This window comes from Culex pipiens, chromosome 2, assembly GCF_016801865.2.
Source record: "Culex pipiens pallens isolate TS chromosome 2, TS_CPP_V2, whole genome shotgun sequence".
Taxonomy (NCBI): Eukaryota; Metazoa; Arthropoda; class Insecta; order Diptera; family Culicidae; genus Culex; species Culex pipiens.
Window position 1 is genome coordinate 23149692 of NC_068938.1, and position 60948 is coordinate 23210639.

Consider the following 60948-nt stretch of genomic DNA (forward strand, 5'->3'; position numbering starts at 1 on the left):
CAGCTGTAGCAAGAGGAAAGAAGTTGACAAAACTAAATAATCTGAAATTAGATACAATTACAAATTACAAACCCATCGATTAAAACAAAAACCATACCATAGTTGATCCATCTAAAAAATGTTGCCCTGTCAATATATTTTTTTTTGCATTTAGGCCGTTGCAAATATTGCAAATATTGAAAATAGAAGTCTAACCAACTGAAAACAATCTAAGATGCATTTTTTTGCATTGATAATCATATTAAGCATGTTTGGGCTTGTTTAAAAATGTTTTGCATTTTTATGGAATTCCAATGTAAAGCACTGCAAAAAAATTATTATTCTCAAAAAATGAAATTTTCATCAAGACTTAGATATTCTATATTTTTTTAATTTTTTTTTAAATTTTTGTCATTTTTGTAATTTTTGTTATTTTTGTAATTTTTGTCATTTTTGTCATTTTTGTCATTTTTGTCATTTTTGTCATTTTTGTCATTTTTGTAATTTTTGTCATTTTTGTCATTTTTGTCATTTTTGTAATTTTTGTAATTTTTGTAATTTTTGTCATTTTTGTCATTTTTGTCATTTTTGTCATTTTTGTAATTTTTGTAATTTTTGTAATTTTTGTAATTTTTGTCATTTTTGTCATTTTTGTCATTTTTGTCATTTTTGTCATTTTTGTCATTTTTGTCATTTTTGTCATTTTTGTCATTTTTGTCATTTTTGTCATTTTTGTCATTTTTGTCATTTTTGTCATTTTTGTCATTTTTGTCATTTTTGTCATTTTTGTCATTTTTGTCATTTTTGTCATTTTTGTCATTTTTGTCATTTTTGTCATTTTTGTCATTTTTGTCATTTTTGTCATTTTTGTCATTTTTGTCATTTTTGTCATTTTTGTCATTTTTGTCATTTTTGTCATTTTTGTCATTTTTGTCATTTTTGTCATTTTTGTCATTTTTGTCATTTTTGTCATTTTTGTCATTTTTGTCATTTTTGTCATTTTTGTCATTTTTGTCATTTTTGTCATTTTTGTCATTTTTGTCATTTTTGTCATTTTTGTCATTTTTGTCATTTTTGTCATTTTTGTCATTTTTGTCATTTTTGTCATTTTTGTCATTTTTGTCATTTTTGTCATTTTTGTCATTTTTGTCATTTTTGTCATTTTTGTCATTTTTGTCATTTTTGTCATTTTTGTCATTTTTGTCATTTTTGTCATTTTTGTCATTTTTGTCATTTTTGTCATTTTTGTAATTTTTGTAATTTTTGTCTTTTTTGTCATTTTTGTCATTTTTGTCATTTTTGTCATTTTTGTAATTTTTATCTTTTTGTCTTTTTTGTCATTTTTGTCATTTTTGTCATTTTTGTCATTTTTGTCATTTTTGTCATTTTTGTCATTTTTGTCATTTTTGTCATTTTTGTCATTTTTGTTATTTTTGGTTATTTTGTGTCATTTCGTGAATAATTCATTCGCATTTTTTCTCATGTTTTTAAAACTTTTTTCCAATAGTAAAAAAAAGTTATCAGAAATGGTGTATAATCGTGTTTTTTAGCGTTATACATATTTTTTTTTTAAATTGTCCAAATATTTTAGGAACCACTTCCACATCAATGTTTTCCTAAACGAAACAAACCCAACGTGACACAAGTGCCGCACGCATATTCTCATTGTTTGTCATCAAAAGAATAACATTCAATTCATCTCCCACCGATAAAGGAAGCATACGCTACCAGCCACTTGCGAGAGTGTCCATCAATTGAACGGCGCGTGTGCCGAATTGCCGACTGGCCCCTCCTGAGTTGGTTTATGGAAATTGTGCTGTTGCACCAGCCAGCAGCATCACCCATTACCGGAGCAGGAACCGGAAAGGAAAAAAGCTGCCGTGCGCACGGGAAAGCATCCTACACAGGCACTTCACCCTCATCGATGCGTTCGTTTTGGGGTGGTTTTGGACGGGCTGGGAATCCACGTGACCTGTTTGATTTATGGTGGTTTGCCTTGTTACAATCGAGTTGAGGGTGACTTGCACCCCGCACCAGGATAACATCTATTGGTACTTTTGCTTTGAATGAAAAGTATTTTTTTTTCTAAATTACTTTAAAATCCTCTACAAAAGAAGAGTCAAATTTCCAAGTCACTAGGTGAATTGCTCCCGCAGGATTTTCCACCACCAAGTGATAATGGATCTTTGGGTGCGGATTTCACTCGGCAAATGGCGGCGTGGTGTGTCGACGATTCTTTACGGTTAATTGATAATTCTGAGAGCCTTCCCAGGGAAAGGGAGTGGCTATAAGCTGATGTTTTTGCTGCTGGTGGTGGCAGCGTGAGAATCGTTGGCCGTTTCCGGAAATCAGCTGCAATTAAGTCTGCGTAGAATCGGGAAGTGGATTTCGGGCCGGATTACGGTGCGTTTTCCCACACAGACTGTACAGAGTTGTCGGGCTGGTCGTGGCCGGTGCTGCGGGCAGGTTTCGCAATTGATTTGGTGAAAACAGGGGGAGGGATTTTCCATGAGAAAGTGAAAAAAGAAACATGCGCCGCCGCAGCAATGCAGAACGTGGACCTGGGCAGCAGCATCATTAGCAGGGAAGCTGGTTTGAGGTTTTTATGCGAAATGCTGGGTTGGGTGTGAGGAAGAGTTGGCTGACATTGACGTGCATGTTTTTTTAAATTATATTTTCTTAAATTTAAATAATAAGGATTTATATCACTGCAGTTTATATTTTCAAAATGAACTCATATTTAATTTCCAGCTATTTAAAACCAATTTAAAAAATATCAGTAATGCTGCCAAATATTTCCATATTTTCATTTCAAAGCATACAGTCATCCCTCATATTCGGAACAGATTACAGATCGGCCAATGTTCAAATAATCATAGCAAATCGGTAATTGAACTTAATGATTCGCTTTTACCTTCATTTGAAAGCCTTTCATGTGATCTTTCGAATGCTGTATCGAACAACTGCGAAATTTAACTTTTATATCAAGTTTTTGAAGAAAAACTTTGACCCTTGAAATCCACAAATTCGGAACACTTTTTTCTTACGGATGTAAACAAACTTTGGATCTCTCCAGGAGTACATATTTGTAACAAAATAATGACTTCACACACTGAAACCAATGAAACTCATGCTTAGTGATGTTTTAACCATGGTCTGATAACTTTTTTTGTGAAAATATCAGTTAAATTCAGGTGTTCCACAATTGTGGGAGGCACAATAACATCCCACAATCATGGAACAGGCAATTTGGAGACAGTGTTTCGCCGCTCTGGACAAAATAGTCTTGAAATGAGGTTTTTTGTTCAAAAAGTACTACTTTTACTAGTGAAATAGTAAGAGAATGTCCAAATGAAGGTCCTAAAAATAGTAGGGTCGACAGAAAAGCTGCATTTGGCATGTTATTGACAAATTATCACAAAAGTGTTCCGAATTTGTGGGTGTTCCGAATATGTGGGATGACTGTACCTTTTTCAGAATAATTTTAACTTGTATGGTAATTATTTGTCGTTTTAAAGCTCAGTGTTCTAAAATGAGAAAAACTTTTTGAAAAATTTGTTGGAAAAAAATCTGATTGCTCTTAAATATGCTTTCAACAGAGTTTCAAACAATAAAACTCTACATTTCTCATCCATTTTTTCCTGGAAGCAATGAAAAAAAAATCTGAAATTTCCGATATTCTATGATATTCCATGTAGTGTTAAAAGATTTTGATCAGCCTGAAAATCATCACAACACACTGGATTGTTAATTTTTGTAATGAGCAAATTTGTTTAAAAAAATTTGAAATGATCAGTTGAAAATCAAGTCCTAATAGTGGAAAACTCGAAAAACCACTGAAATATAATTTTAAACTCAAACTGAACATGCATTACCGTGCTGATAGCAAAAGCAATAAAAATAAATGGCATCATAATATTCCTTACTGTACAAAAACAATTGTAAAAGAATTCGATCGGCTAAAACATGAAAAAATGAAAAATCTGCATAAATTTGATAACCGATATTCTGATCGTTTTGGTGTCTTCGCAAAGTTGTAGATATTGCTTAGAACGTAAAAAAATTGAATTCTTGTATTTGGACTTTCCACAGGAAAAGCGCAGCAGTTGAATTTTTGAAAATTCTCAGTTTTGGATATATTTAAGATAACAACAAATGCCATCATTTGAGCCATGGCTCATGCTGGTCAAAATTCATTTAGCAGTGTTGCCAATTTTTCGACAATATCATAAGTTTTCAAAAACATTGGAAAAGTCGAAATAAATTTTTTGACTAATTTTTTTGATAATAAATCAAATTTTCTATTGAAAAGTGTTTTAAATTTCGATCTTAAAATCGTGACTTATTTTTACCTTTAGGAACAACTCATTTCATTGTATTCTCAATTTCATTTATTAACATTGAAAATCGAAGGAAATTTGCTGAATCAGTAAGATTAAAAAAATCTAGACCCTTTTTTTTTGTATCCGGCTTACTCCGATGGACATTGACAAAAGGTGTGAAAGGGATACACTCATTGTTTACGTTTGTTTATTAGGGTGTTTCATCTAAAACCAAAAGTTCTCAGAATCAGGCAAACCGAGGCTCCTCTAGTAGAGGATACCCATAGGGACTCTCATGCCAAATATCAGCCCATTTGGTTGAGTATTGGCCTGTCCCCAGCGGTTTAAAGTTTACATGTAAATTACTATGGGATTTTTATGCTTTTCGTTCAATCGATCCTACAGGTCAGGGGACAACTTGGATTCACTCGGAATAAAGACAGGTGTGTAGGGGATGGTCCAATGAACAAATTCCAGAAGGAATTAGGGTTGTCCATTCTGTCCCCAAGGTGCGCATTGGATCGACGTCCGGTGTCTCCAGAATCAACGATTCACCCTTCAAATGTACGCATTGTCCTTAGTATGCTATGATGCTAGGTGAAAATTACGACGCCCCATGTCAGACGGTGAACACGTGGAGAGGCATCGATTGCATTATTATTACAAAAACATCATGTTACGTTATTTGGAATAGTTCAAATTATTACAGAAACATCAATAATTATTATTTTATTACTTTAAAGAATGTTTCTGAGCCAAAACTTGAGTGTATGCTCTACCACGTGTTCACCGTCTGACATGGGGCGTCGTAATTTTCACCACCCCTGACCTGTAGGATCGATTGAACGAAAAGCATAAAAATCCCATAGTAATTTACATGTAAACTTTAAACCGCTGGCCTGTCCCCTCAACCAAATGGGCTGATATTTGGCATGAGAGTCCCTATGGGTATCCTCTACTAGGGGAACCTCGGTTTGCCTGATTCTGAGAACTTTTGGTTTTGGATGAAACACACTATTGTTTATAGGACCTAATAAAAACAAAATCGAGAATTGATGCTTTATTAGTAATATAAAGAAACCCAAAAAAATGCTGTTTGCATTTCTTTCAGCAACCATTTGTCAAATCTTCAACACTTTGAAGCAAATTTAAAGAAAATTTTCATAACGTTTCAAAAGGGCCTAATATTGAAAGTTTGGCCCTTTTTGAAATGCTAGTCTTGATTTTTTTGAAAGTATTGTTTTCGAAAAAATCGGCATATTTCACGACTGTTTCATTTTTTTAAGTTGAAAATCGGATCAAAAGTTTCCGAAATATTGATGTTAAAAAATGAGGGGTTATTGGGTAACACTGAAAAATTTCATTTTCCTGTTTTTAAAACTTCGCATGGCAATATCTCAGCAATTAAGGGTCGAATCAACAAATTCAAAAAAGCAAAATATAGAGAATTTTCTCAGCTTTTCAAAAATATTTTTTTCAAAGTTGGCAAATATGGGCACTTATTTAAAAAAATATATAACTACGACTATTTTCAAAAAAAATACCTAAAAATGGCTATAACTTGAAAACAGTGCACTTTATCAAAATTTCACTAATTTACTTTTTGATTGCAAATTTAATTTTACATCAAAAAATTTTTGCGATCAATTTTTCGATTTAAAAAAAAAAAATCAGTATTGATTCCAAAATTTATAACTATGTCAAAGATTTGTTGCCCATTCTGGATTTTTTTTTAAAGGTTAAAAATAAAAATGAGGGTTTTTTCCAGTTTTAGTCACTAAAAGTGAAATTAAAGGTTACCAAATATTTTTTTTGCAATTCCGTCGTGAAACTACTTACTTTTCCTGTCATTCTTGTGCGACGAAATAGCCTACTTTTCTGTACAAAAAATAACAGAATCGAATAGCAACACTTTTCAAAATAAATGCTGAAAAGTTCTACTTTTCAGCACTGAAATGGGTGCTGAAAAGTTGAACTTTTCAGTACTTGTTTCGAAAAGTAACACTTTTCAACACTTTTTTGATTCAAACGATTTATTGAAAAAATACATGAAAATTTGACTTAAAATTTCACTCAATGGATGTTTCTCGGAATTGCAAAAAATGTTGTGTGGAACTCGTTGCAAAACTTGATTTTTTCAGCACTCGTCGTATTTATCCAACTCGGTGAACCTCGTTGGATAAATGTACGACTCGTGCTGAAAAAATCCTATTTTTGCAACTTGTTGCATAAACTACTATTTACCGTGTATTTTTATCTATACCTGTGTAGTTCTTTTCTATACCTACAACTTTGCCGAAGACACCAAATCGATCAAAAAATTCCTTCAAAAGATACAGATTTTTGAATTTTTATATATCATTTTTGTATGGACAGCTGCCAAATTTGTATGAAAAATTATATGGACAAACTAGTGATGCAAAATGTCTTTTTTGGGCATACTGAAGGCACCAAAATGTTTGAGCCGGATTAAAAAAATACAAAAATAATTGGATTACCGAAATCTCGGAGAATAATATTATTTGTTTAACGAAAAACGAATCTGAACTTCTGTCAAATGCAACAACAACTAAACATTTTTTTGTAAACTACCTCGAACTTAATTGAATTTATTTATTGTTCTCCTCCGCCGGGACCGTGGTGTAGGGGTAAGCGTGGTTGCCTCTCAACCAGTCGGCCTGGGTTTGATCCCAGAAGGTCCCGGTGGCAAATTTTGAGACGAGATTTGTCTGATCACGCCTTCCGTTGGACAGGGAAGTAAATGTTGACCCTGGCCTAACCAAGAGGTTAGGTCGTTAGCTCAATCCAGGTGTAGGAGTCGTCTCCCTGGGTCCTGTCTCTGTGGAGTCGCTGGTAGGCAGTTGGACTAACAATCCAAAGGTCGTCAGTTCGAATCCCGGGTGGATGGAAGCTTAGGTGTAAAAAGAGGTTTGCAATTGCCTCAACAATCAAGCCTTCGGACACCTAGTTTCGAGTAGGAATCTCGTAATCGAGAACGCCAAGGCAATGCTGTAGAGCAGAGCGAATAATTTGATTTGAATTTGATTTTATTGTTCTCCTATTTTTTTAAGGGTTAAGAATTTCACACACACACATCTTTTTCACATTTTTTATCATTAATTTGGAAGATACAGTTTGTATGAAAATTTGTTTATTATTTGATTATTTGATTATTATTTCTTCTTTAGTTTAAATTGTTTAAAATCATTTCAGTTTTCCTGTAATTTTAATATCCTATTTTTAAAGAACCACAAGCGTCAACAACAAATCCAAACCTCAAAGAACCGGCGCCAGTGGCATTCTGTTTCTTTTTTATGTTGCACTGCAGCCCACGAAACCCACGGCGGTGATTGACACTAATGTGAGTGCTTTAGTCCGAAGACTCAATTAATCATTCGATGAATTACGCGCTGCTGCCGCGACCGCCGCCGCCGCCGAACGTGTAATTTAAGCTCCGGCTCATAAAGAGTACAGTCCTGTTCGGGTTGGTTTGCATTCGCACTGTTTCGAAGAAGTGAGGGGAGGGGGTGGCCAGCATAAAACGCAGCTCCGGCCGCAGAACACACTTCCAGCTCAGGATCACTTTGGCAAACGTGACCAACGCAGAGACTAAGACGTGAAGCAACAACAACAACAAAAAAAGAATATGCTAAAAACTCTAACTAGACAGGTGATAAATTGGAGAAACATGCGAACCACAAACGCTCATTTATTTTACCTGCCGAAAGGGTGGGACCCGACAGGGGGGAGGTGGGGCAAAACCATGTAATGTGCGTTAAACATCAGGAAGAAAATCGGGGCGCTAGTCGTACAGCTTTAGCAATGTAGTGGCGAGCTAGTAGTCAGAAAAGGTGCGATTAATTTGCACCTTGTTGCGGTCTCGGGGTCTCACCAGACATTATGGGTCTTAATTTGACGGCGCAGGTGCAAGGTGGTAAGGGGGTTGGGTGGAGACGCAGTGAGGTGAGTCAGCTTAATTATGATCGTTGGTGGAGTAATTTGTGTGGTGTTGGTGACTTTTGCTTCAAATTTATAATTTTTAGGTATTCAAAAACTCTGAATAATTATAACTACTACTATCAGTACTTGTGATGAAATTGAGAAAAAGGCATGCCTCTTCCTTCTCCAACCAATAAACAATTTTTGGACATTTGAAATTATTATCTATTGCAAATTTCATTTCAAGTTTGTTGTCTTACGGCCAACTCCAACTCCAACTCCAACTCCAACTCCAACTCCAACTCCAACTCCAACTCCAACTCCAACTCCAACTCCAACTCCAACTCCAACTCCAACTCCAACTCCAACTCCAACTCCAACTCCAACTCCAACTCCAACTCCAACTCCAACTCCAACTCCAACTCCAACTCCTACTCCAACTCCAACTCCAACTCCAACTCCAACTCCAACTCCAACTCCAACTCCAACTCCAACTCCAACTCCAACTCCAACTCCAACTCCAACTCCAACTCCAACTCCAACTCCAACTCCAACTCCAACTCCAACTCCAACTCCAACTCCAACTCCAACTCCAACTCCAACTCCAACTCCAACTCCAACTCCTACTCCAACTCCAACTCCAACTCCTGACTCTGACTCTGACTCTGACTCTGACTCTGACTCTGACTCTGACTCTGACTCTTATATAATATATTTGTTCCATTTTCGCAAAATCGTCTCATATCATTCATAAAAAAATATATTTTAAACAAAAATAAAATTAAAATTAAAAAGGACTATACATCGGAAAAGGTGATTAAATTTTAAAATGTTTGATTTAAAAAAAAGTGTTTTTTTCATAGCTGATCGGCAAATTTGATGATAATAAGGTGACATTCTCATGTTCCTCAACTTGAATTTAGTATTAATTATTTGAAAACAATATTTTCATATTCAATTCGTAATTTAAACATGATTTAATGATATCTTTCTACAAGCAAAGCCTGGGTTATTTACGTTATGATAGATTTTCAATTGTTTTTTTTTTTATTTTTGGTCAAGCCGTTGTTTTTTTAAATATTTGTGTAATTAATCACATAAGCTTTGAATTGATGATTATTTTAATTCTAAAAAAAATGTGAAAATAAGTCAAAACGAGAGAAAGCGGTCGGTATTCAAGTTAATTTTCCTGCGAGATAACCGTGTATGTTTCCAAAAATACAAGATAAATTTAAGTTTATCTCGTTGCTCACCTTGTACGTTATCAATTTCCCGAAAACCAAAACCGTTACCATTCTTTCTCCGATATCCATGGCGATCATGTATTAATCATGTCCTACAAATGACCGCACATTAACCACGCTGAACCAGAGTTGTCCCTTTGCTGCGTGGCACCTGAATCGGGCCAATAAATTCCCGACCATGTGTCAGGGTGTCCCCGTTCTGTCACTTGTATGCGAGCGTATGTGTGTGTTTGTGTGTCTTTTACGGCTAATTTTAGCGCCACGACTTGACTTGAACCTGAATCGTGAAAGCAGAAGCACCCAGCCCTTGCTGCTCCCGGAATGCACTGGAATTGGATTCGATCGGGCACCAAATCGGGAGTAACAATTTGAAGTGCCACTTTGATGTAACTCGGTTTTTGGTTAGAACCAATCCAATCTACACCATTTCCAAACGTTACTCCCTGAGGTGACCAATGGTCCAAGATGCACTTTTCCGCGGGTGCGCACACGTTACGCCCGATGCTCGGTGAATTATGACCCAAAAGTGGTTCTTCCAGTTTCCAGCGACCGGTCAGTGGGCCCAGCCAGTGGTCAGTGTAGACGGCGATGGCCACCTGGAACGCTGGAAATGCCATTTCCCCGAGTGTGTGCGCGCGCCCTAGACGAACACAACCCCACAGCATCAGATATGGACCAGTAGAGGCTGCTCTCGCCGCGAAGAGAGTAGCATTGAAATAGAGTGCAATATAATTACGAACTGTCATTACAACTATTTATTGCGGTCGACATTGGTGGTGAGGTTGGGGTTGGGGGAGAGGAGGGGTTGTTGCCCCAAAGGATCTACACTAGTTGGATATATCTACTTTGTGTGTAACAAGTTGCTGTATCAACGATCGCGTTCCGGGTCATACGCGGATATTTATGGGATGATGTAACGGTTGCGTATTACAACCAATTCCAGAAGGGCGATTTGAATTATTGTCGTTCTAACCGGTAAAACTAGATGATTTATCGGGGTTTGTTCTAGAGGAAAACTAACGGTTTATGGAAGTTTCAAAAATAATTTACACATTTAAGAGCTCTGAAAATAGAAGAAAATAAATTGAAGTGTTTAAACATTTCAATTTAAAAAATCATTCAATCCTTCAGACATATTTTAATAAACAAAAAAATGAAATATTTAGGAATTGTAAATATCAAATCATTTATTGTCTTCAAAATGTTAGTTGCTTATTTTAGAAATCAAAAGCGAATGTCACATGAATTTATTCAATCAACAATCCAATTAAATCCAGCAAATTCATTTGTTGACTCTGTTGAGTAAATCTTTAGAATTTTGGCCATGCCATTTTGCAATTATTTTAGCAAGATTTTCATACAAAATGGACATGTAAATTCCGACATCAGGGATGACGTTAGGTCTGGGATGTGAGATTGGGCCATACAAATTTAAAAAATATCTTCAATTCACATTTATTGAGAATCAAGTTCGTTTCCAAGGATACTAGGTGACACCAGAAAAAAAGCAGCTTCTTAATTTTTGGTTAACATTTATTTTTTAAAGGGTTGAAATGGATGAAAATAAATATTTGTATGCATGTTTCTATTGTGAAATTGTCTCAGAAACACGATCTAAGGGGTCCCCCGAGCAAAAATTTACAATTGAAAATTTCACTAAATGTAAAAGTGTCTATTTTATGTGTTAAACTGCCTTACCCAAAGCGTTATCAGTCTCAGATAACAGTCCCAAAAGTCCCCTACAAGTTCCAGGTCAAATCGAGTTGATATCTGGATGGAACACTTTTTTATTTGAGTTTGAAAATTGTGCTATTTTTCACTAAAATGTCAATAACTCGCTTTAGATTTAAACAATTAAAATGCCCCCGCATTTTGTTGAATTTTTTAAGCCCTTTCAGATACATTTTGAATGTTGAAATTCAGTTAATGTTTGTCCAAGTTACAGCCTTTATAATATTTTTGACGTTTTTGAACCATAAAACTTTCGGTCTCGATTTGCTCCACTTCTCGTTGACCTAGAGTGCTCATATTTTGACCAGATGCTAGTTTTATATGTACAAATATCCTTAAAAATTTCAGGCAGATTGGTGAGGTCAAAACGACGTCCTATACAAAGGGGTATGGCCTGTTCGTGGACCCGCTCTTAACGTTTATATTTAATTGCAATTTGATGTAAATTTGCAACAAATTTTATAGAAAACATGATTTTACGTGTAATTCAACCGTTTACGTCGAATCTCAAGTTTTCATCAAATAAGTTTACATTTTTTTCTGTGTACCTTGAAGAGGGATTTTCTTATCGATTTGAATTCCAAAAATACGTATTTTGAATTTTTCGATTTACGAGTGGTGCAAAATTTTGCACTAAGATTATTTTTTTTAAATTGGTGATTTGAAAAATAAATTTAGGCCGCTGCAAATATTTTTCAAAGTTTATGTCACCCTCCCCTTCAAAATTGGTCCGAAAAATCAGGGGGCAAAAAATATGTTTTCAAAAAACTTCAAAATTTCCATGAAAGTAGAAGTCCAATCAACTGAAAACAACCTTAAATTTATTTTTCTCGTTTAAAAATGTTAATTGTTTTCATAAAATTCCAATGTACAGCACAGCAAAAAAAAAAAAAAATCTCAAAAAAAAAAATTTCTTCAATATTTATATATTTTGGAAACTAATGATTGCAAAACAACTGGACAGGTGTATGAAGCATTTTAAAACACTTTTATCAATAAAATGTTTTAACAATGGCTCGTTATTTATTCATTTTTACTTTATTTTTTTTGCCTCCCCCTCGACTTTGCTCAGAGTCGAGGGACATAAACTTCAAAAAATATTTGCAACGGCTCTATGTATATTCAAACAAAATTTCCAAAATAACTTTTAGATGCAAAATCGATTTTAGCTTCGAAATTTACTCTACAATTTTTATTTTTGATAAAGTGCACAATTTTCTTTCAGGTCTATTTATGAAAATAATTAGATGCCACTGAGAAAAAATATTTTTTAAGCTTAATTAAAGCTTTAAACCTTTAACGCCACATTTTGTTTGTTATTTTCGTGTTCAGGATTTCATTTTGAACAAATTTTGTTCTACGAAAAACTGTACTTCTCATGTTTTATGTTTTTTTGTTAATGAAGTTAATCCTAGACGAAAAATGACATTTCAATTACTTTGGCAAAGTCACATAAAACAAGTCAAACTTCCAAACGTTATTTTTTTAAATTTAAATTCTAAAAGTTATTCTTTCCAATGATTTTCGAAGATCAGAGATTGATTGAAAATGGGTTTCTGGCGATGCATCTCAACAACTGGCAGTCCGATCAGCAAAGCCAAAATAGGAAAATTGTAGAAAATTTCATATAAAAAACGCAAGTACTTGATTTTAATATTAATTTTAGAATAAAACGATTGTTTGGCTCGTTGCAAATTTACAAACTTAAATATTTTTTAGCTGGCTAAAGTCAATAAATATTCTAATTAAACAAATTATCAGAAGTGTTTGATGGATGAATTTACGTTCAAGTGAGATGATTTCCAAAAAGATATTATTTAGAAAAATTGAGGTTCAGCCATTTAAAATTCGAGAAAAATTCACACAAAATAGAAAAAAACTTGATTGCAGTTTGTCTGGTGTCAATCGAACGACATTTAATTTCCAAATCTGAAATAGGAAGTGATTAAAACTCTTTTAAAAAATTGAAAAAATGTTTTTGATTGAATGTTTTTTTTTATTAAAAAAAAAAATGTTACTAGTATGTCCGCAGTCAAGCTTCACGTAATTCTCTCGAAATTTGGACATTTTTTAAGTTCAACCAACAACATTTTGTGATTGACACTGGGTTTGGAAGGTGAGATTTGATCAAAGTTATTTTTTTTACAGATTTTGCAATTTCGCAGGTTGTGTAGGGGGGATCATAAAAAAAAAACTTTGCTGGAAAATCAACCTGGAAAAGTATACAGAAAAAACAATCATGGTAAAATTACATCTGGAAAGGGGTACATCTTTTCCTGAAAACGTGTAATTTTACCACTATGCTGGTGAATGTCGCATTTTCAGTCTTAATTGAGGTAAAATTACATCATAAAAGATAATATTAAACTTCCAAAATTACACCTTCCAAATTAACAAAAAAATTTGCTGTGTAACTAAATGTTTAAAAGCCTTCATTTTCAAAATTGTAGCATGTCATTACGATTCCCTCGCAGAAATAACAATTTTGGATGACTTGTTTTGGTCCTATCTATATATTTTAGGATGATTTTAGTTTCATTAGACCCAATGTAACCCCCTCTAAGAGAAGTAATTTTCTATTGGATTGGACCACACACACATAACGTCTGATTTTACTCTGGTCTTAGTTTGATAGAACTTTGATTGTTTGGTCAAACATTTAATTGATTAAAGCAATGCATTGACATGCCTCTTCCAACTAACAAATCAACGATTTGTTTTGCATGTAAATTTCCAAAACACAAATACAAATCTGTCATTAACACCTTGAGACAGAATACCTCCGCCAGCTCAAAGGCAACGCAAAAATTCTCTCACCTGACTCGCCCCTATAAATCAAGCCCTGCTCTAACAAGACACCTATTTGTGTCACTTTGCCATTTGAAGCTGTCCCATTTTGCCAAGGAGAGGGTCCTCCCCATCCCCCTCTCACTCGCCCCTCCAGTTGGAACGACTCACTTAGTTAGTGGTGCACCGGCAAACCTGCCGCTGCTAAAACACTTTTTAAAAGCTTCCCATGAAAGTGGCAGGCGGCTGCGCGGTCGAAATCGTGCCCCTGCATTGATTAATTACAAACGGTGTTTATTCCTCCCATTTTGCGATAAATTAAAACAAATAAAATGCACACCATATCTGGCTGAGCTTCAACTGCCACTATAAAACTTAGTGGGTCTACTAGCTTAAAGTGTGTGTCCCCCTCGAGAAATTCGTGCGGGAGAGGGCGTTGGCAACCCCCCTCCCCCCTCACCTCTCGTCATGCCTAGCATGTGTGTGATATGATGAATTTCCCTACCCCTCCCCCTGCCACTCCACTCGTTGATCGTCAGCACGTGGCGCACTCTCGCCTCGAAAGGGGGTCGTGATTTCAGGTGTTTTACCATAAATCGTTTAATTTAATCCGTTTTGCATCGAACGCCCCGGGAACGACGCGTTTGCCTCTCCTCTGGGGTCCTTTGGAATTGTCGACCGGCTACCACTTCGCGACAGGGATCAGGTTCTTTCTATGGCTCGCGGGGAATGACATACGTCCGGCACCACCACCACCACCCGGTGGATTGCGCATACCTTAGGGCTTTGCAGGGTGTCGAATGGAATGCAAATTGTTAGATATTTGGATTAAACCTGTAAAATGCCATGTTTACAAAATAGGAATAAAATGAAAGCTTCATTCCACATTATTGTTTTTCAACAAACAATCAAAACAGAAAACGCAAAAAAAGTGTTTCATTAAAATGGAAAAATTTTGATTCTTTAATTTTTGATATCGTTGATTGGGAAAAAAGATAAGAGCATTATTGCTCAATGTTTTATTAAATTAGATATATATATATTTTTTTATTGCGGTGTAACTGTTCTCTTGTTTTTAGCACTTTTTAATATGATAAATAAAGAAGTATGAGCCGAGATTCACAATTTCGATTAAATTTAACGTCATATCTTAGGCCGTTACAAATATTTTTAAAGTTTAAGAAGGAATTCATAGTTTCTTAAACAACGTTGATTTTTTAAAGTTGACTGTTGACAGTAGGGGGTCATTAGCAGTTTGATTTCTCTTAATTGAAAACAAAGAGTTTGATCATTTTGAATCAAAACATTTCGAGCATACTAATAGATTATGCTTTTCTTATATTTTAGTATACCGTCAGTGGGGTGACATTGTGTCTGGGGGGTGGGATTAGGCCAAAGTGATTTTTTATGGATTTTGCCATTTCTCAGGTTCTTCTCAATGAAACTAAATTCATTGACGGTTGTGTCTTAAGATGACTTCGCTGAAAAAATCTCGTGCCTAGAACAAATCCTTTTATTTTGGCAGCTGTCTAAAGTTTAACATTAGGATAGAGCAATTCTATGACACTTCGAGTATTTTTGTAGTTTTGATTTAGGTGAAATTCTGGTTGTACCTTTTCTATGAACAAAGAAGACATTTTGCATTATTCGGCCATCCATACAAGTTCCCTTGCAATTTTTGACAGCTGAGCAAATCTCTACGATTTTTGTATTTTTAATTTGGCTGAAAAATTTTTGGTGCCTTCGGTATGCCAAAATAAACAATTTTGCTTCATTAGTTCGTCCATATAATTTTCCATACAAATTTGACAGCTGTCCATACAAAAATGATGTATGAAAATTCAAAAATCTGTATCTTTTGATCGATTTGGTGTCTTCGGCAAAGTTGTAGGTGTGGATAAGGACTACACTGAAAAAAATGATACATTGGTGATTTTAAATAAAACTTATTGTCACTAAAACTTAATTTGCCAAAAAAAAAAACACTATTTTTATTTTTTTAATTTTTTTATATGTTTTAGGGGACATAAAATGCCAACTTTTCAGAAATTTCCAGGTTGTGCAAAAATCTTTAACCAAGTTATGAATTTTTGAATCAATACTGATTTTTTCAAAAAATCGAAATATTGGTCGCAAAAAAATTTCAACTTCATTTTTTGATGTAAAATCAAATTTGCAATCAAAAAGTTCTTCAGTGAAATTTTGATAAAGTGCACCGTTTTCAAGTTAAAGCCATTTTTAGGTATTTTTTTTTGAAAATAGTGCACATTTTTTTTAAATCAGTGCACATGTTTGGCCACTATTGAAACAAATATTTTTGAAAAGCTGAGAAAATTCTCTATATTTTGCTTTTTGAACTTTGTTGATACGACTCTGAGTTGCTGAGATATTGCCATGCAAAGGTTTAAAAACATGAAAATTTATGTTTTCCAAGTTTCACCCCAACAACCCACTATTTTCTAACGTCGATAGCTCAGCAATTAATGGTTCGATTTACAATGTTAAAATATGAATTATTCGTGAAATTTTCCGATCTTTTCGAAAAAAATATTTTCAAAAATTTAAAATCAAGACTAACATTTCAAAAGGGCGTAATATTGAATGTTTAACCATTTTGAAATGTTAGTCTTGATTTAAAATTTTTGAAAATATTGTTTTCGAAGAGATCGGAAAATTTCACGAATATTTCATATTTTAACATTGTAAATCGGACCATTAGTTGCTGAGATATCGACATTAGAAAATGGTGGGTTGTTTGGGTGAGACTTAGAAAACATCAATTTTCCTGTTTTTTAACCTTTGCATGGCAACATCTCAGCAACTAAGGGTCGTATCAACAAAGTTCAATAAGCAAAATATAGAGATTTTCCTCAGCCTTTCAAAAATATTTTTTTCAGAGGTGGGCAAACATGGGCACTAATTTTAAAAAATGAATAGCTGCGACTATTTTCAAAAAGTTAACTAAAAATGGCTATAACTTGAAAACGGTGCACTTTATCAAAAATTCACTGAAGTACTTTTTGTTTGAAAATTCGATTTTAAATCGAAAAATGAAGTTGAAAATTTATTGCGACTAATATTTCGATTAAAAAAAAAAACTGTATTGATTAAAAAAATCATAACTCGGTCAATGATTTTTTGCACAACCTGGAAATTTCTGAAAAGTTGGCATTTGATGTCCTCTAAAACATATCAAAAAATAAAAAAAATTAAAATAGTGTTTTTTTGCAAATCAAGTTTTAGTGACAAAAAGTGAAATTAAAAATCACCAAAATTTTTTTTACCATTTATTATTTTTTTTCAGTGTAGTCCATATCCATACCTAAAACTTCGCCCAAGACACCAAATCGATTGAAAAATTCCTTCAAAAGATACAGATTTTTGAATTTTCACATATTATTTTTGTATGGACAGCTGCCAAATTTGTATGGAAAATTATATGAACGAACTAATGATGCATAATGGCTTCTTTGGGCATACCGAAAACGCCAAAAAAGTTTCAGTCGGATTAAAAAATACAAAAAAAAAATCGAATGACCGAAATCTTACAGAATTGCGCCTAACTAATAATGCAAAATGTTTTCTGATAATATTAAAGAAACACACAAAATTTAATAAAATTAAACAAAAACAAAAGAAATCCAAGAAATTTCTCGTTTTTGGGAGCTCAATACTATAATTAGAGGGCATTAAAGCAATCATTTCAATTTTGGATTTTCTTGACACACCTTTCTTTCTTAGTAATGCATAAGAAAAATTAGAACCCTATCCTTAAAAAAACCCTGACACTTTTCATGTATATAAATACGCTGAAAAGTAAAATACTCAATCGAAAATATTGAAAACATTTGTTCCAACTATTCCGTTAGAGACTATACTTACTTTTCCTTTCAGTCTGAACGACGAAACGGCATTATTTTTATCGACACAAATAATAGTACTAAACAGTAATTTTTGCAATTCCGTCGTGAAACTACTTACTTTTCCTGTCATTCTTGAACGACGAAATAGCCTTCTTTTCTGTACCAAAAATAACAGAATCGAATAGCAACACATTTCAAAATAAATGCTGAAAAGTTCTACTTTTCAGCACTGAAATGGGTGCTGAAAAGTTGAACTTTTCAGCACTTGTTTCGAAAAGTAATACTTTTCAACATTATTTTGTTTTAAACGGTTATTTGATAAAATACATGAAAATTTGACTTATAATTCCACTCATAGGGTGTTTTTCGGAATTGCAAAAAATGTTGTATGGAACTCATAGCAAAAGTTGATCTTTTCAGCACTTTTCATATTTATACAACTCGGTGAACCTCGTTGGATAAATGTATGACTCGTGCTGAAAAAATCTTCTTTTTGCAACTTGTTGCATAAACTACTATTTCATCATCCATTTGAGTGCCGAAAATTCAAATTTTTTAGCACTTGCATTGATAAGTAAAAAAAAGAAACTGTTTAAGAGTTTGACATTTACCTTGACGGCAAATAATATCCAAGCGGACAAACCTTACACAGTATAAATACAATTCAAAGATTGTTTTCCGGAATTGTTACAAATAAGTTGTATTCAACTCGTTGCAAACCTAAATTTTTTCAGCAAACGTCGTATTCATCTAGCTTGGTAAACCTCGTTTGATAATTGAACGACTCGTGCTGAAAAAAAAAATCATTTTGCAAACTTGTCGCAAGAACTACAACTTTGCACGTATTTTAAGGTAGCTTAGTTTTTAATTGTTGCCTTTTTGTTTTGTGGTGATAAACCAAAATTTTGCTATTTTAAGTCGTTGAAAAATTAGAATCTTCTGAAAATATTGTTTGTGCCGACACCCTGACCACTCACCGCAGTACAATATTGGGGATAGATAAATTTCCATACATCACGCCAAGATCGGTTTCGCGGGCAGAGATTTATTATCGGGGCCCCGGTTTCATTAGACGATATTAATTATAGGCTTTTTCCTGGGGCCAGGCCCCTCCACCTCAGAGATAGAGAGAGGACAAGTGACACGCGCCCGTGAGGTATTGACGGCGGCGTCTACGGACCACAGACAACAGGATTAACGTAATTGATCTACGCGGTATTCCAGCTGGGCGAGCTTTCTTTTGAAGTTTCGTTTGAAGTGGCGACCCGGTAATGATCGTGAGCTTGCGGGGGGGAAATTTATTGATTACGGTGGGTTTTCCGAGGACATTGTGGCGTCAACTGGAATCTTGCGAAAACATTAGGTGTAGTTTTAAAAATAGATTCTTTTTTATCGCCATCACTTCCCATTCATTCGAGGTGAACATCCCAGAACTTCCCGGAGTATCTCCACACTTCACCAGAATCGGTAAACACCTCAAACAAACATCTCCCCACATTCTCCATCGGGCCGAAACAATCTCCACCAAAGTGCATTACCTTGTACCGATCTCACCTTTTAGAACCTTTTCCAGGAGTGGAACAAGCTGCTGCTGCTGTCGATGCGCCGTCGTCGTGCCAGCTTCTGGGAAGTGATGTCGAACAAGCCGATAACCTGGCGCCACCGTTCAATGTTCTCGCGCCGTTGGTGGGGGGTGACTTTGGACCAACATCTTTAACGTTTTCTCAAAACTCGGGTTGGCCCATTGTCACCCCACCTAACGGTACCACAGACATTAGTTGCAATATCGCGACTTGTTCGCGAGCTGGGATCTCACCGAACAACAGGTCGCTTTCTCATACGTAAGGTTGCAAAACGGTGGAATCTTCGTTCCGCTCCTAAGACACCGCGTGACAAATTAGTTTCACGAGATATCGATTAGGTTTGGCTGATGTTTTTGTTCTCCTCACTTCATGCTGCTCATTTCGATCGTGATTACAAGTTCACGATGCAAATCTTGCAGGGGAGAATTGGACCACGATGTTGCAATGGTAGACTTTGTTTGCGCTGGCAGAGGATTAAAGATGCATGCGAAAAAGACTAGGAAAGTGGAGCAACTGTTGCAGTACTTTGGAGGCTGTGAGAAGTTGATAGGGCATTATCGCTTGATTTATTTTATTTTTATTGATCAGAGAAAACAATTTCTCTTGAAAATTCGGCATTTTTGAAGTTGATGTCAGTAAACGCTTCAGTTTAGTCAAGGTATGATAGATGTGAGCTCCTTGAACATGCTCAAACCAACAATATTTAATTTCAGTGAATATTACTATTACGTCCTTTTGAAATGTTAATTGATTTGAAAATATTGTTTTCGAAAGATCGGAAAATTTAACGAATGTTTCATATTTTAACATTGAAAATCGGACCATTAGTTGCTGAGATATCGTCATTAGAAAATGGTGGGTTTGTTGTGTGGGACTTAGAATTAAACATAAATTTTTCTATATCAGCAACTAAAGGTCGTATCAATGAATCAATCAATCAATCAATGAATAGCTGCGACTATTATCAAAAAAGTTCTCTAAAAATGGCTATAACTAGAAATCGGTGCACTTTATCAAATTAAAAAAAAAAAAAAAAATCAAATCAAATTATTCGCTCTACAGCATTCCCTTGGCGTTCTCGATTACGAGATTCCTACTCGAAACTAAGTGTCCGAAGGCTGCAAACCTCTTTTTACACCTTAGCTTCCATCCACCCCGGGATTCGAACTGACGACCTTTGGATTATTAGTCCAACTGCCTACCAGCGACTCCACCGAGGCAGGACCCAGGGAGACGACTCCTACACCTGGAGTGAGCTAACGACCTAACCTTTTTAGGTTAGTCCGGGGCCAACATTTACTTCCCGTCCGACGGAAGGCGAGATCAGACAAATCTCGTCTCGAAAAATGCCACCGGGACCGTCTGGGATCGATCCCAGGCCGACTGGGTGAGAGGCAATCACGCTTACCCCTACACCACGGTCCCGGTATCAAATTTCACTTAAGTACTTTTTGATTGCAAATTTGATTTTTTATAAAAAAAATTAAGTTGAACATTTTTATTTTTATTTTTTGTAAAAAATAGTATTGATTCCAAAATTCATAACTCGGACAAAACTTTTTTTGCGCATTCTGGAAATTTTTGAGAAGTTGGAATTTAAAGTCCCCTAAAACATTAAAAAAAATAAAAATAGTGTTTTTTTTTGCAAATTAAGTTTTAGTGACAAAAAGTGAAATTTAAAATCAAAAAAAATGTTTTCACCGTGTATATATTTTTTTTCAGTGTAGTCCTTACCCATACCTACAACTTTTCCGAAGAGACTAAATCGATCAAAAATTCCTTCAAAAGATACAGACTTTTGAATTTTCATACATCATTTTTGTTTGGACAGCTGCCAAATTTGTATGGAAAATTATATGTACAAACTAATGATGCTGAATGGTTATTTTAGGCATAGCAAAGTCACCAAAAAAGTTTCAGCCGGAATAAAAAATACAAAAATTAAAATTAGAAAAATAAGACCGATTTCGTAGAGAATTGCTCATTGGTTCGCCCATTAAAAAATCCATACAATTTTGGCAGCTTTTCATACAAAAATTGTTCGTAAATTTTCGATAATTTGTAACTTTTCAAGGTTTTTTATTGATTTGGTGTCATCCGCACAGTTGTAGGTATTGATGAAGACAATAAAAAAATAGGCACAGGGATTTTTTTTTTAAATAAATTTTTGTTTCAATAATTTAATTTTCCAAGATCTGCATTTTTTTATTTTTTATTATATGTTTAAGGGGACAAAACCCTGCATCTTTTAAGCCATTCAGAAGTATGGACCATCATTTTGCCGACGAGTCATAATTTTTTTTAAATAGTGATTTTTTGTAAGAATTTGAAATCTTGTACTTAAAAATTTTTCACCTATTTTTTTTTGTAAAATCGAATTTGTAATCGAAATGTACTTCACATTTTTTTTTTTGATTAAGTGCACCGTTTTCAATATATAGCCATTCAAAGTTAAATGTTGTCCAAAAAAATCCTTTTTTTTATTTTTTTAAAATAGTTTCCAAATATTTTTTTGAAAAGTTCAGAAAAATTAGCTATAAAGAAAGCTTAAAGAAAAAGAAACAGGATTTATTTTTTATTTTTTTACGTTTCACCCTTTCAATCCTCCAATTTCTAATATCGATATCTCAGCAAATAGTAGTCCAATTTCCAATATTAAAAAATGAAACATATGTGAAATTTTCCAAACTCTTTGAAAAAAATATTTTCAAAAAACTTTTCGTAAAAATATATTTAGGAAAAGACAATAATGGACACTATTATGAAAAGTAAAAAAAAATGAATTTATCAGCAAAATTATACTTTGAATGGCCCTTTTTTGAAAACGGTGCACTTTATCAAAAAAATAGTACTTTTCGATTTCAAATTAGATTTTACAAAAAAAAATTGGTCGAAAAATTTTAAGTACAATATTTATTTTTTTAACAAAAACCACTATTTAAAAAAAATCATAACTCGTCGGCAAAATGTTGGTCCATACTTCTGAATGACTTAAAAGATGCGGGTTTTGTCCCCTAAAACATAAATAAAAAATACAAAAATAAAAAAATATGGATTCTGGAAAATTGATTTTTTGTGAAAAAAAGTTTAGGACATTGCAAATGTTATTCAAAGTTAAAACTTTTTTTCAGGGGGCAAACAAATTTTTTTTTCAGAAAACTTCATAATTCTAATGAAAATAGAAGCCATATCAACTGAAAACAATCTTAAACGATTTTTTCTGCATTGATAATCATATTTTGCATGATTGGGCTGGATTAAAAATATTTTGAATTTGTATGAAATTCCAACGTACAGCACCGCAAAAACTTGTTTTTTTGAACAAAAAAAAAAAAAAGTTGTTGTCAATACTTCGGTATTTTGGAAACTAATGATTGCAAAACATCTGGACAGGTGTATAATGCATTTTAAAACACTTTTTTCATTCAAATGTTAAAACCGTGGCTCGTAAATTCAATTTTTAATCTTTTTATTTTTTTGTCTACTTTGGTCAGAGTCGAGGGACATATTTTTTTCTGAATAGTCCTCAATCAATCAAAAAGTTCTTTGAAAAGTAACAGATTTTTGAATATTCACAAAGTTTGAGCTGAATAAAAAAAATATAAATAAAATCCATTTCCGGGTTTGCTGCAGAATTACTCAACTGTTGGTTTGTCGTTGAGTCAATAGGAGCTTATATTTTCTATAAATCGCAGGTTTCCCACAAGTCAGCTGACTGCTGTTCGTCCTAAGGAGTCTAAAAAAAGATTAATCTCGTGTGATGAAATGTTTTGAAGAAAACTGTCAATTTTAGGTCAGATTAGAAGTTTAGTTACTATTAAAAATGACTTCAAAAAAGAAAAGTTTAGCGTTTAGTGTTTATTTTCAACAATTATTTCATTTTTTTGACAGCTCTACTAAACTCTATTTCCCTCTTTCCAGCTCCATAGTTTGCACCCACTACTCACGAACTGATACCGATGCTGAAATGCAAACGATCCAGCAGCAGAGTAGCATCCTCACTTTTCCAGCATGTCTCACGTGTTTTTCTTTCCCAGCGAGGAAACTAACCCATTTCGTGAACAGCAAATTCGTTGGCAATAAATTTCCACCTGGGTCTAACAAACAAATGATCTTCGCCGAGATTTCCGTCCGATGGATGTCGAGTGCGAGGGGGGAGGGAGGGAAAACGAATTTCTCAATTAATTCCTACCAGATTCTACAACAAGCCGGCATGACTAAACCATTGACAGTCAGAGTACTTTTAGCTGCCAAGTGGTGGTCGTAGTGGTGGAAGAAGAAAAGAACTCTTGGTTGGACGGACACTCGGGACGACGTGTTACGAAATTGCTTAATTACCACAATTTTTCAACTTGTCCAACAAACGGTACGAGCTTGTCCCAGGCATCCCTCCCTGGCATCCTCTCGGGGTTGGCTGGATTGGACGGGGGCCAGCTGCTGGCCCTGAATCACGTGGGCACAGTGGGATTTGAGAGGGTGGAAATTTCCAAAATTATTTTGTTGTAATTTTTGAATAGGCTTTTTAAAAGTTTCAATTAAACATTTTTTTGAATATTTTGTCCCACAATTTCTCATTTTTCCCACAATGCCTCAAAGTTGCGGTCAACTGCTGGACCTGCCTCGGTAAAACTGTTGTTCAGCTAAATGTTCCAAATGAATCAGAACAAAAGGGCGGTCCAATTGAACACCACCAGCCCGAACCATGCCATCGGGGACAGTTTGCGTTAGAAAAACGAGGGGAGGTCAAAGGGCTCCCTCCCTACCCCACTCCCACTAGATCCTGGTCAGACCCCGAGAAAACACGGCATTTATTGACCGATTAAAGTTAATATAGATCTTACCGGGTCGATTGTAACTGTTGCTGCTGCTGCTTGTTCTCCGTCCGAGGACCGTACAGCTGAAATTGTAGAGTTCATTTCATTTCCCGCAACAAGTTTGTACTATTTGTTCTCCACGTCCAAGTCGTCCGCCGTCCCGAAGCTTAAGCTTTGCCGGAGAGGTAGCGCGGCGAAGAAATACAAATTGATTTAGCGATACCGTATTAGATATAAATTTGCGATTTTATCTAAACAAGTTTACAATTAGAAGCGATTACCAGCGAAGCCAGCGAGCTTTTTTCATCATTCTTTTCCCAGTTGGGCCCGCGGCGGCGGGTGCCCCTTTTGTGGTGGCGACGACGGTAGTTTCTTGCTCCAGATCCGCTTTCAATGAATAATAATTTAATCAACTAATCACTTGACTGCTTCCAGTTTGAAGCTCTTGAGAATGCCGACCATTGTCGGCGTCGATCGATGGAAGGTGATGTTGAGATCGGTGCAGTTGGCAAATCGAAGATGCTTTTGTTAGGGTAAAAAGTATTACTAAACATATTTTTTTTATGGCAGTTCCGCTCTGAACTTTTCATCGCTAGATTTAGAGCAATAAATTTGAAAAACGGTGTTCTAGTTGTTTTGTTCTGTTCCTGTTTCAGCCGATATCAATAAAAAAAATCAAAATATTATGCAAAAACTTTGGCTTAAACAGCAGTCTTATTCGAGAAAATTGTCCTGATTTTCCACAGATGCGTGTTTGATGAAAAGTATTTAAATATGATATTTAAATATTACCTTTTTAATTTGAAATCATGAATATACTTTATAATATTCAGTCTTTTCAAATATATGTAAAATTAAATAGAAAATATTTAAAGCACTAGGCATTTTGCGGATCTGTAAATTAAAATTTCAGCAATCCCAATTATACATATTTCAAAAAACTGGAACAATTTATGATGAAACTTGTTGTTGATAAATGCATCATATTTGGTTGAAATTGTAAAGATACGAAACAGTGTTCCCACGAGCTTAAGCCATCGGCTAGGCTAGGTTCATTTTTTTGGTTCAAGTTCACACCACACGTCGGCAAGCACCGTCGGCTCAAGCTCACTGAGTGCCGTGAGCCATGGTTCATTTGGTTCAAACCAGGCGAGGCTAGCCAAAATGAACCATTGGCTTGAACCTGGCTTGAACCTGATCAAAGAATGTTAGGCTAAACGGCAAGCTTTGTTACACCGTAGTATGCTCAAACCGTAACATTCGTTACACCGTAGTATGATTACACCGTAACATTGTTACACCACAACATTCGTTACACCGTAACATTGTTACACCGTAACATTGTTACACCGTAACATTGTTACACCGTAACATTGTTACACCGTAACATTGTTACACCGTAACATTGTTACACCGTAACATTGTTACACCGTAACATTGTTACACCGTAACATTGTTACACCGTAACATTGTTACACCGTAACATTGTTACACCGTAACATTGTTACACCGTAACATTGTTACACCGTAACATTGTTACACCGTAACATTGTTACACCGTAACATTGTTACACCGTTACATTGTTACACCGTAACATTGTTACACCGTAACATTGTTACACCGTAACTACGATGCAACGAATGTTGCGGTGTAACCATTTTACGGTGTAACCAAACTACGGTGTAACAAATGGTACGGTGTAACGAATGGTGCGGTGTAACAATGTTACGGAGTAACACTGCTACGGTATAACAATGTTACGGTGTAACCAAACTACGGTGTAGCAATGTTACGGTGTAACAATGTTACGGTGTAACAATGTTACAGTGTACCAATGTTATGGTGTAACAATGTTACGGTGTAACACTGCTACGGTATAACAATGTAACGGTGTAACTTATGTTACGGTGTAATGAATGTTATATTGTAACATTGTTACACTATAATATTTGTTACACAGTGCATTATTCCTATGGTTTTCATTAGCCTGGTTAGCCTGGCTTAAGCCATGGTTCATGGTTCACTGAACCAGGATTGAACCACAAATTGAGGCTTAAGCCGAACCAAGTTTATAGGTGAACCTAGCCTAACCGGTTCATTTGGGAACTCTGATACGAAACTTTCACTAATTTTTATTGATGCACACAGCTTTGAAACATTTTTTTAATATATTTTTTTTCTTTTTGAAGTAATATTTGCGTTGAATTATTTTTTATCGGTATTTTTTGTGTTTTATTTATTTATTTGAATTCTTTAATTTAATTTTATATAAAGGATAGATTAATTTTTTGTATAATGCATATTAATTATGATTATTTTTTAACCTTGACGAAATATTCTTTTTGTCTTTAACTGAAACTAATTTCTCAAAAAATAAAATTAAAAAAGCGAATAGATCAATTGAAGTTGAAGATAAGATATGTTTTCTACATCGATAAATCTTAACCCTCTACAACCCAACCCCGCCTCTAAGCGGGCTTCGATTTAAAAAAATCGCCAAAAATCCATTTTTCAACCAATTTTTGATCTTTAAAAAGCATTGGAAAGAAGAACTCTTAAAATTTTAGAAAATTTTAGGGTTGGAAGTTTGACTTGTTTTATGTGACTTTGCCAATGTTTTTAAAAATGTCATTTTTTTAGGGATCGACTTTGGCTGTGTTTTTTACTAACATTTCCTATATTTTAAGTAAAAAAAAGTATGCAGTAATTTTTGTAGAGTCCCAGACTATCTCTCTAAGCATTATTTTACAACTTAAATGATAATGGGGCCATTTTATAGCAGAAAATGAGAAAAACATGCAAAAAATTTAAAAAGTGACTGTAAAACCATGAAAAAATTAGATAGGCAAAATGTAATGATAGCAGGTGGTAGAATAGGCCAAATACTACCAAAAACAAACATAAACTAAACAAGATAAATGCAAATTAAAATACTAAAAATGAAACAAGAAAAACATAAAACAAGAGAAGTAAAGTTTTTCGTAGAACAAAAGTTGCTCAAAATGACCTCATGAACACGGGAAAAATAAAAAATTTCGAAAAAAAATTTTGGGCAGTAGAGGGTTAAACTGAAAGAAGGTTTGACTTAAGGGGTTACATACATGTAAATCGGCAAAAATGTCAGAGGTTGGTTTGAGCACAAATAGAGGGTGACGAGCGGGAATTCCCGGGAAAAATTTCCCGGGAAATCGACCATTTTTGGACCTCTCGATTCCCGGGAAATTCGGTCGAGACTCCCGGGAAATATTATACTTATAAATATCGAAGCAAAATTATATAAACTAATCAGAAAATTATTTTTAAAAAATGAGCATTGGAAGTTAATGTTAGCTGTCCAAGTTTGAATAAACCAATGCTTCTCTGATCTTCTTATTCAGAAAGTTTAAAATTTAACTTGTCAAAAATTCCAATAACTTTAATTGAGAGAAGCCAAAAAACTTGGACCAAAAAATTTATCTAGATGCATACTCAGCAGTTACACCCCAAATCTAAAGTTTTTAAACAATATTTTTATTTATTATTTCTAAGAGGGAAAGCTTTTTCAAAATAAGTTTAATTTTCATATCCTCTATCGAGCATAGAAACCCTCATAATCTGTTTTTTTATGTCCCTAGGGTAATTTCGCTGTATCAAGGTAATTTTCTTTTTTGATGTCAATAAGTCATTTTGTGTTTCACGTCATCCTCAATATTCAATTATATTTAAAAAAAAAAAACTCTGTCAATCTTTGTAAAGTTAAGGTCCACCAATTGAGAACATTCGGATTTTCCTGATAACTGTAAATATTTCTTCAATGAATATTAACAGTTGACCTTAAAAAGGAAATAAAAAACAAGTTTAAATTGATGTTTTGAGTGGTTGTTTATCATATTGCAAATATCTAGATACTGGGAAATTATATATAAGCTTTTTTTTTACTTCACAAAAAACTAATAAGAAGTTCATGCAACAAGCTTGTGAAAATTTTCAAAAATCACTAAGTGCGAATAAAGATTCGTTAACATTTTAAACTACAATTTTGAGTCCCAAAACGCACAAGAAACGATCTTGTATTTGCAGATTCAGAAAAAAATCAAAAGGTCGATATAGTTCCTCAGATAAAGATTATACTGAAGTTAACGTTTCATAGAATAAGTATGAATTAAATGTAAATTAATTGATTGAAAAGAAACAATATTATTATAACTTCCTTTTTAAATTATTACCACTATTGAAATAGAAAAAAAAAACTCCCGGGTCCCGGGAATTCCCGGGAAATGGCAAAATTCAACTCTCGATTCCCGGGAAATTGAAAATCTCGAGAATCGTCACCCTCTAAGCACAAACTTAAACTTTTTTTTAAATCTTTTTTCAGGACATTAAAATATGTATTTTCAACTGTTAAGAAAACAAATTTGAGGACATTTGGTTGTATCATTGCCGAGATATAGGTTTTTGAAGTTAGCAGTTTCAAAAAACGGGTGCCACGATATCTCAACACTGCTTTGACCAAATCGGCTCAACATTTTGGTGAAGATTCGTTAAACCGGTCCCGTGTGCATGACGAAGGCCGATTTTCAAAAAGTTTATTTTTAAAAAAGATAAAAATATTTTTGTGTTTTTCATATAAAAAATCGAAAGTTTTTGATTTTTGTATTTTAAAAGATGCAAAATTTCAAAATCGGGCTTCGTCATGCACATGTCTTGCGAGTCTTCACCCAAAATGTCAGCCAATTTGGTCCATCCCATTTGCGTATGGCAAAATTTTCAGCTAAAATCGCCTGTAACTTACTTTAATCATGAAATATCTTCATGAAACTTTCAGGAGTGATAGAAAATCATCTTTTAAGTTGATTTAATAAATTTTCTGTAATATGTTTTTTTTTGATTTTCTACATGTATGTAACCCCTTAAACTCTAATTTGCATCGGTCTAAACTTGAATGTTGACTTTGAAATGTCCTTTCAGAACTCCTTAAAATAATTGCAAAAAAAATGGCATTTAATATCAACTATCAAAACATTGTTTAAGAAATATTTGAAATATTTTTTGTAGCTCTTTTTTAATTTTTTGCGCCTTTTCTGTTCAAAACATTTATCTGCGATTTTTTACTGACATAAATATTTTGTTCAATTTTGTCAGTCTCCAACTACGCCAACTTCTAGGTACGGCGCTGAAATCTGGAGCAACACGAGAAAAAGGCTGATAAGCCAATCGGAACAAAACTCGAAGTGTTTAACAATAGCTTGCTAGCTTTTGGCACAATGGGTTTTATTGAATAGTTACCTGTTGGCTCGGAATTTGCCAAATAGTTCTAGCTGCCAGAATGCTTATGTGCCCTTTTCAAATGTTGCTCCAAATATAACACTCAAGAGCAATTCTCTACCAAAACCGGAAATGGATTTTATTTGTATTTTTTATTTGGCTCAAACTTTGTGGGGGCCTTCCCTATGACCAAATAAGCTATTTTGTGTCATTGGTTCACCCATACAAGTCTCCATACAATTTTGGCAGCTGTCCATACAAAAATGGTATGTAAATATTCAAACAGCTGTAACTTTTGAGTGAATTTTCTGATCAATTTGGTGTCTTCGGCAAAGTTGTAGGTATTGTTGAGCATGAAACATTCGTGAAATTTTCCGATCTTTTCGAAAAAAATATTTTGATTTTTTTTAAATCAAGACTAACATTTTAAAAGGGCCAAACATTGAATATTACGCCCTTTTGAAATGTTAGTCTTGATCTAAAAATTTTCAAAATATTTTTTTCGAAAAGATCGGAAAATTTCACGAATGTTTCATTCATTAACATTGAAAATCGGACCATTAGTTGCTGAGATATCGTCATTAGAAAATGGTGGGTTGTTTTGGTGAGATTTAGAAAACTTCAATTTTCGTGTTTCTTTTTCTTAAAGCGGCTCTATCTCAGCAACCCGATGTCCAATCTTCAATGTCTCTTAGACAATTTTATAGCAAATTTTCTGAACTTTTCAAAAAAAATATTTTTAGAAATGGTCACTCATGGTCACTATTTTTAAAAATCGAAAAACTGCAAATATTTCGCTGAAATCAAACTTTCGGTGGCTATATCTTGAAAACGGAGCTTTTTATCAAAAAATCTGTTAGGTACTTTTTGGTTGCAAATTCAATTTTGCATTAAAAAATAATGTCAAACTTGTTTTTGCAAAAAACTTTGATTTTTTCCAAAAATCACTATTTTTTCAAAAAATCATAACTCGGCGTCAGATTTTTTGACCATGTTTTTCTATGGCTCAAAAGTTGCGGATTTTGTCCCCTAAAACATATCAAAAAATCTCGAAAATCAAAAAATATGTATTTTGGGAATTTGAGTTTTAGTGAAAAAAAAGTTGATTAAAAAATCTGCAAAATTTTTTTTCCGTGTACCTATTTTTTTCTCAATAGTCCTCAACAATACCTACAACTTTGCCGAAGACACCAAATTGATCAGAAAATTCACTCAAAAGTTACAGCTGTTTGAATATTTACATACCATTTTTGTATGGACAGTAGTCAAAATTGTATGGAGACTTGTATGGGTGAACCACCCGCATAAAAAAGTACCATATAAAAACTTTTTTTCATATGGTAATTGAACTTTAAACTATATTGTTACTACCATTTCCAAAAATGTTTGACTACTATTTAAGAAATGGTATTTATATGGTTGGCATGAATTTTTACTATCTCACAAATGGTTTAACCATCTGGCATAAGGGTGGTTAGCAATGGTAACCTTAAAAAACTCAGTACTATTTTCGTCAAAAAACTGTTTGTTGTATGGTAATTAAATGGTTTAAGTACTATTTGGCAAAAAGTAACTTTAAATCAAACAGTTCACTAATAGTTTAATATAGTTAAATTTTAATTTTGGGAAATTGAAAAACGATTTCACAAATAGTTACCATTTCTCAAAGTACACCCAACCGGCGGTCGCATGATTGTGATACATGGCGGCATGAAAGTATATCAGAATCTGCATGAAAACTGTCCTCATGCATTTTTTGCGATATAGGGGTATGACATTTTTGCCCGTTGCCGACAATTATCGACATTACCGACGGCAGATTTATTGTATTGCAGAAAAAAAATGTTAACAGAACGAGAGTGAACCATTAACTTCTAGGTTGCTGATCCGACACGCTACCACCGCGCCATGGACGCTTGATGTATGATGAGGTACAGAGCGCAAACATAATGTTCTCTCTGGAGTGTTGCTCGGGGACGCGCCATCATTATATGTGTTGGTGAGAACTGCAGATCGCTGACGTGTTTACACGCGGGCAAAAATGATCTATGGGCTTGCTGCAAAAAATGTAATAAAATATTACATTTTCTGCAGCAAATTCACTGTTGCAGATTTTGAGATATATTTTTCCATTGGGTGTATCATTGTATGATCCAATATGGTAATCAAATGGTAATTTTTTATCCGGGCAATGACACAAAATAGCTTATTTGGTCATAGGGAAGGCCCCCACAAAGTTTGAGTCAAATCAAAAAATACAAAAAATAAAAATGGTCGAATTCGGCCGATTTCGTAGAGAGTTGCTCTCAAGCAGAGAAAGAAAGGTTTCACTGAAAAATTCAATTCAAAGTTGTTTTCGGAATTTCAAATATTTAATATTGATTACGCTGCAAAATTTATGTTCACAGCACTCTGCGCAGAAAAATAACTTTTATTTTCATTTTAGGGGTTATTTATCTGAATTTATATTTATGTTTTAGTTGTTATTTATTTGAATTATTTTGCAAACCATACGAGTTTCCAAATACTGAAAAACAACATAATTTCATGTTAAACTTTATATAAAAAAAAACTTTTTTAAAGAAATAAGCATATTTGGGACCATGAACCTCATGGAATTTGGAAAAAGTCTCCCTAATCTTCGATGTAGGCATACAAAAAAATAATAAATAAAATGCGAAGAATACCTCATCTTTGATAATTCCGAAGGGGCTACCCATAAACCACGTGGACAACTTAAAATAGGGTGGTTGGTTTTGGGTATTGTCCACGCTCCATGAAAAAAGTATTATTATTTTGTAATTTATCCAGCAGGGGAGAAATTTCTAATAAAAGTGTTCACATGGTTTTTGATTGTTTTATTTTTATTTTGGGAAAAGTAATTTGAGATTTTCTGTACTTTGATCAACAGTTTTCAATGTTTTAAAAAATTGAGTGCATTGAATTTACAATCCTTAATTTGAATGCATTTCATTTTTTTCTGAATCAATAGTTGTTCTCACTATTTCAATTATCAATAGTTAATATTTTGATAAGTTATGTTTAAAATGTACCAAAATTTCATAGTTACAAGTATCACAGAGGGTTTGTTCTGTTTGTGATGTTTAATACTGACACAACAAAATTTGCGGAATGTTAATAAACAATTGTGTAATATTGACTCATGTGTTTGCGCAACTTTGTAATTACTTTTTTTATCAGTATAACCTGGTGATGACTATCAGTAAAAGGAATCAACTTTAGTAAATCAGCCCTTATGCTTTTAAACGACAGCAAAATGAAGTATCAATCAATCTACCTGGCATTTTTTTCGTTGGGATTTTCAGAAGCGGTATGCGAATCATATAATTGTCATTAAAAAAAACAAAAAAACAAAATTATAAATTTTTCAGCGCTTCACTAATCTCGGAATAGAGGAGTTTTACATTAAAAAGTGTGAAGAGAAAATTGTTTACACCACAGACCATGGCGAAATTTGTGACATGCGAAGTTTGGAAGTCGTAATGGACACGGAGGAGAATAAAAACTATATCGGTTGTGTTTTCCGGGAGCTTGGATATTTCAACGCGAAAGGACAATTTGACAAGCAGGCCCTCATCAAAGACTATCACCAGGCTGGAGTAAAAAACAGAGACCAAGCAGTGTTGGAATCGTATCAGAGTTGTATGCAACATTACGGTCCCACAACGAATCCGATGAAAATTCTGGACTGTGTGACCCAGGATAAGGACTTCCCCAAAGTGATGAACGCAAGACGTGATAGGAACTCGAAATGGAAACCGGACTGGATGGTGGCGCATTGTGGAGCTAAAAAATTATTTTGAGGAACTTCTTACAATTCCACATGAAATGTCTACGTTTTTCGTTAATGAATCAATTTTGATCTAATTTCACAGTTTTTATTTAATATTGAGCGAATAAATAAAATAAAAATAAAGAAACTTGCTAAAAAACCCTCATCTGTCATCATAATTCAGTTCACTTCTTTGGGCCTCCTCGAGCACCACCACCCACTTGCCACGTTGTACTCCTCCGGTCCTAACATTTCGCAACGCAACCCGTCTCCACCGTCGTCTAATGCGCCCTCTGGGGGACCGACGACCAGGCGTTTTGTTTTCCCGACCACGGCGACACATGTATGTGGCCATGTTTTGAAACGAAAATTTATCACTTCATTCTCCAGAAAATGTGTAACTGTTTCTTAATTACATTTGCGCCGACTCCGCCGTCCTGGGCTGAAGGAGAGAAAAAAAAGAGCGGCGGACCTCCTAAAACGGAGAAGGTGTCCCGGAGGCCGCCAAAGTCGCTGTCGCGGCGATTGCGCAAAACTAGAAACTCCGCCGTGGCGTGGAGTTGTGTGACTTCAGCCCATATCTAATGATAACATAAAATATTGTGACGCAGATCGGGCTAGAGAGCAGCTGGGGCTGGGGAGAGACCCCAAAGAAGAGTGAAAGGTGTGCGTCGTCGCGGCCGCCCGTTGAAGTCCTGCGGGCGACAGCTGTACGTACTATTTTGTCGATAAATTTGTACTACAAGTCCCAGGTTACAACGCCCGGAGTATCGGATTGCGCGACTGCGCTTTGATTTCAGGTGTTTTTCACCTGGAGGGCCCCCAAGTCTGGTATCGGCGGTCGGTGAGCAAAGTGAAGGTGGAGTCGACATGACATCGCGGCTAATGATAACATTCGAGCCGGTGTGACTTTATGACGATAAATTGGCTGGTTTGCGTGAGAAGTGCGTAAACGATTGCAGAGTCCCGATGGCGTCGAATGATCTAATCACAGAGTCATAGGTGCGCCGACGGACGTTGCCAGAGGGATTAATGAGTAATTTTCTTAACAAATTAACGGTTGATTTTATTTGAGTTAGGACTGGCCTGGGGTGACTGCCAGGCAAGAGTCATTGATCTCTGTTGAACGTGTTTAGATAAGTAGTATTTTGCAGTTATTTTAAATTTAAAAATATTAGATTTCGTCGTTTTGAAAATTGTCTATCCATCAAATGTTTTTTTTAAATCTAAAATTAGGCCATTACTATTCTGCCCATGATCGCATAAATGTCCCATATGCATTTTCATCACTTTTGAGTTATTGATGCAGTTTGGTTCAAAATCGTGTGCTCTTTCAAAAGAGCCTATAACATCCAGTACTTTGTTCTAGATATCAGGAGGAAATCCTGTTTTTCCGTGAAAACTTAACACGTAGCCTTATGTGTGGGACAAACTTCCCTTGCGTTTTTCTCAAAAATCGACGAAAATTGCCATTTTTTAGACCACCCTAACACAGCACAGGTCACTCTTATGGCCAAACAAAAAAAAATCGGGTTATTTCGGCCAGGGAACCCCCACACAAATTTTGAGCCCTATACGAGCACTTTAGTTCTTTTCCATGCTGTTTTCGTGAGGAATTGCTGTATAATTCTCATAATTTATTGACGGAGAATTTGTTGATATTTAAAATAATATTTTTTTCAGCTTTTGTGAAAAATGTCAAGCGATATGGATTATCCCTGCACAAATTATTGCGGATGCGACGAAATACTTTGTATAAAAATCAGACATTGAAGCATTAACATTATAGGTTTAATTAATTTTTATTTCTATTTATTACAAAATTCTAAAGTAACAACTGCTTCAATTGAAAAAAAAAACTAATATAATTTCATGGTGCCCAAAATACCGTCCCAAGTAGCACTCATAACTTGTCGACTGTTGAATAATAGTTAGACAATTGTTTTTGATAAACATGCGAGAAAAAATTTGAACATAACTTAAATAACAGTTTATTTCACTGCTTGTATAACTGACATATGTAACTATCGTGTTTTGTGCCACAAAAGTGTTAAAATACAGTCAACTTCACTCTTTTCCAACTTTAAAACACAACATAGGGAAAATTATCACCTATTTGGGAGGTTTAGCACTCGCTCCTAACTCCATCCAATTTGCTGATTTACACTGTTTAAACAACTTATTTTGGAACACCTTCGATAGAAACTTGCTTGCTCACTTCCGTTTGAGGTATTTATCACTTGATTTCAGTCGAAAACGCTTTTTATGAGCTGTAATTAAACGTCAAAATGCTGATATGCCAAGATGCTGTTCCCTCATCTGCAATGTTTTCCTCGAAAACAGTTTGTTGAATAAGAATAACATTGCACTGTTTGTTTCACTGCTTATCTGACAATGTCATGTGACGGCATCTTCTGAAAAATGGGCGTGGCCAACCATTCTATAAATAACCTTAGGTTTTCTCGCTTTGTTACACAAATGTTATCGGAGAATAGGTTAAATAACTGATAATCAACAAACATATTCAACTTGACATTGCGTGTTGTTAGGTGGTGTAAATTTGTACGTAAGGTATTTAGAGTTTCAATAATGTTTATTTATCGAAGATTGCAATAATTTTAATTGTTGAGCGATTATTTATAAACATATCGCCGGTAAAAGCTACAAAAAATATTAGCTTACGGAGTTCATGATATTGAAAACAACAAATTAAAATCACACCAATTTTCAATGTTGCTCCGTGGTACGGTAATCGAAATGAATGTTGAAACGGTTTGTTATAACAAAGTTACATAATGGAGTTATAAAAACTGACTTGAAACAAACTTATATAACTCAATTTCCAATGACAGCCTTTTCTGGAGTTAAGTTGTATAGCTCACTGCTGTACAACAATGCTGACAGCAGCCTTCTTATTGACGTTTAGGCCAGCTTGTTTACTATGAAGCCTCGTGGGGAGATGTGGAAGCGCGCCTGGACCTGCCGTGGAGATAACAACAAATCGTCGAAGTCATCGAATCGAATCTTGGGAAAGACGAAGTTCATCAAAAAAGGAAAATCTAAAAGTTCGCTATCAAGAGGGTTTCACAAGAGTCACAGTTAGAGAGCGCGAAAGGATTGTTTTTTTTTTTTCATAAAATTTCATTTTTTTTTCTAAATAAATCGGGCAGAAACAAGCGTACCAAAATAGTCAGAGATACTATTCTTATTGGCATCGTCGTTGATTGAAATTCTAATAAGAACTGTTAATTTACATGTAAGTTGGGTAACGGTTAGACAACTGTTTTCAATCTATCTTTACTTTTCAGTGTGCGCTTTGATTTGACAGCACAGCCGTTAACCACGCCCCCTTTTTTTCGTTGAATCTCTTGTTAGCTAGCACAGTGTTGTCAAATACATTTGTACAACTTACTCTGATAACTTGCATCTTATGCTGGCAAGTTATACAACAGAAAAAAGTGCGCTTTTTCCAATGCACAGGAGTTGTAGAACAAGTTGTGGTAACGAGGCCGATCGGTTATACAACCAGTTAGGAAATACGTTTATCTGACAAAGTGTGTTGCTTGGGGTTATTATGAAAAAAATATGCAATCTGACATTTTGGGGTCTATCGATTCCTTACACCATAGGGCACTGTGTTCTTTGAAAAAGTCGGAAATAACATTTTAAAATGGCTGTATCTTGAGAATTACATCAGCAAACTTTCCGAAGCTTTGCCCAGAGATACTTGACAGTCATATGAAGCAAAATTCGTCATTATCTTGAAATGCATATTTTTTAAAGTGCTGAAATTGTTTTGATTTTATAGATTTTCTTTGAAAAAGTCGGAAATAACATTTAAAAATGGCTGTATCTTTAGAACTACATCAGCAAACCTTCTGAAACTTGGTCCATAGATACTTGACAGTCATATGAAGCAAAAAACATCATTATCTCGAATTGCATATTCTTTGAAATGCTAAAATTGCATAGATTGTTTTAGTTTTCTTATTGAAAATCGGATGTAACATCTTAAAAGGGCTGTATCTCGAAAGCTACATCAGCGAATGTTTTTATTTTTTGCACAGAGGTGCCCTATAGTGTAAGGATTCGATAGAGCCCAAAATCTCGGATTGCATATTTTTTCCTTATAACGGTATTTTGAGCACCGTAATTTCGATACATTGCAGTGGTTTTTAATTTCAAACTGATAAATTCAACCAGCAATCCAGTAAAGACCTAAGCCACAGTTCGATGAACTACAAGAAAATCCCATTCTACTTGACTTTAAACATGAAAAATGCCTTTACTAGGATCGTTTGTAACCTTTTATCCCCTTTTGTGGTGCTGAAACGTCGGATAATTTAAAATAAACTCTACTGTTTTCTGACCGATACGCCGAAAAAGCAATCTATTAACGTGGAATAGAATAGATATTTTGATTTTGATTCATATAATTTTACACAATGTGTCACAAATGCAAATATATTATCTTAATCAAACAAATAATTTATATCTCCCAACCCCGCAAGCAAATAACACTTGGCGTGCCAACTTTCTCTCAAGCCCTAATCAAACTTGCGTGTGGGTGGCTAAACTTATTATCAAGTTGATTGTGAAAATTTCCCTCCCGGTATCAAAAGCACACACGTGGTACAGCCCGACCGCCCAAACTGCCAAATGCTTAGTCAACAGCCACCGGCGCATTTACAGTTGCAAAATTGAAATTAATCTCAAGGTGAATTAAAAAGTCGTGCGCTACGAAAAATTGGCCCTCGTGGAAAAACCAATAACATTTCCCCCCACTCCCTCAAGTTGCGGGTGGTTTTAAACCTTTACAATTCTATTATTAATCGGCACACATATATGTAGCACTTTTTCAGGCTAATCAACAACCATTTCTCAAGATCAATTGCTGACTGTGGTTTTGGCGGAACTCGTATTGGTCTACCTGCTCTGATTTGGTCCAGGACTGCTCCACACAGGTAATAAAAATAATAACAATAATCAAGTAAAGCCCCGGCAACGGGAGGAAAAATCACGGCCGTGTGCTGTATTGGTGTGCATGGTGTACGTGTGCAACGACGACGACGACTACGACTTGAGCAGCAACAATCAAACGTGGAATTTAATGAGCCCGACATTAAAGATCATTAGTGGAATGGCCAAGGGGGTGGGTAGGTGAGGTGAGCGGGCTGGCTTTGAAATACACCTGACTTTGTTTGGATTTTTCACGGCGGTGCACTGCCTGACGGCAGTTTATTCTCGCGGGACGGTGGGTGGGGTGGGTTTGGTACTAACCGCGAAACGCTGAATGGAACCTCTATCGTGGCCCGCTGGCTGAGTTGGGCGGGTCGCGGAAACTTTACGGACATGCATGAGCATAGGAAGGGGACGTTTTAAGGGTGGCATGAAACAGGAACTGATGAGTATCTGTGGTTACGTTATTTATGAATAACCTCTTGTCAAGAATACTAAAATAATAATGTTAACTATATTAAACAAAGTTTAAAAAATTATTCCCATTTTTTTGCGACACTGTTTAGCAACAGCTTGATTCTTTTCTTAATATGGGAGTTGGCTTTAAGCTTTGTGGAGCTTTTCCAATAAACAAATGAGCAATTCTGCCTCATTTTTCGTTCATACTTATTTGGAAAAGGGCCAAACCAAATGACATCTAAATTAACAAAAGTCAGTATGTTCAGATCTAATCTAGTTACATTGTTGTTCAGTTATTTTAAACCTTTATTTACATTAAATGCAAAAACAAGATCTGCGAAAAAAGCTTTATTAAAAAATAGTTTTGACATACTTATAGGGATAAAAAATACATCCTTGAGGCTTGTTACATCAAGGACTGAGATGATGGATGTTAATTTTCTGTAAAATTGTTTTGGTTAAATATTGAACTTAATTTGTTTGAGCTCCTTTTAAAATTTAATGAATTTTTTGTTCAGAAAACGACTCAACACGTCCAAACAATCAAAAGATTTCGAGTTACTAAGATACAGGAAAAATATAGAATTCAGTAACTTCTTAGGTTATTCCAAATATTTAAAAAAAATCATGTTACTTTCTTAAAAAGGCCCCAATAAATCAGGGGAGATATTTCTACATTCATTTTATCTTAAAAGTGTTGAAATTATGGCTTTAATTTTTTTTTCATTCTTGACCTCGGTCTGAGTCTGAAGTCGAAATACTTTGAAAAATATTTGTCATGGTCTTAAAAGTTTATGTCACCTCAAATTCGGGCTGCAAAATCAGAGGACCAAAAGACATATTTTTTCAAAAAACTTCAAAATTTCAATCCCAATGCAAATGCAATTAGCTGTAATCAATTTAAAAAGCATTCCCCTGCGTTTAAATTAAAATCATATTTGGGTTTGTTGTAATAGTATGGTACCGCACATTTATTTTCGCTAATTTTTTTTTTTCGTTAAATCTTACATTTTTTGGAAAGTGATGATTGCAAAACAACTGAAATAGTTTAATATGCAATTAAAAACACTTTTTTCAATTCAAATGTTAAGAATATGGCTTTTTTCAATTTTTATATTTTTTTGTCCCTTCCTCGACCCCGACAACAACCGTTGGACAATTTTTTTTTATATTTGCATCGGCCTCATATAAAAGTTTAGATAATAAAAAATTAAAAAAAAACAAAATCTTCTGTTTGATATCTTTTGCAAATATTTTAAAATTTATAAATGTTGATTAAAATCATTAATTTAAATAAGATTTTTTTTCTTACGATGGTGAGTTAAGCTTTGGAATATTGTTTCAAAACAAATCTTTTTTTTTTATAAAAAATGAAACTTTTGAGTTCTTGTCTGGCACTTAAGTCGGCTTTAAAACTGAAATCAAAATTATTGTATCATTTTTTGTAGTATGTTATTGATTTTCTACCCTCGATAAAATGTTTGAATCGTTTTAAATATGTGGCAGTTACTTTTATTCACTGTTGTTGGTTTGATATTACTAAGTATTTTATGACGATATAGACAAGAGTTCGGATACTGAAAATTATAGCCTTATAACAAATATCGAGAATTGGGCATTCTTATTCAACTCACTCGAGATAGGATAAGATATTCATTATTTGGGCATTTTCAAAAATATTTTCAAATAATGAAATACAATCACTTTTTCTTAATATATTTTTAAGGAATTAATTTAAAAGTTTGAATGGTTATAATTTGCTAAATTTTTCTTCGATTAAGTTTACTGATCAAAATAACGATTTTTTCATTCTTTATTATAGAGTTTTATAGAATATAACGAAATGAATAAAATTGATATAAGTGTAGAAAAAATTTTCGTTTCATTTTTCCATCAAAAATATTGATTTGACAGCATTTTGATCATATTTTAACTATAAATTTTATCCAATATTTCAGAAGCTAAACAAATGTTTTTCATGTATTACAAAGTAGGCCGACATACCGCGGATATTATTTTTTTTTAATTTTAAAATGTTATAACTTTTGTTGTTTCCAATCAATGATCAATGATTAATGATGGAACTGTTTTGAGCAGTTCTCTGATACTTCGGGCAACAATTATTGTTTTTTTTTAATTGGATGAAATTTTGTGTGTACCAATGAAGTAATTTTGCATCCTTAGTTCGTCCATAGAAGTTTTCACACAATTTTGGCAGCTGTCCATACAAATAGACTTTTAAAATAATCAAAAATATATATCTAGAGAACGGATTTTCTGATCGTTTTGGTGTGTTCGGCAAAGTTGTAGGTATTGGTTAGGACTTCTGGAAAAACAATTTTATCCAGATTTTTCATTCGATTTTTTACACAAAATCATTTTTGTGCAATATTAAATTTTTTTAAGAATCTTGTTTTTAGATTTTTTTAGATGATTTGTTTTAAGCTTTTGGCCGATATCATGTCATTTTTTTCAATAAAATCATGTTTTTGGAAAACTAGGAAAAAAAGTAAAAAAAATAATATTTTGGCTTCATATATAGGAGTATGATTAAATTTGCAATCGAAAGATACTTAACCTAAATTTGGATGTCGTACACCGTTTTTGAGTTATATCCATTATAAAATGTTTTTTTTCTTTGTTGATAACGCGTCTTTTGTTCCTGTAATAGCCATGACCGCACTTGATCAGCTCCGAATAAATATATTGTTTTTTTTTCGAAGATATTCATAAAATTCCCTATAAATTTGTTTTAAAAAATAATAAAGATTGGTTGCTGAGATAAAGACTAGGGGAAATATACCCATTTTAATCATTCTAAGCCGTTCGACCAATTCTCATCACTTTTGCAGTTTTCCGCTATTAAATCAACATTTTTAGATACATCAACAATGGAGAGTTGCTTGCTCACTTTTACTTGAGCTATTTGTTACTTTGGAACAGTCAAAAACACTTTATGAAAGCTGTAATTCATGATCAAAGTGCTGATAAGCCGATAAAAGAAATAGGCCGAGAAAAATATATTTCCCCTACTAAACAAAATTACAGAAGAAAAACGAAGTTTTCAGTACATCATCAAAATAATAAAGAATTTTTCAGTGACAATAATTTTGCAAATATTTGTCCGATTTACAATGTCAAAGAATGAAGTATCGTGAAATTTTCTTAAAAATGATGTTTTTGAGTTGCATAAGTTATCAAAAAGAGTGGGTTATTAGTTTCAAAATTCATGCTTCGTGGTCATTGTGAAGCAAATTTTTAAAATATAACTTTTATGAGAATTTCATGCAAGTGTAAATTTTGACAATTCTTATCATATCATTACTTTAAATAACACCTCAAACCGTCCCTGCCTGAGACCCGGTGTTCGCCCAAGAAATCAAAACAACAACATCTCCCGGGCACTTGCACGGTGCGCGCGCGCGAAATAGATCCAACATGGGTCCGCCCATGAAGTGTTCACCTGCGGCTGTGGCTAGTCACTTGGTCAGAGTTTTCTTCACACTTGTTGGCCTGTTGTTGAGGTGCTCGCGAGTACAAGATCGCCGCCGGGACTCCATCTCGGCACGGTTGATTTCATTTACACCAACTTGTTGCAGCAATTTCAGCTCGTTGTCCCAAAGTGAACGGTATTGTACCCTGGGTTGGGAAAAAAATAATAGCCAGTCAAAGAAATCGTTTATGTATTAATTAAAAGTTTGCATAGTTGATCGGGGCGGTTAGTAAAAGTAAGAGACAAAACAACGGTTGGAGAGCACTTTGGAGTCGGACCGAACCCAGGTGGACTCGGCGGACCTGGCGGATTTGCATAAGTAAATTATTCAAAGTGCAATTATAATTACTATTATTATTGAACATATCATTAAAAATTTACATTGTTATTATGTGATTTGAAGTCAGAGTCGTGGAACCACTTGAGTCGTACCTCGCTCTCCGGGCTGGACCTGGACGATGTGTGAGGTATAATTTCTATGCTACACAGCAGCATCCAGTTCCATTCACGAGTGTGCAATTGAAGCTCAACCGTTTATTGTTGCAGTTATTGTTCATGGGGGGAGGGTGTACTTACTCGACTCATGACTTTGAACGAATGGTAATTGCTCGCACTGAATATGATTGCAACAGTTATGGAAATATGGGCGCTTAGAGAGTTGTTGAGCGCAGGCTGGGCTTTTGTTTTGAGAGGGTAATTTAAAGTTAATGCATGCTTCCACCGATCCTAAATGGCTTCTGGGCTGATCATGGGTTGGAACAGGTTGTAACAATTTTGCATGAATCTAAGCAACAAATGGCAAGTTTTTTAAATTGATTTCTATATTTTTCAAAGCATTATTTTTGTCATCATTTGCAAACCGGTTTCTCAGGTTGCCACTTTCCTTCTTTATTTTTCTTGGAGTTTATAACACTAGCAAAATCTTTCTCCATAGTGATGCACAACAAATAGTTAACAGAGTTAATACCAGTACCGAACTCTCTCTCACAATCATCAATCATGCTTGACAATTCTGCGTCCTTTCCAATGAATCCCTGCTCGCTATAATCTTTCACTAGAGCTGATTTGTCTATTTTGCCATTTGAGTTGAAATATCCGAATTCCTTCAGAATGCAGTCACCAAACGCTTTAGTTTCTGCTGTTTCGGCATCAATCAGTAGTTTACGAATTTGGCACAATTGTACAGGAACTTTGGTTTTGATATTCTTTTCACAGTTTTCCACAAAAATTTCGTCGATTTTTGAAACCTATAAAAAGTTAAAAAAAAAGGTTTAATGAGTTCACCATAGAAAATGTTAATAAAAGTTGGATTACTGATTCTGCATTCGCCAAGATCAAATCGATTGTTAACAGTGACACTAAAAGGGATTTAAGATATTGCATTTTTGATGTTTCAATCAGGTGATATTTTCACAAGATTGCCGAAGAAGTTGATCTAATTACGATCTTTTAAATTCATTGAGCAATGTTTGCAATGTGACACTATTTCAATATCGTCTTAGCCACATCAAACTGTAACAATATTTACTCAGATTTATTCATTTGATCAACACTACAACGTGTACAAAACACATTGTAGTTTAAAACAACTTTTTGCAGAAACATTGTAGTATGATACTTTTGATTGGAATAGATTTAAAAAATGTTTATTTTGAAATTATGTTCCTAAACGATTAATTTCAACTAATCAATTTTGTGCTCAATTGTTTTTGTTTTATATTTCTTCTCACTTCATATCCTCAAAAAACGTTCGAATTAGGAAAACATCAATCAAAAAGAAAATAGTAGTTTATGCAACAAGTTGCAAAAAAAAAATGTTTTTTCAGCACGAGTCGTACATTTATCCTATCAGGTTTAACGAGTTGGATAAACACGACGAGTGCTGAGAAAAAAACTAGTTTTGTAACGAGTTGTTTACAATTTTTTTTTCAAATTCCGAAAAATGCTTTTTGAATGGAATTTTATGTCAAATATTCATGTGTTTAGTAAACCGTTCAAATAAAAAAACTATGAAAAATGTAACTTTTCGATACTAGAATTGAAAAGTTCAACTTTTCTGCACTCATTTAAGTGCAGAAAAGTAGATTATTTCAGCACTAGTATGAAAGGCATTAATTTTCCATTTTTTTTTAAATTTTTGGTCGAGAACGACAAGAAAAGTAAGTTGTTTCACGATGGAATTGCAAATAACAAATTAAAGTTAGGGAAATTCTCGTATGTTTGGCAAGATAAGCACTCGCTTCTACCTCCATCCAATTTGCTGATTTTCACCATTTAAACAACTTATTTTGTAAAACTGTTGATAGAAATTTGCTTGCCCACTTGGACTTTTTATCACTTGATTTCAGTTGAAAACGCTTTTTATGAGCTGTAATTGAACGTCAAAGTGCTGAAATGGTAAATTAGAGGCATGCTGGAGTTAGATGCTGTTCCCCTACTTTTTTACATTTGAATTGGAATTCATTTAATCATAATCATAATTAAAAACATTTTTTTTGTCATGGTGGTGTCAGTAAACGCTTCAGTTTCGTAGATTTGGGTTACTCAAATCAACAGAATTAATTTTCCTGTCAATAATGAAAATTACTTGGGTGGATGAGTTTATTTCATAGCATTTCACCAGAAAAATACAATTTATTTATTGGCAGGAAATCCACTAAAATTCAATTCTGTCGATAGTAGCGCTTGACGAAATTGAAGCGTTTACTGAAATCATTTTCAAAAAAATCGAGTTGTGAAATCGGCGTTAATTTTAAGAAATTTGATAGGCATATTATTTTTAATTAAATATAAGTTTAAGAGTTTTTACGCTAACTGGTCAATTTTATTGAATATTCATCAAAACAATTTCGTAACACCACAGTACGCTTGAATCCAGTCCGGTTTCCAATCAGAGTTTCTCTCACGTCTGGCGTTTATCACCTTTGGGAAGTCCTTATCCTTGGTTACACAGTCCAGAATTTTCATCGCATTCGGTGTAGGACCATAATTCTTCATACAACCGTCGAACGATTCTAGCACCGCTTTGTCTTTGTTTTTAAACCCTGCCTGGTGGTAGTCTTTCAGGAGGGCTTGTTTGTTGAACTGTCCTTCACCATTCAGGTATCCAAATTCCTTGAAAACGCACTTGACGTAGCCTTTATTTTCGCCCGTGTCCATTTCGATTTCCAGCCTTCGCATAAGACATTTGTCATGTTTGTCTGTGGTGTAAACAATTTTCCTTTCACATGGTTTAATGTAAAACTCGTCAATTCCGAGTGGTGTGAAGCGCTGAAAGTTTAAGATATTGTTTTTTTTTTCTTGCGGTTAAACTTAGTTTATTGTTAATCCTTGATTTTATCAATATAATTTAATTGATTAAATTTCAAAAAACATGAATAAATAAAAGGTGGTTTTGAAAAACCAAATTTTATAAACAATTGGATCTTCACAGAGAAGTAATCATAAGTTTACATACCGCTGTGGTTAGTTTGAATAAAAGTATCGCCAAAAGAATCGATGGAAACTTCATTTTATTGTCTGTTTATAACGTTGAGATCTGATACATAGAGTCAAACCCTATTTATAACACAGTCCACAGTTGCTTAGTCTGATTCAATGTACTAACTGTCTATGATTACACGCTCATTTACATCAACCAATATTGCGAAATTGAAAAGTACCACTCGTCAGACTATGTTGCAACTTCAGTTTCTTAGATGCACCTATAAGCAGCAAAGACATTGGCTTGTTTATATCTAATCTAATCTAATCTAATCAGACCCTAGCGCAGCCAATCTTTCGAAGGGATCCTGGAGAGTGCCTTAGGTTAGATGACGCCTAGCACTCTTCTTGTCATTTATTAACGTTTGTAGTGCGCCATTGCATTAGATGCATTGAAACATCACAAGCGTTAAAGCGGCCAGGCCTACTGCGTAAAGCCGTATCGCAGAGATGACTCGTAATTGGGTTGAGTTTGAGCACTGAGTGTTCGAACAACAACACAATTCTGAATCGACAGGGGAGGAAGAAGCGTGGGGACACACCACCATACGCTCCGAGATTTTGTTTGGTTGTATTCGTTGGGAGCACCATGCTAAGAAGGTTTGGTACTCCGTGACCCTCTGGGATGGGACATTGTATTTCCACGAATGCCCTGGACACTATTTGCCGTGGTTATAGCGCCACAACCCGCTCTAAAGACATTGGCTTGTTCATATTCTCATAAAGACTTTTTTTCCAAAGCAATGGTTTTAATTTGCGAAGGTCACTTTCTATCGTTTCCCTCAGTTTAGGTGCTCATGAATTCTGCCTCCAACCTTAAAATAATCAGCTGTTCGTCGTTGTCACGTGCATTTCGGGCCAAGTTGAGTTAAGAACGCCATTTTGAGCAGCTCACAATGCCTCACCTTTTGACCTTCACAGATCCCAAAAGTTTGATTTAAATCCTGAGCTATTCAATTAAAACTGAAAAAAAGATTGCATTGTTGTCACTCTTCATATGGAAGAAGTTTAAATCTTGTCGTGCTATCATGACACACCCTGGAAATTTTGTGTGCGACAACTGGCCTTAGAGATTTCAGGTCAGAACGCTTTTGACACACGTGCATGCCCGGCTACCGTAAACATTTGAAATTATAACTTGGGACTCCAGTAACCAAATTCAACCGAGACAATGCACAGAATAGTCAACCAATCAAAACGTGTTTTTTTTATTGTTTACGTTGCATGCTTTTGTTTATTCAAGGTGAAAAGTGACGTTCGAAAAGATAGCACGACACCGTCGTGTTGAAAGGTAGTAAATTAAAGCTGTCTAGAGTTTTGCCAAAAATCCTCATATAAATTTATGTATTTACTACGTCTTTCTCGAAGGTAATGGGGTGCCATTTCAAAAAACCCGGGCCGAAGGCCCTTGAATACTGCGTCATCCGTCAAGCGCTTATATCTTCCTTCCCTCAAATCGAATCGGCCCGATTTTTGTTCCATTCGATTCGAAAATTATTCAGCAATTTGCTATTAAATTTTCAATGTTGGCAAAATAGTTTTACGGTTGAAATGTTTTAAAATGTTTTCAAAATGCAGAGATTTTGCAAGCAAAATGAGCGTTTCCCAAACAGGTCAAGTACCTAATTTGAGGGGAAAATCACCCAAGCAACCCGATCGGTGTCGGTCGCGAAAAAGAGGGGAAGTGGAGGGCCGGCAAAACTATAAAAGAATTTTCCCCAGTTTTCAAGCCATCATTCACGTCTCAGACGTCGGACCGGCAACACCACCAGCAGCAGCAGCAGGAGAGACCAGAGCAGCACCGGGAGAGAGACGGAACAGCAACCGTGTGATTGTCAATCAAGCAAGAAGTGGATGAGGACTGCTCATCTCTTCGGAATTGCCTCGCCACCCAGGGCGAGTCAGCAAAAAAAAAAAATGGTGCGCGCTTGCTGCTGTGAGTGCTGCTTGGGGAGCGATGCATATTTAGACAGAGTTGGCCACAGCCTGCAGTGGCCGGTTCCCTCAGGGAAGATTACCACCCCGGGAGGATATTTGCCAAACAATACGAGTTTTGGCAATATGGGTTTTAAAATTCATGGTTTTGATACTGGTAATGAAAAGGCCATTTCGACAATGGTGGCCACAACCTCAGGGAAGGTTCCCCTGGTGGGCGAGGGGGTGTTTTTGGGACATTTACCGAACTGTACGATTTGGGCAATATGCACGGAGAAAAAAGCGTTCCGGAAATCGTGAACAAATGTGCATGTTTTTGCGTAAAATATTTGTTCATGTAATCGTGAACTCGTGCACGATTGTATGAACAAAAAACTACGTTTTCATGAACAGAAGTGAAAAAAATCATGAACTAAAGTTCACGATTGTAAAGAAGCGTTACGTTACGTTTTTAAACATAATAATTGAAGAAATACCGAATCGAAGAAGCCTGGAATATTTGAAGATTGAAGACAATCTAAGTTACCTTTTAACAATTTGAGAAACGAAATACATTCTGGACTGAACATTCAAACTGAACAGTCGCATTTTAACTACACTCTGCTAAATTTCATGGTGTTAAGTGTGAATATAATGACCGTAAATGGGTTGATTTAATTCTTTTTGATCTTTAAAAATAAAGGCTATCCCTAAGCCGCCGTCACAGTAAGTAACGGCTTCTTACCAAAATTATTAGTTAAAAACTGCATTTTGCCCACTACGGCTGTTCGATATGCTTAAAACTTTTAAATAACATTTTTATTAGCTCCAAATCCTTTTTTCACATTTAAAAAGTGTTCTTTAAATCGTGAACACATTCCCACGTTGTTCCCTGAAATCGTGAACAGTGTTCATGATTTCGATAACAAGCTAAGCGTTATGCTGCTGGCGTTACGATTTTTCGTGAACACCTGTTCACGATTTGCTAATTGTTCATGGAAATTGTTCATGGTACGTTTTCGTACCGTGGAATATCACCTTGTTCCAGATTTCGTGGCACATTGTTCACGATTTTCGGAACGCTTTTTTCTCCGTGTGGGTATCAAAATTCCTGGTTTTTGATACTGGACATAAAAATGACAATTTTGACAGTGGTGGCCACGACCTGGAGTGGCAGGTGCCCTTAGGGAAGGTTCCCCCGGGGGGACATTTATGAAACCATAAGATTTTGGGGAATATGGGTATCAAAATGCATGGACTTATTCCGTAACTAGCAAATTCATCAAAACTAAGATCCGAAATCCCTACTTCCACACAAAACTTTAGGTAGTCTACGCCATTCCGGTTATGTCTGTGACGTAAATACTTCGACTTTTTTTATTTGTATGACACTTTGTCCATCGATTCCTTAAAAAGGCCATTTTGCATGATTAGTTTCTTCATACAAGTCTCTATACGAATGTGGGAGCTGTCAATAGAAAAGTGCTATGAAAACATTCGAACAAATGTTTCTCGAGAAGGGATTTTCTGATTGATTTGGTGTCTTCGGGAAAGTTGTTGGTTATGAAAAAGGTCTTTTTAGGAAAAAAAGTAATACCCTTAAAAATGATCATTTTTGAAATAAATTTTCAACACAGAAACTCGATTTTGACAAACTTTAACCCTTTTGATTTTTTATCCTTTTTTGATATGTTCTAGTAGACAAAAAGTTCCAGGGAATAATATGACAATGAATATTGAAGAAGCTCCAGAAATGTAATCTTAATAATAAAATTTCCACGTTTGTTAATATCAATTTTCATGCCCTTTATCAAAACTATGTGTAAGTAACTGTGTCAATTTTGAGCCAAATCGGTTAAGGGTCGCTATAGATCGTTGAAGTTTGTATGAGAGAATTTGCAAAAATGTATGAGAAAAGCAAAAATTTAAAAATTCCACTAGAATGTGGCATTAAATGTGTTGGATCATTGCCAAGTGTAAGATTCTTATGTAATTTTGTATTTATGATTTACAACTTTGTAGAAGACCGCAAAACGATCTGAGTTAACCCCAACGAGTTATTAGCGATTGAATGATGACGTTTTTGTTTGAAACGATTTTATTTCACCAGCTTTGACGATCCAAAGCGACCCTTTCACCTTAACAGATTTGGCTCAAAATTGACACAGTTATTTTTTTTTGTGTAAGGAATCGAGGCAGAATGTATCCCTGATGTCGATTATTTAACTGTAAAGTTTCTTTTAGTTTATATTAAATTAAGAACTGAGCTGCTTTTGAATTAATAGTTTTTATTCATACTACGACGAAACAAACTAAAAAATCAACAACATGCTTCCAACCAACCTGCTTGCCAGTGCTTGTTTTTCTCACGCTTAGCGTTGATAACCCTTGAGAAGTCTTTATCTTTGGTAATACAATCCAGCATTTTAATTGGACTTTTTGGGAAACCGTAATTTTTCATACAGTTTTGGTACGATTCCAGCACAGGTTTGTCTCTGTCTTTTATTCCCACCTGATGATAGTCTTTGAGCAGGGCCTGTCCGTCAAATTTATCCTTACCGGTCAAGTACTGAAACGACTCCAGCACGCACTTGACGTAGACTTTTTTTTCGTCCGTTGGCATATCGATTTCGAGCTTTCGCATGTAGCACTTTTCGGTGCGGCCTGTGGCGAAAACCAACTCACTTTCGCAATGGGGAAGAAACATCTCCTTTATTCCAAGAGATGTAAAGCGCTAAAAGAATTATAGTTAGTTTAAATTGGTTACGTCTGATGAGTTTACAAACCGCTGCTGTTAACCCCAATGAAAATATTGCCCAGAGAATCGTTGGCAGCTGCATCTTAGTATCTGTTGGAAAATGTTGTAGAATCATTTACTTTTAAACTAAACGAACATAACTACTAGCTCAAACACATGAACTAATATTGCAAAACCGCAAAGTATCACTCCTCAAACTTTGTTGCAACAACCGTACCGTCAGCTGACACGAATCGAAAAAGACACAATTCGCTCAGTTGACGGTATCAATTAGCAGCCATGTCCCCCCGAGCTCAGTTTCGATTTCATCACCGCTCAAAAATTACCACCACCTCCACTGCGGTATCGATCAATATTTTGATCTGCCCTCGCGCCCAAAAAATGGCAAAAACCCTACCAAACAGCACAATCACCCTTGTTGTGGCTGTGGTGGGTACCTTATGATTCTTCGGCAACCCCCAGTCGTAGTTCAACTATTTTTTTTCGGCGGCAGCTTAATTATAGACTCCTAACCGTAGAACCCGTCACAAATCCAGCTGGCGATGATCCGGTCGCGGAATGATCTGGTCGACATTTGTACTCTTTCAAATTGGCACTGTGGGGAATGGTTGGACAAATTGGGTTAAAATGATGATCAGAGCACAGTTTCTAAAATTTATTTAAAACATTCAGTAAAATGTCCAGTTTGCCAAACGACATCTGACGAAATGTACTTAATTTTAATTTTTAGGAGCCTGAAACCTGAAAAATGTCGTTCATATTATGTATTTTGTTTAGTTTTTTGGCTATTTTTTTTTAAAAAAGCTTGTCATTAAAAAAATAATCTGGTGTTTACGGAATGAGCTTTTCCTTCCATAATAAACAATTAAAATTTTTCTGAGCTTTATCTAAACCTTTTTGCCTTTCTTACTAAAGAAAGGTATAGGTTTTACTTTAAGCCAGGACGTCATTTCCATCTTCGTAAATATGTCGATTCAGCATGAATTTTAATCGGAAAAATCGTCAAAAAATCACACTGCATCGATTTTCGACGCTTCGTCGCCAAGTCGCCAAGTCGACAAGTTGTCAAGTTGAGCTTCGAATACTGGCGCGAGAATGCTGGCGCATATATTTGCTGGCTTGACTTATACTCATTTTGTAGTAGCTTGTCTACCGATGTTTCCTTCAATATGTAAGATATCGTAGCTTTTCGGTTTCTTTTGCCCTGTCCGTTTTTGCATAACTGTCCAATGTTTATGCAAAACCTTTGTGACATAGGACATTCATCCGGCTACAATCATTTTGTTTCCCGTGCGCTCCTAAAATCGCCTAAATGTAGACTTCATTTTTTCGTGATTTCGTAAGTTTATTTAACAGGGTTCATTGGATTTCAATAGGAGCTTTCTAAGCTTTTCATCGTTTATATCGTTTTCAAAGTGTTCAATGCTGGCGACTCCAATGGCTTTCTTCCTAAGGTTCTCGCGATTGAGTGTGTAGTGGTGCGGTTGTTAAAAATAGCTATCTCTGACTCTGTCACTTTCGTAGAAGCTGAATGGCTAGCTTCCCTGCACCGTGCGGCACACGCGGTTCACTTGTACCTCGGTTTTGCTTGTCTTGGTGCGCTGGTACGATGAACCAAAACACCAACACAGTCACACAAAAGGGCTCGTACCGAAACTAGAAAACTAAAACCGCGGTGTGCGTTGTTGGGAAGCTTGCTATGATCGCGTTTGTTATAAACGCTTGTTTGATTACAAACGTACAAACATATTGTTCGATTAAAAATATTCTTTTGGTGAAAATTGCGTTTTAATTTCTTTTGGAAATCATATCATTCATAAAACTCATAATATCATCATAATACTTTGCTTTCATCATAAGACTTTCTTTTGTGCTGACGTTATAAATAAACAAAGTCGATGTTATTAATTGAAAGAAGTTCTACCATTGTTATATTCTTTAGTAAGAAAGGCTCTTTCTCACCCCAGGTGGGATTAAATCGGGTTTTTTTTTTGTATTTTTTATTTGTATTTTTATTGGCCAAAGAAGACATTTTGCATCATTAGTTTATTCATACAATTCTTAAAAAAATGTCCATACAAAAGATATTTAAAATAGTTAAAAATCTGCATTTAATCAATTATCTCGAACGACGTCGTCGTGCTATCTTGTCGCACCCGCCATTTCGACGTTCCGAGAAAAACGCGTTTTAATGTTTGACCTTGAATAAACAAAAACGAAAGCACGCAATGTAAACAATAACAAACACGTTTTGTTTGGCTGACCATTCTGTGCATTGTCCCGAAGTTTGGTTGAAGCTGGTTGCTGGAGTCCCGAGTTATAAAAACTAATGTTAACGGTTGTCTAACTTGTACGTGCGTCAAACGTGATCTGACCTGAAATCCCTTTGGCCAGTTGTCGCACTTACATCAATTTTCAGGGAGTGACAAGATAGCACGACAAGATTGAAACTTCTTTCATGTAAAAAGTGACAAAAATGCACGAAGTTTTTTTGGGTTTTTATTGAATATCTGAAAATTGAAATCGAATTTTGGGGATCTGTGAAGGTCAAAAGGTGAGGCATTGTGAGCTGCACAAAATGGCGTTCTTAACTCAATTTGGCCCAAAATGCACGTACGACAAGTTAGCACGACGGCGACGAATATGAGCGTTTTCCTCTAATTTTGATTTTGTATATTTAAATCAGCCTGAATTTTTTTTCCGTGCCTCCCGTATTCCCAAAGTAGCAATTTTGAAAATGATACATGAAATTCAAAAATCTGTATCTTTTGAAAGAACTTAATGTTCGATTTGGTGTCTTCGGCAAAGTTGTAGGTCAGAATTAGGACTAAACCGAAAATTTTTTTTTTGGTCAGAGTCGAGGGACATAAACTTCAAAAAATATTAGCATCAGGCCTAAACACTTGGTCAAATGAATCAGGATTTTTTTTCAAGTGTCATTTTTCGGTGCAATCCTCATCCATACCTACAACTTTGGCGATCTAAAAAAAAAACCTTGAAAATATCCTTCTTAAAAAATGTTACAATCTTAAAAATAAACTCATAACGTCATGATTCGAATTCCCGGACGCTTCGAAACCCGGACACTTCATCTTGTTTTATCAATTATTAGATATAAGTTCGCATTAGGAATGTCAAAACTGTGTTATTTGATGAATTCCAACATTAACTTTAATTTAAAGTTTGTTTGAACGCTGTAGTTAATGCCAACTCAATTAAATACAATAAAATTATAAGTTTACCTAAAATGCGAAACATTTCACTTGAAATATTTCATAGGCGTTCAAAGCACCGGGAAGGCAAAGCTGAAATTAATGGTTTCGATTTCCATTAATTCTAGCAAATTTTTATATAAACTAACAATTGTTTTAATGTTAACAGCTTATTTGAGACCTACAGAATGCCATTCACTAACATGGCAGTCCAAATTTGTGCGAATCATAAGTAAAATCGAGTGTCCGGAATTCGAAGCAAAAGTGTCCGGATTTCGAATCAGCTTTTATCAGTGTCCGGGATTCGAAGCACAACAAGCCATTTTAATTTTAAAATTCTGATGAAAAATTGTTAGAAAAGACATATTTTGCATGCATTTTCTTGAAACTGATTGTTTATACTACATCCTTATGATATTTCTACATTTCCAACTTATTACATGATTTTTTGCCAGCTATAACAAAAATGATATGCTACTAAGTGTCCGGATTTCGAATCATGACGTTACCTTTAATTCGACTTATACAAAACAAAATAATTTTGAAAAAATCATTTTACTCGTAAATTATGAATGAAAATCCATATTGACTTTATTCTAGATTTAAAATCAAATTTGCAATCAAAAAGTACTTTACACAAATTTCGATATAGTGGAACGTTTTAAAGTTAGTTTTAGCCACTAAAAACTGTTTTTTTTTTGTAAAAACTTGTAGAATGTTGAATATTTGATGAAAATTTTCGATGTCAAAAAGTTGAACTACTTTTCAACCTTCGTTCGAAAAACATAAGACTAACACTGAAAAAACTTTACTCTGCAGATCGTTATTTCAGCAGATTTTAAGGATTTCGAGTTAAATAAATACTTTACCTGCTTTAGCAACCTACTGTCCGGGCCATGTTAAACACCCTATTCTTCAACAGGCTAACTTTCGATTTCATACTATCTGTTCCACTGTGAACCATATAGCCGAACCCACCGCCAACGATTCAGACCCGCAGCAGAAGCGTCACCGTCGTTAGCCGCGGTTGCCCGTCAACTTAATTGAATAAAATTGATTGTTTAGAGGCATAATTATGATCTCGCGTGTGCAACCTCTTTGATCAGGCCCTACCTTTGAGCATCGGTAGTAGACCGCCGCGGTCAGTCGGTGTTGGATAAAAAGAGTGAGATTCTGGTGCGCGACACGCGGTGGACAACCGTGGATAATACGGTTTGACAGGCGGCGGCGGCGGCCAACTCCAGAGTTCAAGCGATGCTACCCCACAATCCATTGAGCGTGCCAGTTCGTGGATTGATTTTGACTGGCAATGTCATAACCGATATTTTGGCCACCTTCCCGCGACGTGCGATTGTTTTGGGGGGCCGGGGACGATCGGCATTTTTGGGAGGTTAGGTGGCCCAGCCTCGCGAGCTGTGATGCAATCCTTGCAGCAGAGACGTCCAAAGAATACCTCCAAAGAGCCGTCAGAGTGCGAGAAACAACCGGAGAAGTTTCGACCTGATCCGGTGCTGTTCAAAGAGGTGATCAAACCACCAACAACAGTAATGCTGTGTTTGATTTGTCTATCTGGATGTTTTTCGTGTTTTTTTTTGTTCGATTCGAAAGATCGCATTCTCGGCCCATTCGCATTCGCCCGGGTGTTTAGGGTTATAATGACCGGTTAGAGCACTGTATTTATGTAATCACGCCTTGTACGGTTGACCTAGATCCGGACGCCCACAGTTCATCCAGGCAGGAGGAGGTGGAGGAGTAGACAGAGAGGAAGTTCGCAGGCACAGGTCTTTATGGAAATCAGTTAGAATCAATCGGGCTGGGGCCACCACATTCTTAAACGATGCGCGATGCTCTTTCTCTTCCATTTCTGCACACTGCTAATGCTTCACTTCCTCGTCTTGACCCATCAACCACTTATGGGTGGGTTTTCACTGTAATTTCCCTAACTTGGGGCCCAATTGGCACCCCACGACCCCTATATGGATAGCTGGCAGAATGGGCAGTGGTTTTGAAGCATCTAAATATGAAGATTTTTTTTATGTCTTCCACCTCTGGGTGAGTTTTGAAAAATTGATTGATAAAAAATTGATAATTTTTGCTTAAAAAAAAAACACGTCAGGATAGCCAGATAATAAAACTTTTTTTTTCATACAGTGATCAAAGATGTGATTCTAGAACTCATTTTATGTAATTTTTATATATCACGCAGAAAAATGTTTTGTAGAATCAGCCTGTAAGAGGTTTGAATCAACCAAATTTTTGTTGAATATAATCAACGCCGATTTGCGTTGAAATAAACCTTGATTTTCTCTATTCCACAAAAGTCTTTTATTGTTTTGAAAAAGCTGCTTTGACGTTTAGCGTTGTTTCAACAAAAATCATGATTTTCAAATCAACAAAACGCTTTGTTGATTCAAATATGCCTTATTTTTCTGCGTGATTGAAAGTTTCCACCTTAGAAGCGATATTATTTATATCACGGACGAACGGACATGACACCAGGAACAAATTTTCTTCAAATTTCTAAAGAAAACTATCCTTTGCGCCATCTACATTCAAGTTGACGAAGTAGCATCGCGCGATTAAGCATGATTTCTCAAAATGTCTTATGCAATAATTTATTTAAAAAAAATAGCATTATTATGGTGCTAGAAACAGTTTTTGGGCATTACGTTTGTCTTTATGATTCTATGTAATTTATCATGGATACTAAAGTTGCCGAAAAAATTACAGAAATAATTTGTTTTATATAAATTCATACGACCATTTCAAAACGTGCCCATTAGTTTGCATCACCAGCTGGCTTTGTTTACGTTTTAATCCACGTGCCGCGAAGATTTTGACAGAAGCGATTTCGCTTGCGCAGGTTTTCGCCAAGAAGAAGTTTGACAAATTTTGAAAATTTAGGATCACAAATTGAAAAATAGTCGTAAAATGTCAGTAAATTTTGGTGTTTAATTTTTGATCTCATTACGTTTTTAATTTTTAGTTTTTAGTTTTTAATTTTTAGTTTTTAGTTTTTAGTTTTTAGTTTTTAGTTTTTAGTTTTTAGTTTTTAGTTTTTAGTTTTTAGTTTTTAGTTTTTAGTTTTTAGTTTTTAGTTTTTAGTTTTTAGTTTTTAGTTTTTAGTTTTTAGTTTTTAGTTTTTAGTTTTTAGTTTTTAGTTTTTAGTTTTTAGTTTTTAGTTTTTAGTTTTTAGTTTTTAGTTTTTAGTTTTTAGTTTTTAGTTTTTAGTTTTTAGTTTTTAGTTTTTAGTTTTTAGTTTTTAGTTTTTAGTTTTTAGTTTTTAGTTTTTAGTTTTTAGATTTTAGTTTTAGTTTTAGTTTTTAGTTTTTAGTTTTTAGTTTTTAGTTTTTAGTTTTTAGTTTTTAGATTTTAGTTTTAGTTTTAGTTTTTAGTTTTTAGTTTTTAGTTTTTAGTTTTTAGTTTTTAGTTTTTAGTTTTTAGTTTTTAGTTTTTAGTTTTTAGTTTTTAGTTTTTAGTTTTTAGTTTTAGTTTTTAGTTTTTAGTTTTTAGTTTTTAGTTTTTAGTTTTTAGTTTTTAGTTTTTAGTTTTTAGTTTTTAGTTTTTAGTTTTTAGTTTTTAGTTTTTAGATTTTAGTTTTTAGTTTTTAGTTTTTAGTTTTTAGTTTTTAGTTTTTAGTTTTTAGTTTTTAGTTTTTAGTTTTTAGTTTTTAGTTTTTAGTTTTTAGTTTTTAGTTTTTAGTTTTTAGTTTTTAGTTTTTAGTTTTTAGTTTCGCTCATATTCAACTTGAGCTAAAGAGGGCACTTTTGAGAACCCCTGCCCGTCAGACCTGCCAGACCTACTAACTGCTGCCAATAATGCAATAATGTTCACACGGACCTACGCCACCGGACCTCAGCTATATGGCCACTTTTGCGCAGCAGCAGTCCAAGATATGAATAGCTGTATCAAATGGCGCTGCAACACCCAACCCAACCCAAACCCAAACCAAACCGAGAGGGGGGTGCGTGATTAGCTCAACCATCAAGACCCCCAAAGGCATCATCATCATCATCCGATTGAGGGAGACCTGAACCGGTCGATGAGGCAGTGGTCAGCCAATCAAATTATTACCAAGAAAAATAGAAATCAAACATAATCACACCCACCCAACAGCATCACCCCCCGAACAGGTCAGTGCAAATGTGGAAATTTGCCTCAAAACTGATAGCATTATGAGCATTCTGGGCCGTTACTGGGCTAAGGTCCCTCCAAACGACGACCCGCACGGAAGAGTGCGAATAACTGACCAAGCCAACAACCTCCAGCCCTGAAACAGGTGATTTTCTTTTATTATTTTTAATGCTCATAATGAGATAAGTATGCGCTAAATCGCGCGCGCCCTAGCCAAATCGATCACCACCACCTCGCGGAACCTCGGCTATAGAGTTGGATTTCCTAACCTCTGCGGTCGTGTGGGTCCGTAATGACCAGTTGCCGAGCGGCTACAGCTGGTAAAAGAGAAGGTTCGGGCTGCAGTTGGTGTGCGGTGTGGTGGCTTATGGAAGCTGAGGATATTTGCCCAGAACGGGGTCGAGCGATCTCGGAAGGGAATCGATGATATGGTTTTTGGGTTGGGGGTGCTAGGTGCCAGCAGGAAACCCTTTCAGGGTTGATGATTTCAAATTTAAAATTAATAGTAAAAAGAGGTTTTATTACTGAAGAATCGAAAAGTTTATTAATTTTCCATAAAAAGTCCCTCAATTTTGAACTGTGAGTAATGGATCTTTTATTTTTTTGGTTTCAAGCTAGCAATAAATGTTTTTTTTTGTGTAAGTCCAGAAAAACGGAAGCGGTCCTTCACGAGATATACAGTACTGGTTAAAAGTATATGACATTTGACGATTTGTCAAACCCAAATCCAAATTCAAATTACTGGAGTTCGCTCTTGTTTCGAACAAACCTCATAAAATTTTCAGCAGAAGTATTTCGGAATGTCTTTTTCCAGATGCCTTTTGTGAAACTTTGCTACTTATTATCATTTATTGTCATTTTCGTAAAAAATGCGATTTGGACCGACATTCACTATTTTAACTTATTTTAAGCATCTGAAAGTAGACATTCCAAAATACTTATGCTAAAAATTTCATGAGGTTTGGTCAAATCAGGAGCGAACACCAGCAATTTGAATTTGGAATTAGGTTTGACAAATCGTCCAATGTCATGAACTTTTGACTAGTACTGTAATTTTTAAGGATTTTGAAAAATTAACTTGTTTCACGGTAATCGAAGGAGGCTTGGCTATTTTTTCCGATTTCGTGTGAGTTGGCGTAGTATGACCTACATTATATTTTGCTTTACTTTTGGTTTTGGAGTTGCTATTCCACTTTATCAGAAAGCGTTGAATTACAGTAATGTATTACACTTGGTGAGATTAACGGGAGAGGAGTGTTTAATTTTTTCAGAGCAGAAAAAAAACATTCACAAAAAATATAAAACTATCAAATATACATAGAAATAGACATATTCACAAAACCATGCAAATTCTGTGCCATGTTCAATATCTTCTGGTAAAAAATGATTCGATTAATAGAAAGTGGTCACCCAATTTGTCTAATTGATACAATGTGTAATTTGTTTAAATTATTTCATTTGCGTTTCTTAACAAATGATCAAAAAATCGTTTAAAAATCAGTTTGAAGACTCTTATGAAAACTTTCTTCTATTTTATTAAAATCAATCAATCAATCATATGCTTGTTTAATTGCTTTTTTCATTTTGAGAACAATAATTTGGTAATTTACATGTAATTGTAGATATAAGATAAACGCAATTGTATTAATTCTTGCATACTTTTTCAAAAGGTTTATGTGTATAGGTAACCCATGGCACATTGGTGGTATTGAAAATGTAATCTAGATTTGATAAGATATATTTAAGATCTTCTGGTTGGAAAATGGTTTGGTTTGATTGATTTAAAAATAATAATGATATTTAGAATAAGTGTAATCATCTTTAATTACTCATTGCTCTTGAATAACTCTTCATATTTTTAATATATTTTCTATTTTTTAATTGGATTATTTTTTTATTTGTTCAAAAATATGGCTTAAATTTTTCTTGTATTTTTTTATTATTGAAAAATGTGGTAATTTGAAAATATTTCACGTGTAAGTAAAATTCTTTAGAATTTGATAATATTGAGGTGCAGGTGCTTCTTAATTGTTATTTCATTGTTAGGAATATGCAAACTTGAACTTAAATGTTTTTCTTTTTTCTTTATATTATCACTAGAAATTTGGGAACAATTTTAAAATTTCGCTTGAAAAAAAACATTTTTAGTATAAATTACTTGTTGAATTGATTGTAAACTATACAGAAACAAATATTTTTAATTAATCATTCTTTTTTTAAACAATAGGCGATCCTCAGATTTTTTTTCAAATTTTCATGTTTGGGACCGTGGATTCAAGACGATGCAATTCGGGATTTTTGATTTGTATTTCAATATTTTTGTGTATATTTTATATTTTAGCATTTTTACATTTAATGTAAAATTGTTGTCAAAAAAGAAAACGATTGCATTTTTAATATTTTCAAAAATCATGATGCCATAGTTAACCCTTTCAGGCCTGAATTAAAAAAAAATCTCGAATGACGGGAAAATGATTTTGCGGAACAGATGAAAATTATAGGCTAGTTTTGAAAATTTTGATTTTTGTGTCATATATGACCGAACAGGCCTGAAAGGGTTAAAAAAAAGTGTTTTTAATGTGTCTACAATAAATCCAAAAATATTTTTTCAATTGAAAATTTCTAAAATTTCTGTGGATGTAAGTCAATGTACTGGAAAAACATCAGAGTAGTTCATGCTTTACCAATCATACTATATATAAAATTGATGGTTAATGTTGGCTGCTGAATAATCTTTTAAATAATTCTCAATAATTCTTTATTTATACTTGAAATTTGAAATCATGTTCACAATGTTCCTTATTTTGGAAAAATGTATAATTTACGAAAATTATAGGCTATTTCAGATTTTTCTTTTATGTTTTTAGGTCATTAGGCCTGAATGGGATAAAGTATTCAAAAATCTTGAGAACGGATTTTGTGAGCGATATGGTGTCTTCGGAAAAGATGAATTTTACACGTAAAATGTTCACGGCATCCACTAACAATTTAAATTCTAGTAGATATAACTTGGTGCACGACAAAACCAACTTTGTGACATTGCTTTAAAAAAATGAGATTTTTAATGCATGTTTTTTTCGCAGCTATTTTAACTATTTTTTCTGCGGATTACTAAGCAATACCTACAAGTTGGCTGAAGAGACTAAATTGTTTGAAAAATCCGTTCTCAAGATACACATTTTGGAATATTTTAACCCTCTACAACCTAACCCCGCCTTTAAACGAGCTTCGGTCTA

General features: G+C 34.8%; 3 protein-coding genes across 3 annotated transcripts; 1 reads left to right on the forward strand and 2 right to left on the reverse strand.

Annotated features, from left to right (window-relative positions):
* Nucleotides 1-32757: 32757 nt before the first annotated feature.
* Nucleotides 32758-33455, forward strand: LOC120422408 (uncharacterized). Its single transcript, XM_039585825.1, has 2 exons — nt 32758-32838; nt 32900-33455. The coding sequence occupies exons 1-2, from the start codon at nt 32764-32766 to the stop codon at nt 33329-33331; spliced, it is 507 nt and encodes a 168-aa protein (XP_039441759.1). The 5' UTR covers nt 32758-32763; the 3' UTR covers nt 33332-33455.
* Nucleotides 33456-44965: 11510 nt separating this feature from the next.
* Nucleotides 44966-45805, reverse strand: LOC120422418 (uncharacterized). Its single transcript, XM_039585833.2, has 2 exons — nt 45669-45805; nt 44966-45481 (listed from the first exon to the last, which is right to left on the reverse strand). The coding sequence occupies exons 1-2, from the start codon at nt 45720-45722 to the stop codon at nt 45050-45052; spliced, it is 486 nt and encodes a 161-aa protein (XP_039441767.1). The 5' UTR covers nt 45723-45805; the 3' UTR covers nt 44966-45049.
* A 4054-nt stretch (nt 45806-49859) lies between these two features.
* LOC120422419 (uncharacterized) lies at nt 49860-50448 on the reverse strand. Its single transcript, XM_039585834.2, has 2 exons — nt 50395-50448; nt 49860-50342 (listed from the first exon to the last, which is right to left on the reverse strand). The coding sequence occupies exons 1-2, from the start codon at nt 50446-50448 to the stop codon at nt 49929-49931; spliced, it is 468 nt and encodes a 155-aa protein (XP_039441768.1). The 3' UTR covers nt 49860-49928.
* Nucleotides 50449-60948: the final 10500 nt, after the last annotated feature.

What these genes read in the sequence shown, in the direction of transcription:
- LOC120422408 (XM_039585825.1), top strand. Translation starts at nt 32,764, where the DNA reads ATGCTTTTAAACGACAGCAAAATGAAGTATCAATCAATCTACCTGGCA. An exon ending in CGTTGGGATTTTCAGAAGCG is followed by an intron (nt 32,839 to 32,899) that starts GTATGCGAATCA and finishes TAAATTTTTCAG; the next exon opens with CGCTTCACTAATCTCGGAAT.
- LOC120422418 (XM_039585833.2), bottom strand. Translation starts at nt 45,722, where the DNA reads ATGAAGTTTCCATCGATTCTTTTGGCGATACTTTTATTCAAACTAACC. An exon ending in TATTCAAACTAACCACAGCG is followed by an intron (nt 45,482 to 45,668) that starts GTATGTAAACTT and finishes TTAAACTTTCAG; the next exon opens with CGCTTCACACCACTCGGAAT.
- LOC120422419 (XM_039585834.2), bottom strand. Translation starts at nt 50,448, where the DNA reads ATGCAGCTGCCAACGATTCTCTGGGCAATATTTTCATTGGGGTTAACA. An exon ending in CATTGGGGTTAACAGCAGCG is followed by an intron (nt 50,343 to 50,394) that starts GTTTGTAAACTC and finishes TAATTCTTTTAG; the next exon opens with CGCTTTACATCTCTTGGAAT.